A 61,744-nucleotide genomic window follows, 5' to 3' on the forward strand; every position below is an offset into this window, starting at 1 on the left:
CAATATTTGTTGATAAGGATATAAATAAAGTAGAGCCTGATAAAAACATTAGCAATTCAACGGATAAGGCCAGGTCTTTATACTTGCATGAGGTCGGGGATTTCGATTCTTTCCAGCCATATTTTTGGCGAATTTAATTTTTTTGTTAAAATTAAATAATCTTTTATTAATAATAAAGAGCAGTTACAGGTATAAAAATTTAGAAAAGGTATAACCGTTTCTAATAATCTGACATGGAATAATCTGACATGGAATAAGATGGAAACCTTCGATTCGCAAATCGTCTTACAAAATAAAATTAAAATTACATAATTGTTATATCACAATAAGATCCAATCCTTCTCTGTCTAATAAAAACTCACAAACTCTTCATAAAAAAAAAAAACAATCTTTCATAAAGAAAGAATAGCAAAACTTTCGTAAAAAAAGAATCGATGTAATATAATTATTAAAAAAAACTAATATAACCTATAACGATTTCATTTTCAATCTTAAAAGGTTTTGATCTATCTCTAATTCTTGATATATATATATATATATATGAAATTGATGCGCCTCATTGATAGATTTACCAACAAAAATAAAAAAGATGAAAAAGAGTCAGTCATTTATTTTATTCTAAAACAATAAAAAAAGAAATGGCTACCACCAACGGCAAAAATAAACCATTGACGGCAGCCGAAGCGAAAAACAAAAGGAGAACTCTTGACGGCTAGGGTTTTCTATTTGAGAGAGGGGGAGCGTGCCTATTTTTACTTTAAAATATGCATACTAACCCCTGCTAACAACTAACCCTACAGTAGGCCTATTTCTGATAAAAAAACCACTAAAATAATAATAATTTTTTTTGGTGACGAGAGAACTGTCGGCGGAGTCCGACCGCCCTTTAGTTTTGATGTTCCACTACCGGACCTCCTATTTAATACGAGTTTTTTTAACAACTCATTTAAAAATACAAATTTTTTATTGCCAATTAAAACGAGATATAGAGAGTATTATGGAAGACACGGTTTATTAATGCTTTCTAAACTTTTATGGATCTTTTCTTTTAAAATATGAATTTTATTTTTATATTTAAATATAATTTTTTGAAAGTATCAAATAAATGTTTTTTGTCATTTTTTAATCTCCGAAATAGTAATAAGATACTTTTTAAAAAAAAAAAAAACATTGTTACTGTTTGTCATTATATTTGAAATAGACAATTATATTATTTGCACATATACTATCACCTTTTTATTATTAATATGATATGAAAAAAATTAAAATAAATATATAATTTATTTTATCCTTTTAGCACGCATATGTTCAAAAATCGATTAAAAAGAATTAAAACACTAATTTAAGAGATAAAATTTAAAACATTAATTAACTCATTAACAGATTTTTAGTGTGGATGTAACCAAGATGGTTAACGTGTCTCCAAATGTTATGAGATTGTGAGTTTAAATTTCGTCTCAATAACTAACATTTAATAAAATGAGATTTTAGTAGTAGTCGGAAGGAACAAAGGATCACTTTAGCCCCTCAACTTGGCACAAAGTATCAAAAACGTCCAAATTAGCAAAACAGGATCACTTTTACCCTGAACTTGTCAAATTTGGTACAAAAACCCCCCTCCCCACTCTCACCTAAGAGAGTGAGGCACACTCTCCGGTTTTAAGAGTGGTTTCATTTTAGGAAGGTGGTTTTTGATAGTAAAAGGTTTAAAATAGTCCTAATTTTTCTAAAACATTTTAAATTAATACCTAATAATAATAAAAGAACAATTTAATCCCTCTAATTAAAAGTTTAAAATAGCAAATTAACCCCTGAATTGTGCATGTATAACAAATTAACACTTATATTTTACATATATAACAAATTAACTCCTAATTTTTTTAACTTTTTCAAAAAAAATAAAAATTTTTTAATTTTTTTTACCCGCAGGTCTGTTCTTCTTCAAGAACAGACCCGCGGGTCAAGAACAAACCCAGGTGAGTCACCTGGGTTTGTTCTTCTTCAAGAACAGTGTCTGTTCTTGAAGAAGAACAAACCCAGGTGACCTGGGTTTGTTCTTCTTCTGAGAACAGATCGTATAGATCTGTTCTTCAAGAGAACAGATCGTGCGATCTGTTCTCTTGAAGAACAGATCGCGTTTTGCGATCTGTCATCTTTTCCGGCGAGGATTCTCGCCGGAAATCAATTTTGTTTTTTGATTTTTTATGTAAAAAGTTAAAAGAGGCCCCTAAGATTAATTAAGATTTAATTATGATTAATTAATGGTAAAATATGATTAATTAAAGTAAATTATGAATAATTAGAAACCCACTCTCCAATTAAGGTGCCATGTCAGCATAGGGGTGTATTTGTACCGGTTTTGACAAATTTAGGGTAAAAGTGATCCGGTTTCGCTAATTTGGACGTTTTTGATACTTTGTGCCAAGTTGAGGGGGTAAAATGATCCTTCGTTCTAGTCGGAAGCTATCTATGACTTGGATGTGAAGCAGAGTTCAGGCACCATATAGCATCATAGGCCACTATTTAAGGCTAAACTCACCATGAGGTCCTGTATATTAATACTATTGTTCAGGAAGTCCCAATCTGAAAGACAATATCTTTTTGGCCTCTCCATTTGTCATTCTCGCAATTTTGATGTCTTTTCTTGTCTTTTTCTGGCCCCTCATTTATAATTTTTTTTGTAGTCACGAAAAAAACATCAAAATCGCAAAATAACAAATAGAGTAACCGGAAAAATAATATTTTAAAAGTAGAGGCTCGCTAAACAAAAATGATAAAGTATAAAGAACTCTGGATGAGTATTTAATCCCAACAAATGAAAATACATAATATATGATTGTAAAATATTTGCTTTCAGAATTAAGAATCAATTTTAAAAATAAATAACTATGGAATCTTTTATATTTGTCATAATTCACATTTTAGTCTCTTTTATTTAAAAATCAAACGATATTTATCGCTCATTTTTGTTTTTATCAACGATTTAATCTTTCCGTCTATTTTTTGTGTTAGCCAATCAAGTCAACGAAATTATATGATCCCTTATTTTTATTTCTCTCAATGATTCGTCACCCACTTTTATTTTTATCAACGGTTTCCTCCTTTGTATTTGAAAATTAATTTATCATTAAGTCTTTTGACTTCGTTGACTAATATCAAAATGGACGTCGGAGAGACTAGATTATTGACGGAAATAAAGACTTTAATTTTTAATAAAAAAGATTAAAATATAAATTATGATAAATGTGGGGACGGTAATTTGCTCTTCTTTTTAATTTAATGTTTGAACACATATATAAAGCATGACTGTTGGCCTAGAAATTGCATCTCTATTACTAACTTTTCAAGTTTATGCTCACATAAATCTTGTGTTCTAGCAAAGCATCTCGTCCACACTTTCAAAACACTGCATAATTGTATTTTTTTTAATATCTCCAACAACGCCTATTGTCAAATGAAAGAAGAAAATATAAATCATATCTAAGTTCAGTCTTTTAATCATATTTTTTTATTTAGATATGATTGATAAATAGCATATTAATAAAAGAACTTAGGTAAAATCTTCAATTTTATGTGTTTAATTTGGATTCAGTAAAATTTTATTTAGATTTTGCATAAAAATATCTATAAAAATATTTTAAATTTAACTTTATTTATTTTCAAGATTCAAATTTATTTTTAATAATTTTAAATACTATATCCTAAATTACAGTTTGTATTAAATATAATTTAAAATTCCTTTAATTAAATTTTATTACTCTCTCCATTTTAAAATTAAAAAAACATGAACATACATAAAAATTGAAAATATATATGATTATATGGGTTAAAATTAATTAATAAATTTTATAATTTTTTTATTATATAAATAGCATATCAATAATCATTTTTTTATTTGTCTATTTTTTAAGAAATAAGTTGACTAGTTCAACTTTATTACATTGATATCAAAAATGATTATTTTATACTGCAATAATTGATATAACTAAATCATTTGAGTATGGTTATATATAGATAAAATTTTAATTTTGAAAAGAAATGGTTTATAATTTAAAATACTAAAAACAACAAAATGACGTATTAATTCAAAATGGAAAAAATAATTATTTTATTTAAATTAATAATAAAATAATCTATCAATTCAGAAATGAAATTATTTTACTTAAATTTCAATGAAGAGGAGAACAATGGTGTAGATAATTTGGGCACACTGCAATCACGTGGATGAAGCATATAACTATAAAGATTTTACTGAAAATAAAAATACCCCAAAAGTAAGTAATCGCATGTGCGCACTACAAAGATATACCTTCAGTAAAGAAACGTGGACGGTTCTAGTAAACCCACTTCGCATTCGATTAGTGGCTAGATATCATATCATTGCCTCATACCTTCACCTGATTGGTCCACGTCTCTAATGCCAGCTGGCCCACGAACAACTATTAATTTATTAATATTTGGATAAATAACACTTAATTAATAATAATTGTATATATCAGTATTATTATTGTAATTAGAAAGTTGAAGGAGAAACCATGTCTTAAAAGCAAAAATAAAAAAAAAAGAATAGCAGAGACAATCGACACTTGTCGCATCCACCAAGCCCTAGAGAACGCAAAGAAGAAGGAACCAAAAAAATTACAGACAAAATAGCCACCACCACCACTATCATACTTACTTAATTCAATTCTATTTATTATCAAGCGCAAAAATATAAAGGTACTATTATTTTCCTTCATAATTTTTCTGTTTTAATAGCTATGTGTTTGATCTTTGTGTTTTAATTTTGAGGAATTTTTGTGGGTTTCTGTTATTTAATTAACTTGCACTTCATTTTCTTTTTGTAATTTGAAATTTCTGGCTTTGGAAAGGAGCAAATAAGTTAGGGTTCTTTGTTGAATTGTTGTGCCCTGGGAGATGTTTTAGTTGAACATGGTAATGTTGAGATTAAGATCTATTTTGGCAATGGAGTTTATAGCTGGAATTTGTTTTGTTCAAAATTAGAAGCTTAAGATTTTGAGTTTATTGGTTTTGTTTCTAAACTGTTATGGCACTGTTTTATTCAGATAATTACAAAATGGGCACTAATTTAAACTTCAAAAACTTCACGACTGATCCCTCACTGGATGGGGGTGGGGGAGGAGGTGGCAACTCTGGCAGCCGGCCACCAGAAAATTTTTCTTTGGCTAGACAATCGTCGGTCTATTCGTTGACCTTTGATGAGTTTCAAAGTACTATCGGAGGAGTAGGCAAAGATTTTGGGTCGATGAATATGGATGAGCTACTTAAGAACATATGGAGTGCAGAAGAGACGCATAACATGGTTGCATCTTCTAGTGGGGCCCAAGAGGGTCTGCAGAAGCAGGGATCTTTGACCCTTCCGCGAACGTTGAGCCAGAAGACAGTTGATGAGGTGTGGAAAGATCTATTGAAGGAATATGGGAATGTGAATGGAGGTGGAGGTGGAGGCGTAGGTGGAGCTGCAGCTGCTGCTGTAGAAATAGCCAATAATATGCCCCAAAGGCAGCATACTTTAGGGGAAATGACATTAGAAGAGTTTCTAGTAAGAGCTGGTGTTGTAAGAGAAGAGGTCCAATTAGCTGCTGCAAAGGTAAATGCTAATGGTGGTGGTGGGTTTTTTGGTGATTTATCAAGATCAGGAAATAACGCTGGTTTAGGAATCGGGTTTCAGCAGAACAGAGTTATAGGATTCAATAATAATAATACTAATACCAGTCCAGTTCCTTTGCAATCGTCAAATTTGCCTTTGAATGTTAATGGTGTTAGATCAAATCAGACAGCACAGGTTCAGCAGCTACAGCAGCACCAACAACAGCAGCAGCAGCAGCACCAACAACAACAGCAGCACCATCAACCGCAAATATTTCCAAAGCAGCCTAACTTGGGATATGTGACACAGATGCCTTTGCAAAGTAGTCCCGGAATTAGGGGTGGAAATGGAATAATGGGAATTGGAGAGCAAGGGATTAGTGGTGGTTTGATGCAGGGTGGAGGTATGGGAATGGTTGCATTAGGAGGTGTTGCAACTGGATCACCTGCAAATCAGTTGTCATCTGATGGGATTACAAAAAGTAATGGGGACACTTCTTCCGTGTCTCCGGTTCCCTATGTGTTTAATGGAGGTTTAAGAGGAAGGAGAGCTGGTGGTGCTGTAGAGAAGGTGGTTGAGAGGAGGCAGAGAAGAATGATTAAAAACCGAGAGTCGGCTGCAAGATCACGTGCTCGCAAGCAGGTAATACGTTGTGTATATGCTTTATTATCATTTTGTTCCAAATTTATCATATGGGTTCTGCTTCTTTTTCTGTTATGGTTTGTCTATGTACATAAAATCCACCTACTTGAGATGAAATTTTAAGAATCTAAAGAATTCAATGACCAAAGCATGATTTTATGTGTAAATAGTCGGATGGAGTTCTGATACTCTATCCTGTGATATTGTGTCTTGCGCTAGGGGTAAGCAAATACTGCGTCTAATGAAAATATAGCACCTCATACTATTCTATTGATTTATAATAAAGACAGTTGAGAGTTGCTTTGCATATAGCGCACTTTCTAGAAAAATAATTAATGAAACAAGAAAACATGCAGTTCTTTTGTTCCCATACGAAGCATGACATTAGAATTTTGTGAGAACGCTCCTTGTAATCACTTATTTTGGAAAAAGTAATACCATATTATGGAAAAATAAAAGACCAAGAAATACAATGGCAAGTTTCATCTAGTTGTGGCTTCATCACTTTTGCAACCCACTTAACTATTTACCTTTATCATCTATGGTCATGCTGCATGCCAAAATTTCATGAAAGATTATGCAGCAGAATGATAGAGATCTGACTTGAGAAGAAATGAAAGGTTTTGATAAGTCAAGAACATGAGTTATAAGGTTCCAGTTTATTCGGAGGTAATTGAGAATTTGTTCTAAGGATCACAAATTCACAATATGAAACTCAACTTGTGTTTGACCAGAATCAATGAAATGAAGTTTAAACATTTGCCTCGATTCTTTTTTCAAAATAAACTATAAGTCTATAGCAAAGCATTACAAGTTGATTTATCTTGATGAATTGTCAATAGATGCTCATGGTAGTTTCTACTCCGTGTTCTCTGTGCTTCTAATAGGCGTATACTATGGAGTTGGAAGCAGAAGTTGCAAGGTTAAAAGAGGAAAATCAAGAACTGCGGAAGAAACAGGTACTTTTGTTCTGTTGAATGTAGTTCCTTCCATCAACTTCAAATTCCTTTTCCTAATCCTGTTATTGTTTGTTTTTGGATGCTTCAGGCAGAATTGTTGGAAATGCAGAAAAACGAGGTACACTTCATGCATTATATGTTACTATTGGTCATAAATTGATCGGAACCTTCTTAAACCCTTCCATAAAGTAAAATAGTTTTGAGTAATGCATATCAAATGATTATGTCTCTCAACAAAGACATGATGTTTTCGGGGCAATTATTTACATGATAAAACGTTAAAAGATAGTAATTAATAAGTAACTTTGAGTCAACCATCGAGTATAAATTTGACCTTCTACCTTCTGAGAGCATTCTTTCATTAATAAAATATTACAAATGCTCTTGGTATGGATTGTTTTAGAAAGCAGGAGACTAATTGAGTTTTACGGGATTCAATTTGGTGATATAATACAGGCAATGGAGATTATGGATCAGCAACAGGCAAAGAGACGGTGTTTGAGGAGGACTCAGACAAGTCTATGGTAAAATAGAAAGGATTAGATTGTGATTATACAATTTAAAATCATGTACGGAAGGTGGCTGTACATATCTGAGAAACCTGGATGCTTCTGTAGATTAAGATGATCCAAGCTTTTACAGTTGAAGAGTTATACAGTTAAGGTAGATTAAATCTTCTAGTATCTGTTATTTGTTTCTCTTGTGAACCTTCTTGGTTAGGCATACAGCAGTGCAAGGGAATAGATGTATTTCTGTTGTAATTTCGCATATCTTGGAAATCATGTCCTTTTCCCTGCTATAATTCAACCCAAGATGGTTTTTGCTTCAAATTCTTATAACTTTTCCTTACTCTTTCCTCTTTTACTTTTATATTTCTGCCATCCTTTTATATAGTGGGTTGACTATGGATCATAAACATATGATCTGTTTAATCCATTTATTATATATATGAGTTAGACAACATAAATGGATTAGAATATATTTAACTCATTTATTTAATGATCAATTGCAATTTAAATCACAAATTTTACTGTGATTTGTAAATAAAATATAAATTTTAAAATTTGATAAAATCACTCGTTAATTTTTATATTTCGGCAAATTAAAATATCAACCTATTTTTCAGTAAAGAAATACTGATATGACTTTCGAAATAGTATATATTCTAATCTCCACATCAGCATTTTTTACAAAAAAACATGTTGATGTTCTAATTTGCCGAAATATAAAAGTTACTGATTGATTTTACCAAATTTTAAAATTTATACTCCTTGTGTTCATAAAAGACAAGCTTGTTTCTATTTTGGGCATTCCAAATTATAGGCTTACTTCCATTTTTAAAAAGTAGTTAATTAGATAAATATCGAAGATACCCTTAATTAGAGCATCTCCATTGCATGTATTTTTTATGCTATTTTTAGCACAAAATAAGATAAAATGTTATATATAGCACATATTATTGAAATTCACTCCATTGCAAAATGCTAAACTAAATGCTAAATTTATAATTTTATAAGTGATTATCATTATTAATGGCAAATCTGTAAATAATTTTGATATAATAAAATTTGGCACATGCTAAACTTTCTAATAAATTTGGCACAAAGTTTAGCATATGCTAAATTTAGCACATGAAATAGAAGTGCATTGTGAGGTATTTTTGGCACTAGAATGGAGATGCTCTAAAATTAGCATTAGTCAACTACATTAAATTGATAATGACTTTGATAGCAACAATAATAAATGCTTTTTGATAGTTTCAATATTAAAAATAATTTTTTATATGCTTTATGAGTGATTTTGAATTATTAATTAATAATAATACATTAAAAAGAAAAATGCATTAATTATTTAATAAGGATATTATAGAGAGTTAGAGTTATTCTAACTAAATAAACTAAATTTTTTAATATGTGTAAATAAAACAAACCTATCTTTTGTGGATGGAAAAAATATTTTATTTGCAAAGTACGCTAGAGTTCACAATTTTAAATTGTATTTAACTCTTTATTTAAAGGGATCAAATCCGGATTATACTACATAATATATTTAGCATATTTATTGATAATGTGCGTGATTTAGTTGATGCGATAGAACATGCTTTTCACTTGTCATACTCCATTTCGACACCGTAGTTGTTATTGTCGGTAAAGACTCAAACACGAGTAAGAGATTAGAAAAAGTTCTGAACTTTGACATAATTAAGGGTGAAGTTGAGAACTTGAGAATAGAAGAGCACAATTTATATGTTGTTTTAAGATTAGATCCTAGTCTAAAAACATAAAAAGAATGACTTTAAACTCCCCATCTTCGCAGCATGAAATCCCCTACCAACGGTGGCCAAAAACTGGCAATAGATTGATTCCACTGCGTGCTGACAGTGAACCAACCTCTGGCAAAATTGTAACCCTAAAAATCATGAATTCACAGTAGCAGCGTATCCATCAGCTGAAGTAGAACCCTTTTAGTAATTATGTATCCTTCTTGTGTCCGAGATGTATGCACGTCACTAGTGCGCCCCCGGGATTTTCTACTCTTCATTTGGATATCCAGACATGCATTCCATGTCCTTCCACGATATCATCTTCCTGTGGTCTCTTCCTCTAAACGCTCTCGCAAGAAGCCTACCAATTACAGGCTTACACAAACCAACATCAACTACAGAAGTAGTCATTTTCTGACATGGGGACGCTTCATCCATGAAATAGTCGAATAACATTGCGAGACATCTCACTTGATGAGCTATGGTATAGTTTTCTTGATCTAATGGTAACATTCTTAGCACGTGAAGATTGATCTGTAAACCATAAGTAAGAAACATATTAGTTGCATTTCCGGAATAGACAACACTTGAGACGAACATTATATGCATTCCATCCAAGGTTGATATCATCGAGTATGGGCTAGATGAGCTTGCTAAACTATATAATAGAACTGCAAACAATATTTCATTTCATAATAGGTTCCTAGGTATGAGACAACAAAACCTGATTAATTTTTAAATACACTGCTAGGGCTTTGGCAACCCAAAATGAAAGGTATTATGAAGGAAATATTTGATTATGGACTAATGGCCTTAGTGTTCCCTCCATTTATTTTTATTTGACGTTTACTGATTATGCACATAGATTAAGAAATGTAATTAGTATGTGTCATATTTCTAAAAGTATTGTATAATAAATCAGCTTATATAATAAAAAAAATTGGAGCTTAAATGCATATGTAATTGAAAACGTCAAATAGATTGGAACAAAATAATTGACCTAGAACGCCAAATATAGTGGAATGGAGGGAGTAGTAGCCTAGAGCAATAAGATTTTTTTTTTTAAAAAAACATGCAAATAGCACCTTTTTAATTCTCACAAACCATAAAGGAAATGACAATAGTAATCTCTAATCTTCAAGTATGTGCAACCAAATTAAAGAATACTATTCACATGAATTTCATTATTTTAGTACATAAGCAGTCACCTCTATCAAAGAGTCAATCCTAAGACATCAATTACTCACCTCCGCTTCCATGGCACGGAGTTCATTGCACCACTCAGAGCCATCAGCCACATCTTTCTTTTCTCCAATAGAGTAAAGGCTCAAAGCAAAAAGAGGAGGTCTAAGAGGATACTCCATGCTGATTTTAATCTGTAACAGAAGAACAGTGAACATTATGCTATCAAAAATTGATCAGAAGAACAACAAATAAAGAAAACATACAAATTTAAAATACCTTTGCTTCTAATTTTACATTCCTCTCTTTGTCATTCATATTCCTCGATAGAACAAGAGAAAATTCTTTAACCCCATAATTCACCCAAAGCTTTTCAGCCATTTTATGGCATTGACCAGAGGCTTCGTCTTCTACCTCAAGCTCAAGTGGTGCGATATCCTCCTCATCACTATCAATGTCCAGTAAGAGATCTGAATCCTCATCATGTTTCTTAAAACTTTGTGATTTTCCCTTACTAATGGGTGATAGGATGCTCTTTGAAATTAAAGATAGCTGCTTAGTATGTTCCAGAGTACAATTTTTTGAAGAAGTAAGCTTAACAGTATTTACAACAGAAGCAACCAAGGAAGGAAGCTCCCCATCTTCTCTAGCACTCTCAGGCTCTTCCTTTGAATTACCAGATCTTCTGTGGCCATCAACATCCATGGGTTCCTGCATTTGATCAGTATCAATGACAGGAACAGATGGAGGAAGATTAGGTGGGGGCCCAGTAGGTGACCAATCATCCAAATTGCACAAGGGTGTATGTAAAGCCCATGGGACACTCCGACAATTCAAATATGGCCACTTAAGCTGCATAAGTGAATCAAGCTGTTTCCTGTAAACCAATAAAAAGTTCTAAATTTTCATACTTTTTTACAGCAATAAACAGACTTTAAGGGAGCTCACAAAATGAACACTGACAAATGCTCCCAAAAAAGAAGCAATGCAAAGAAGATATGAGAAAGCAGGGAACGTTGAAGCTTCAGAAAATCTAAAACACAAGCCACTTCATTTAAATGTATATTAAAAGATGCCAACTGCAGTCCTAGCCAAATGGACAAAGCAATATAGGCTATCATTCAGATCTAACCACATTGTAGCACCCAACCCCTATTAAGTTGACTAGTCTTCTGCTAAAAATCCACGACTCCAAGTATACAAAAGTGACTCACATAAGAGCCAGCTGAGCCTTTTTCCGAGAACGAATCCTTTGCACAACAGTTTGCACACGATTCTGTTGACGATATAGCGATAGACCCGATACAACAATGTCATTTTTTGATGTTTCAGGGCTCACATTTTCATGACCACTAAGCAATGGCGCAACCTCTGGTAAGAAATCAATCCCTGCTAAATGCTGGGCCCACTTATATGGACGTGATGTTCGAATTTCAGCAAATGCAAGGGTATCTCCAACAAAGAGTTTTCCTGACTGCACCACAAAAGTTGCCAAAATAATGAAGGGAAAGAAAGATGAAGACACAAGATCACAGGAAAAAGATGATGAAAATACTCTTACATACCTGGTGAGGGTGCTCAAGACCGGTGTCATCTGGAAATAAGTTGCATAAGATATTATTGTCGGGTCCATCATGGGACCCATCAACCCCAACACAAACAACATTCAACTTAAACAAGTATTCAAACTTCAAAGTGATAAGCTTTGAAGACTTTGGATCAGAAACATCATCATCATATACGTGAAGTGTGATCTTAAGTGGGTGAGTTTGATAGACTCCTGTATGGTCCAAATTTTCCTTGCTTGGAACCCTCCTTGGACGTTTTCGCCTTCTTTGACCATCATCTTCGTCATCAGGTACATCGTCCTCCATCCTTGAACTCTCCACATTAGCGGTACCTGTTACATGCAATACAGGCTTTAATTAATTACAATAAAAACATTTGTTTTTTCTACAGTAAATTATTATGCAGCCAAAGAATAAGCTTTATACAATCACTCACCAGCAATATCCTTATTTGCTTGTTGTCGAGCAAAAGCTTGCGCATCTTTCAAGCTTCCAACAATCTCCAAATCAAGACATTCTCCAAAGGCTTCCTTTTGTGCCATAAATTGTGAATAAATCACATAAAGCGGAGGAGGAAGTAACTCCGCGGAATTCTGCTGCTTTAATTTCTTTGAATGCAGAATGCCTAATTGATTCTGTACAGGCAAAGACGCTTTCTTAAGCGACTTAAGATGCGACGGTAAACTGGACAAGAACTTCTTCCTATTCGCAATAGTCTCCATCAAACTTTTCTTCCTTTGTTCCAGTTTCTCATGAAGCTTGCACAATTCTTTTCGCTAATTTAAATAAAAGAGAAACACATCAGAATCGCAAACAAAAGAGAAGGCAACAGAAACAGCAGTGTTGTTACCTGATGGAGTTCATAATTGAGTCGTTTAAGCATCAAGTTATGGGAAGAATCATCAGATAAAACAGGTCCTTTAATATGCTGAGGAGCATCACGCGTAAATTCATCTTCAGGAACCAGTTCAATATCAGGATATTTAGATTTGAAATCTTTACAAGCTTTTATAGCTTTGACATAGTGACTCTTCTCATACATCAGATTATGAAGCTGCAGTGTGGTGAAATCAACCGGCGCTTTTGCTCGTTCAGTCTCCGCTTTCACTTTGTCCTCTTCTACCAAAATATTCCGATTCGCCTAAACAAACCCTAAATATGTAAACAATAAAAAGAGAGAATGAAATGAAGAGTTGAAGGAAGGAGATTAACCTGACGGAGAGTGACGAAGTTGAGGAACATTTGAGTGGTGAGTTCACGGAGATGGGACTTAGGGTTGTTGTGTTGTTTGGCGGAGAGAATCTGAGAGACGATTTGTTGGATTGAAGATTTGGTTTCTCGAAGCAGTTCGTAAGGAGATTTGCTATTCTCTTGCGAGTCTTCTTCCATCCCAAATAACTCCACTATCTCTCCGTCCTCCATTTTCTTTTCTGCTGCTCCTTTTCTTTTTCTGACTGTGTGAGGGGAGGGCCTTGTATTTCTAATTTCAGTGAATACGGGAGCGCAGGGATGATTCAGACTCGCTTTAACTAAAACAAATGAACAAAGGATCACTTTACCCCCCGAACTTGATACAAAATATCAAAAACGTCCTAATTAGCAAAATAATATCACTTTTACCCTAAATTTGTTAAAAATGGTACAAAACCCCCCTCCCACTCTCACCCAAGAGAGTGAGATACACTCTCCGGTTTTAATGGTGGTTTCGGTTTTCTAAGGTGGTTTTTGATAAAAAAAAGGTTTAAAATGGTCCTTATTATTTTTAAACATTTTAAATTAATACCTAATAATTAAAAGAAAATAAAAATTAATCCCTATAATTTAAAACTTTATATAACAAATTAAACCACAAATTTCATATATACAACAAATCAAACCACAAATTTCATATATACAACAAATTAACCCTCAAATTTATATTTTTAATAAAACAAATGATTTTTTTTAATTTTTTTTTAAAAATTTACAGACTCAGGGGTCTGTTCTTCTTCCTCAAGAACAGACCCCATGGATCTGTTCTTCTTCCTCAAAAACAGACCCCATGGATCTGTTCTTGAGGAAGAACAGACGCACCGGAATTTTGAAAAAAATTGATTTTTTTTGAAAAAAGGTTCAAAAAGGCCCCTAAATTAATTAGACGTTAATTGATATTTAAGTATGATTAATTAGAGTAATAATAAATAATTAGAAATCCACTCTCCAATTAAGGTGCCAAGTCAGCGTATGAGGTTTTTTGAGACAGTTTTGCCAAGTTCAGGGTAAAAGTGATCTGGTTTCGCTAATTTGGACGTTTTTGATACTTTATGCCAAGTTCAGGGGGTAAAGTGATTCTTTGTTCTAAACAAATGCACTTTTCAGGTAAAATCTAATCAATTTTAATTAAATTATAAAAATAACAATAGTGAAATTAGTTTAGTATATAAAATTTTTCTTTTACACATTTTTTTTAATTTACTTACACCGTTAAAAAAGTGTCATATTTATACATCAATTTTTTTTCTTCTAAATCCATATACTTAGATGACATCTATTCAATGGTGTAATTTGATGAGTTGGAAGTCTTATGTCTCCATATATAAATTTAAAGAAAAAAATAAAAGTTAATATTCAAATATGATATTTTTTAAAAAGCGTGGTTAAATTGAAAAAACATATAAATTTGGTGAATTTTTATCACATTAATACTATTATCTAACATATCAAGTAATTATATTTTAAGATCTCACATAAAAATACTACTTAGTTCAAATGGTTTATATATAAAAGCATTCTATTATTAATCGTAAATCTATTTTTTTTCTTCTTTTTCCTTTTAATGATAAAAAAGATACTTAATCTATCAGGAAAATAATCTTAGGAAATAATAAAATAAAAAAGAACACAAATGCAATTTTTTGAAGTTAAATAATCATTGTACGTAGCATCTTGCTTGATTTAAGTGATAATTTATTCCATCAATTTGTATTTGATGGTCAATAGTCAATTTAGCTATTAATTTTTTTAATTTATTTTTAGTGTGATAATAATTATTGGAATGAGCAATACGCACGCACTGAATAAAAAATAAAATAGTTAATTCGATAAAAAAAGTTAAAATTGAGCTAAAATTGACCATAAAATTAAAATTTAAGCTAATTGACCTTTGCTTTTTAATTGAGGGGAAAATTGCGACTAAGTCCGTCATGTTAACCAGTCGAGATATTTTGGACCGAGGCCTAAAATATCTAAACTGATTTAGCCTTGAGCAATTGGTCAAAACCCTTGTGGTTTCGCCGCACTTCCTGCTCTCTACCTTATTGTCGAAGGCAAAAGGAGGCAGTGTTCGATGGACCGGTGACTGAAGTAGAAAAACGAACGAGACAGTGGAGTGGCCTTGATTTTCTTGCCCTAGAGTGGACATTCATAAAAATGGAAATTGAAGGTGCTGCAATTCGAGCTCTTGGTTCACTTTTCAAGCTTACCGAAGTCTACCTATGGTGCCTCTCTTTCTTACTTTTATACTCTAGTTAGGTTTTTGGTGCTAATGTTTATGTTGTTTTTTACTTTTTAAATGCAACTTCAACAGGGACGACGGCTCCACAGAGACTCGGGAAGTTTGTCCTTTCCCAGATTTTACCAATGTATGTTCGCAAGTAAATTTTAACTGATTAGTTCATTATCTAGATAGGTTCTTGCTGATAGTAAATCCTGAACTATTCTGTTGATATGCAGAAATCTCCTCAGGATCACGAAGATAACAGCTCAAACATTTCTTCTTTAATCAACGGTGAATTTCATATGCTTTCCCAATTTTTTTTATTGAACAGCTTGTTTTCTAATAATGGAGCAGTCTTAAGTTTTATTCTGACCATTCAGATTTTAGCGAAGCTCCTGTCGATATAGAATTGAGTAAAGAAATGGATGCCTTAGGACTCCCAGTTTCCTTCCAGTCTAATAAGGAGGTAATGCAACATAAATCACATGTTATTGTCTATGTGTGCCCTTTAGCTTACTTCTGCAGCCAAATTGTTATGCTACTCGAATGTCTTCATCGCTACTATATGCTTATATTTTGCTTGTTTTTGAGTTGCTCTCACTAATTAGAACACTATGACTATCCAGTATAGTACATTTGAAGTGGATTTGACTTGTATCCTTTTTTCAGTGTAAGAACAGCAAAAATCATATAGTGATCATTGTCCTATTACCGATCTGCTACCCTTGCTTTTGTTGTTCTTTTTTTAGTTTTTATTATTTGTTACTTATGATTCGTACTATCTACCAGACGAGGAGTAAAATGAAGAAAAGGAAAGGAGGTCGTTCAAAGATTTCTCGTAGTTATAAAGAAGCAAAAGATGAAGCTGTAGATATTGATAAAGTGAGTGAGGTGGAGATTGTATCTCCTACTGCTTTGCATAATAACATAAGCCATTCTTTATCTTGCATGTCAATGCTGGGCCAAAGTGAATCATGTTATTATGATGGTGCAGTTGGTGTCAGCGGTTCCCGATGTCTCGATGGTGAAGAATCCACAAGTTCAGCTATTATATGTAGTTCTGTCTTTGATGAAGCCTCTCATGATCTGTCTAATATTGGCCAGGAACATGAGTTTGTAACGCTAGGTGATGTTGCATCTGATGATGAAAATAAAAAAGGAATTCTTTCAACCAATTTTGATGCTGCTCCTTCGCCACCATGCCACTTGGAAGATGCAAGTGTTAACAATGGTGAGAAAGAATTTGGTGGAAGCTTGGAGTCTGAGTGTGTTGAAAATTCTTCTATTGCTTACCATTATAAAGAAGCTAAAAGGTATTGCAGTGACGAGAGTGCAGAGCAGTTTAGGGCTTCTGAAATTGTTGCACTATCTCTGAACACAGAAGTGCTCAAGTGCGATAAGTTAGAAAGTAATGGCTACAATGATTATGTTGGAGATTGGAGGATGTACTGGGACACTTACTACATGAGAAATTACTTCTATAACATCCAAACTGGTACGTCCACATGGGAAGCACCTGACTGTATGAAACATCTTGAATACGATGGTGTTACTGATGGATCAAGTGATGTAATTGCTGAAGTTACTGAAAATGAGATTGGCCCCAACACTTCTTGTGATTTGCTAAATCATTTTGAGAGTTTCGAGAAACATTCCGATGATGATAAATTAGTAGATCGGCTGTCAGATGAGGTTTCAGTAGAAATAGGAGTCACTGCCAGTTGTACTTGGCCTGGAGTGGCTGTAGCTGAAAGAGATCAGTTTGAACTCCGAGACAACCTTAAGGGAATCAGTACAAGTTGCGAAGATGATGTCACATCATGCTTATTGGATGCACATGACATTGTTGGAAGGTAACTTTCCCTTTTTCACAACTATCTCGATGGGTGATGAAACAATCCATAACAAATAGATTAATGATATTCAAATCCATATCAGATTCTCTGTGCATGTAAGGAAATTAAATGCCCTTTAAATGGCCAGAACATTTAATTGCATAATGCTGTCTAATATTGAGCATGCCATTGAGTGCCACTGCTACCATCTGCTTGCCCAGTTCTAACACATAGATTTTTTTGCAGCTTGTCCAGTATGATATCTGAACGAGAAAATGATGATGACAACATGCAAATGGAAGTTGGCAATCTTGCAACTAATAAGTTAGATACCCAGCTTGACTCTCGCATAAGAAAACAGAAAAAGAAAGCAAGAAAAACACGAGCTCATATAAAATCATCAAGTGAAGGTTCTCTCTTTTTTACTTGAAATAGTTTTGTTTTTCTCTTTCTTCACTTTACATTTTGTGATTAACTATAATGGACTCTGCTTAGGACTGTTCAGTCTATACTCCTTTTTCGGGGTACCCACTTGGAGTAAATCGGCACATTAAATCTTTTGTCCAATTTTGCTCTTGGGGATTTTTTACAGATAAGAAATCTTTGAGTTTCAGCAGACCATGTTGCAGCACTGAATACAATTTTGAAATACACAATCCCTTAATTCATTACCAACCTAATAAAAAAAGATTGCTGGTTGATTAGCTTGAGGGATACAGGAATAGTTTAATTTCTGGTAGACTGTAAAGTGTTTTAACAACCAATAAAGAATTTCAAATGATAAAACGAAGGTGTTATGGCAGTTATGCTTGTCATTTTGGATTCATTTGGCTAGACTATGTAATGGAGTGATTTTTATTTAAATTAAGTGTTCTTTATTAAATTTCTCCTTCTCTGTTATTGGTTATTAAAAAAATTGGTTCTCTTTTAGTGAACTAATGGTGTGTTTCCAGATATTCAGTGTGAAGAAATATTTGAAGACTTTTCTCCCAATATTGGCAGATATTGGCGTCAAAGATATCTATTGTTTTCAAGATTTGATAACGGTATAAGAATGGACGAAGAAGGATGGTTTTCTGTAACTCCAGAGCCCATTGCCAGGCATCAAGCACTCCGTTGTACTAGTGACCTCATAATTGACTGTTTCACTGGAGTTGGTGGAAATGCTATTCAATTTGCACAATTGTGAGTAATTTCTCGGCGATATATTGAGAATTTTCATTCATTTTTCCAGCAGGCCCGATTTTGCATGCGCAAATATAATCTTTCCACCTTTCTGTGTATATCTTGATTTTTTGTTATCCAATATTTCAGGTGCAAACACGTTACTGCAATTGATGTTGATCCGAAGAAGATTGATTATGCATATCACAATGCTTCCATATACGGAGTTGATGACCAAATAGATTTTATAGTGGGCGACTTTTTTGTTTTGGCACCAAAGCTGAAGGTATTATAGCTACTTGTTGCGTTCTGATAAGTTCATGTTGCAACTTGAAAACTAAGAGCTGAAAAATGCTTTTACTCTTATTCTTCTTTCTAAATGCTTCCAACTATGGGTGTAATTCTAATTTGGAGATCTTTGTGATTTTATTTTCATTTATGTTGAAATACATGTTGTTTTACTTTTCTTCTGTCTTTTATGAGGCTATTTATTGTCATTATGATTTAAGGATGAGTCTGTTGCTCTGAAGGACATCATCTGTTGTCCACTCTACAATATCTATCTAGACTGTTGTGCGTCTTAGAATTGGGGTCATGTGCAACCCACACACTCATTTTAGGTTTCAATGAGAAGCATTCTTATTGGATGTTTATTTGCAGAACGGTTGTATTTATTATCTAATTTTTTTCTTTACACTTCTGTTGTACTTGCCATTTACTTCTTTACCCTAAGCTCTGTTCTAGTCTCACTCTATTTCCTTCATTTCCTCTGTTCAGGCTGACACCGTCTTCCTGTCACCTCCTTGGGGAGGACCTGATTATGCTAAAGTGGGGACTTACAACATTATGACAATGCTTAGGCCACGAGATGGGTATAGTTTCTTTCTCTTTATTTTCTTTTTCTTTATTTTCCCCCCTTTTGGGAAGGAAACGAAAAAGCTTAGCAGCTTATCATTTGTCTTATCATTAATTTTTTTTTCCTGGATGGTTTTCTGGTGTGAGCAGATATTCTCTTTTTAACACTGCAAAGAAAATTGCTCACAGAATTGTCATGTTTCTACCTAGAAATACTGATCTCAATCAATTGGCAGAATTGACTCTATCAGCTGATTGTCCATGGTCATTAGAGGTAACCTTTAAATTGAATTTAATCGTTTTTCTTTTTTGCTATAGCTGTTAGGTGTCACTAAATAATAAACGAATTTTATTTTATTATCATGAAATTGGTGACCTGATATTGAGATTCTTTTTAATTTATCTGTGTCTTAGTCTTTTAGTGCCACTTTCTGATCAGCAATTTTGACATAAATTTGTCAATCCAATTTGCTGCTATATCCTGCTTTTAGCTTGTATTGTTAGTCAAATTACTTCTGCATTTTATGGAGAATGGTCTACCTTTTATTTTTTGTTTTAAATAGGGTTGTTCATATTGTTTGAAGGGATTCTATGTTTCACCAACTTTGACTTCTGGTATAAGCATTTAACTAGCTGCACCTACCTGATGCGACACAACACAGCTCGAGATTTCTGTTTTTTCCTTTTGGGTTTGCTATGTGTAGCAGTCAATAAATTTTCTGATAAATCCTGTCAAATTATATTTTAGCTGTTGTTGCTATGGTCCCAGGTTGAGAAGAATTATTTGAACGGCAAGTTGAAGGCAATAACTGCTTACTTCAGTGACACAACAGTATAGGGCACTAAATTGCCTTGATCCACTTATACAGTGGGTGAAGAAACTGGTGTCTTTGTGGAGCTGTTCTTCTTATTCGATGTAAACATTGTAAGTTATATAAATTGGTGATCTTCTATATCCAGAAACTACATAGGAACGTGGCAAATCAATCCTTGTATAAAAATAATGTCTGTCTAGAACGCCATTAACCGATTAGCTTATCGCTTGGAGTGAAATTCACTCTGCATGGAGATGCCAGGTAAATTCTCATGTGCTGGAAGAATTTAAAAATACCTGGCAAGAAAGATTCCTGTGGGATGTAAAGTATAATTTTGTAGTGTGATTTTTGTGTCTTAATTCCTAGCCCTCACGAATGCTAAGGAGAACCGTTGTTACAACTGCCAGTGTCAAATATTTTTCAGTCATAGAGTGGTTGGATTTAGGCCGATAGGTCCGGTTGGTGTATCTAATAAGACTAGGACTGACTCAATTTGAGAGTGTCTAGAGTTTTGCTGATGGAAGACTTAGCTGGTGTCTTTTCTCGCTTGTGCGGAGGTTAGTTTAATCTTCTTAGTTAAGCCTAAGCCTACTTCTGGTAAACCAAAAAAAATCCAATCAAGTCAATTTAGGTCATTGATGTCCTGGTATAAAGCTGAATATGCAAGATAAATTTATTTGTGTCGTCAAAAGAAATCAGTTTTGATTAACATCTTAATTAAGTCGGTGTCTTGTGATGAAAGGATATGCCGAATTGGCACTGAAAAACATATGTACTGTAAGTATAAAATAAGTGACAATGTTAAATGACAAAATCAATCTCCCTTGGATTTACTTGAATGGATTTACTTGAATTAGAATTAGTACCTATGCTAAATCATTTAAAAATAGTTCTTTTACCATCTATAAGTTATAGTGAAAACAAGTGTTTCAAATTGTTTTTTACCTTTAAAAATTTCAAACAAAAAGAACACGTGTAAACCTTTTTTTCCTTTCCAATTTAAATAAATGCTACAATTGAGACTGAAGATTTGAAAATGTGCTGAATTGATGTGGCCGTAAAGAAAATAGTTGGAAAAATAAAATATTTTCCAATTAAAGCGCGAAAAGATAAGATTGAAAGGAAGGGATGTTAATTTTGTGTAGTCTTGACCTGAAAGAAACAATTCCCCAACAAAGTCACAAGTGGGTAAAGAGACATTGAAAATCATAAGCTGATGAGTCGGATAATTAAAAGCTGTGAATTTAGCAATGAGTCAGTTGCTGTTATGAAAGCATTCATGTGTCGTAATCAAAATCCAGGTGCTATGAAGAGCAAAGCATTCATCAAAATCTAGCATTTCTTGCATTTTGTATTGCAGGTGTCAATCGGTTTTCCTGATGCAACCTACGACTATCCACTCTTACCTTTCTACAACTGCTCCAACTTAGGAACTTTCTGCCACTGCAAAATTCATAAATAATTGCCAAAATAGTTATAGCTGAGACAAATCGAAAATGTCTAATATTAAAAAAAAATCAACGAAGGAACGTACTTATTGAAAATGGACTAAAATTGGTGGTTTTAAAAACATTTGTTAAATTGACTTCAGCCGGAAAGATTTGATATTTTCAAGACATTAACCCTTAAAACTTTGAATTCCGCTTCCGGAAAGTTTGTATATACGCATCCAAAATTTTCTGAAATTCATGAGAATTTTTTTGAGGCTTTTTAGTAAATGAGTAAGGCGTTCCTTTTCTATTATAAAACATGTGCTTTTATAAAAAATCTAAAGAGTAAATCATACTTTTTTAATTTTTGTTGTATTGGATTATTATAGTCTTATATTTTTATTATAATAATAAAATTTTATGATATAATTTTAATTATAATTATGAAATTCATAAATTCTAGTTATATTCAAATGATTTGTATTATTAATTATCGGAAATACACTGTAGCTTATTTTTATAAAGCATTTCTCTCACATTTCTATTTTTTTATCATTTATTTATTTTTGTCATTTCCAGTGTGTATTTTCATCATGTTGGTTTCCGCTTCCATTTCAGTGCATAGGTTATTATTGTTAGGACTGCAAGTATTAGCATATGTTTGACATTGGTAAAAATGTGGCCTGTCAAGCTGTTAACATTTCTTTTTCACGGGTCATCCATCCATCATTAGATGTTCTCCGGGTCTATTTATTATTAATACTGATAATGCCAATCAACTACCAAACCAGGTTATCAAACTTATTGGAATTGATAAAACTTTTTTTATTTATTATCTAAAATTATTTATGAAAATGAAATACTATATTTTATTTTGTTTTTACATCTTTTATCAAATTAAATACTTCACACTTACTATAAAAATTGTTCTCAAAGTTAGTAAATAGAAGAAATAAAAAAAAGTAATATAAATACAAAGATACTCCTAAATAAAATGAGACAATTAAAAAGGACATTGATTAAAATAATATAGAAAACGTATAATTTAGTACTTCTCTTTCTGTTTAATTTTGTTTATTTTTCATCTTTACACATACAAAAAATAATATTACAAATGCACCTTCGGTTATACTCTTCATTTCTATTTTGAAAATAAAATATAGTTAAATACAATAATTAATTCTATATCTTATTTTTTATATCATATGCATCAATAATAAATTTAGGAGATTTTTTTGGAATATTAAAAAAATGCAAAAAGACAAATAAAATAAGATGAAGGAATATAATTTAATGAACAAATTAATTTTTTTTATAATCGAAAAAAAATAGCGCTTGTAAAAAGAAACAAACTCACAATTTAACTGATTGCTGCTAAACACGTATACCAATTGGACTACAATTCATTGATCGAATAGATCAAAGTCATATGCCGATTTTTTTTTTGTAAGCCCATCCGGTTTTCAAGACTTCGCCCTGACTAATCCGGATCCAACCCGCGTCGTGCATCTGGCATGGTGGGTAAAACAACCAGTGGAATTTTTCTACATTCAGAAGACTCGAACCCGAGATTTTACTTAAACGATATCAAACCGATTACCACTTGAACCAAACCCCATTGGTTCATATGCTGAATTTAATGCCACTCACACTAGCATTTAATTGCACAAATGAGACTGGTGACTTTTCTAATAAGTTTCCTCAGATTAATTTTGTGGATTACTCAATTACTACTGTTAGGATCCAATCTAAATCTAAATATGAATTGCTTTGAAACTAATTCAGCCGAGTTTTAAATTTCATAATGACAACATACCATGCATTTTTGTATTTTGTCATTTCACTTAGCTTTAACATGATTAATATGATACTGATAAAAAAAACATGATTAATATGCTACATGTGAATGAACTACCAAATATAAATTGTCGGCATGCTAAACTGAATTATAAGGCGTTGAACCAATTAACCAGAAAAATAAAAAGAAAATATCAACCCGTTCTCCAATATAAAATACTGATAAACTTCCAATACAACCTAACGATAAATTATAATTCAATGTTTATATTTTTGTAAGTACTCTTTAGAAGGAGAAATTTTAAATGATAAATTTTATAAAATTCACGAATTTAAGCAAAGTTAATGGTTTAGCAGGATAAAAAGTTATAGAAATAATATAGATTCTGGAAACCTATCATTATCTATAATTTTTTGAGAAAATAACAAGAAAACAAGAAAAAAGGCTCCATATTTCATCAAATACAAAAAAATATATAGACTTTATATTTGTACCATTATTTTAACTTTAATGCCAATATTCTCTATTTGTTTTCATCCAACACCATCTTACTCTCAAGCTTACACGTGTCCCACCTTATTTCTTTAACTACCCCATCATGTTACCTTCTTCCTTTGTTATTTTTCCCTGTTTATATTACCAATTCTTTACTTTTTATTTCTAAAAAATAAATGGCTTTTTTATTTTAACTGAGCAACGACAATAATTACATTAGCTGCTTGTGGTTTGGTTTCTTCTTCGCAATCAGCCCTAGTTGTTGTTTTATTTTGCACCATGTTTTTAGGACAATCAATTAAACAATACATATTATGATGTACGTTTGGCCTCTAGTTTTATTTTTATTTAATTTTCATATTCTGCGGTGTATTAAATATTAAAAATTAAATATACATAAAATTATAATCTATTTAGCATATTTTTTAATTCATAATATTTAAATTTTATTAATTTTATCTTTTATATATAATCTCCACTAACGATTAAAATTTAATTAATCAGTGCTAATATAAATGTTATAACTGATATTAGAGGTGTGCATGGTTCGAGAGAATATAAGAATTGATAAATTTTTAGCAAACAAAAAATTAAACAGTGAAGATAAAAGAGTTTGTGCACATGAACACAACTGACAAAAGATAAAGAGTGCATCAAATGTTAAATAAATACAATGGTTTAAAAATTATTTTTGTATTAGAGTATATGAGACTATTTATCGCTGTCAACTGTTGAATTACTTGTGACAAAGAAACTTGAGCAATGGCTGGGGTTGTACAAATCAACTTTATTAATCATTTTACATTGACATTGATTTTTTTTCTTTTTCCACAATCTTTCTCTATTATGTTTTTAATAATTAATATATTCCTAAGCAGGAAAAGAAGAAAGATATCATATACATATCATAATCATAAAACAAGGCATTTGAAAAAATATATTTAAATAGATCATCATCAAATTTTATATAACAGATACATCTCCGATACATATATGATACATAGTTGATACATCTCCGATACCATTAAGTATATATTTGATACATATTCAATTTCCTTTCAAAAAAATACACACGAAGAATTTAATTTACGTAAAAAAATAAAGAAATAATTAAAACATACAAAAGGTATTTGAAAAATAATGTTTGATACATATCTGATACATATTTGATACATGTCTGATACATATGTAATATATCTTCGATACATAAGTTATACGTGATATTTATAAAAAAAAAATATTAAACATGATAGAGACATTTTTAAAATGTATTTAATATATACATCGTTGATACATAGTTTATACATAATATACATATTTTTTTACATATTTTTTTAATTTTATTACAAAATTTTAAATACATATTTGATATATCTTTCATACATAATTTATATATGATAAATACATTTTTACTGCTAATTATACACAATAGATACATTTTTAAATTTACTTAATAGATACATCGCAGATACATAATTTATACATGATAGATATATTTTTTAAATGTACTTAATAGATACATTGGTGATACATAATTTATACATGATAGATACATTTTTTAAATGTATTTAAATATATACATCGTTAATATATAATTTATATATAATATATGTATATATTTTTAATATACTTAATAAATACATCTATGATATATAATTTATACATAATATATATTACTTATACATCAGAACCGTGTTCGGCGTGTATCAATCATATATCTGTAATTCATAAAATTAATTATTTTAAAATTATATTATTTGTGCATTTTTATATTTATAAAATTTATATATTAATATTTTTAGAATTAAGATTAACACTGATATTTTACAATTTAAAATTTAAAATATAAAATTAAAATATAAAATTAAAATTTAAATAAATATGTTATAAAGAATTTTACAAGATTCAATTTCAGTGTTAAAATATATATGTAATACAAGTGTTTGATCAATTGAAAAAAGAAAAACAAATAACATCACATGTGTGACCCGCGTGTCACTTGGTACACTTGATGTCAGTGGCATCATGTTGATGTATTATGCACGCTGATGTCAGCACAATTGTATGAATGAAAACAAGGTGGTGGCCATGTAAACATTTAAGAGTTTTGGTAAAAAGTGAAAAGGAAGAGTCATTTTATGGTATTTTTGTGACTTTCTCTAATTTTTTTAGATGAAATTGATAAAATAATTTTATATATTTATAATTTTAATCGTGATTTGGCTCGTTAATTACTTTTAAAATATCTATAGCCTGACATGAATTGTTTACATAATTTTACTTGTGCAGTCCAAATAAATCGATAAACTTGACACCTTTAATTAAATTGAAATCTAAATATATTATTTCAACATGTCAAATTAATAATTCCAACGTTTAATTATTTTAAAGACAAATCTGTCGAAAAAAAGTCAAATCAATATCACAAAAAGAAAATCTTTAAAATTTCAAATTTAAATTAAAAAGTCTAAATTTATCATTTGAATATGTCTTCAATTATAGTAAACTTAATTTCAAGTAACTTATAAATTTTACACTTAATCTAAACAAAAAAAAGCATCAAATATATAAATTTAAAAGGCATAAATTTTATTAAATTAATAAACTTCAAAACTTATCATACAAATTATGCAACTTCAAGGAACAAAATCTTGTTAGAAATGGAAGCACAAGCTAGAGAAGGTTTCGAGTTTGACCTCTGAGCGCGGCACATTTTATGGGACACAGGCAGATTCTCTCGCCCATTTCTTGTGGCTGTTGTTCACCAAACATAAACAAATCAATTGGTAAGTTTGCCATGCCTTCATTATAAACATTGTCTAATAATAATTCATGATTTTGCCGTTTGGTAAAATGTTTCTTTCCAATTGACCATACTTTTGAACTTTGGGGTTAGTGTCTAATTGCAACATTAAGAAACTTAATTATTACACTAAAAATAGTGGTCATTGGAGTTTCTTTTACCTTAGTCGGTGTTGACTGTTAAGGTAGGTTTTGGTAATATTAAAAAGTTGCCTAAATAGAGGGAATCTTGTACTAGTGTAATGAAATTTAATTTCCATGTAATTGCCATTATCTCTTCACAATTAGATAGATGTCCCATAATTTATGGTACATTTAATGTGAGGAGTATACCTATATTTTCCTTTAACTAATTTAATAGTCTAAGTTCATGTTGTCATTACAACCCACCTGTTTAAGGTTCAATCGGGGTCCAATCAAAATTAAATCCGGATTATAAAAATATATCAAATACTATCTACAGTAAATTTTATACAATAATCACCAATTATCAAATGTATATTATATAAATAGAGAGATTCTTAGGTAGACTCAGTCCACCACGTCATCCGTGGATTAAGTCTATCACATAATGACACGTCATTAAAATGATGGCAATCTTGTAAATTTGTTTATTACTTATTTACACATTTGATATTACAAGAATGCCATCATTTTAATGACGTGTCATTATGTGATAGGCTTAGTATAAGGATAACGTGATGGACTGAGTCTACCTAAAAATTTCTCTATATAAATAAAAACTTAAACATATAATCTAAGTTAGTTAGATGGTCATATACGCAGTTAGTTTCCTTTTTTTAATAATGCACATTGCGTAGGTTTGTTGATTATCAAATCTAGCGATTTAAGCCGAACGTTTACAAACGTTACATAATAAATCCAAACGTTTCACCTTTTTAGTGATTGAAACCAAACGTTTACAAACGTTACGAAACAAATCCAAACGTTTCACCTTTTTAGCGATTTAAGCCAAACATTTACAAATGTTGAGAAACAAAACCAAACGTTTCACCTTTTTAACGATTTAAGCCAAACGTTTATAAATGTTACGAAACGTTTGGAGGATTATACCTATATTTTTAACTAATTTAAGTATTTCAGATCGAACCGTCAGTCCGGTTTTAATTTGAGTATTTGATCAATGACATAAGTTAAAGTTGTGAAGTGTATATTTGAAAATAAATAAATTGAAACACACCACAAAAAGTATCGTGATTATGGCTATGATGAAACAAAAAAATCGATCGCTCACATTGATCATAAAACTAAACGGTCGTCAAAATAATGCGGGAAAGCCACCACGGCCATAACTACGATTGAGATAGGGGGCCTGGCGTTACCACGGCCAAGACCACAAATGGTGATTTTTAATTTTTTTAACAGTTTGTTTGTAGTCTTATAAATACCAATTATAATTAAGATTTAAAAATTATTAAGTGTCAACCTGAAAAATAAAATATATATCAAGTTCATTTTTTATTTTTTATTTTAAATCTTTTATAGTGTTACGTGTATTTTACCCATGGGCATGCAAATGCTGAAGGAGGGTATATTCAATCTGAAATGATAAATATGCAGACTTTTTTGATCTTTTTTTTTTACTGAAAATGACGTTTATGATATTCAGCGTTAAATAGATAGGATAAATTGATCCTTTATTTGGTTTGATGTAACTCATTCTTTTAATTTATAAAAGTTGCATAATTTTGCCGAAGCTAGAAAGTTTTGATAAGTTAAAAGAATGTTATAATTCTGCTACACAATTTCAATTGATTAAAATTTAAGTAATTTAATTCAAAATTATATAACCTTACAGTTATATTTAAAATAAATAAACTGTAAATATTTATACTAAATTTAAAATTATATATTTAATTTAAATATGAGAAAAATCACAAACGTATAATCGAGCTCATAATTTAGTCAATTGGCGATTTTTTTGTTGAACTCATATACAAACTAGTTACGAACTCTTAACCGAGCTCGTATACGAGCCGTTTACAAACTACCAAAAGAATTCATATATAAAATATTTATGAATTTAAACGAGCCGAATTTAATTTCGATTTGATTAAATAAACACACATAAGATTAATTTTGAGCTCCACAAAAAAACACAAACTGAAGTTTTATGGAGTTGAATCGCTCGTGAGCAGGGTTGGTTTACAGCTCTAGACAAACCTCCGTTCCGTTGCACTATTTGTTTATCCCAGGTCAAAAATACCCTCCAACCCGTTTGCCTCCGGACATTTAGAAGTCAGAATCCATTCCAGCGTACTGATATAGAAGGGTGGTGCTGTCAATTTCAGAATTCCAGTCAAAATTCAAATTCAAGGTCACAGGGCCATATCACATTAAAGGATGCAAAATATCCACTCACTTTTTTACTTGATTAACCATTAAAACAAAAGCAAATAAACGCAATCATCATCATTATAACTAACAAAAACCACCTTAAAGTAACGCACGACTCATTAGGCCGATTTTTTTTTGTCCTTTTCACCTTTTATTCAAAAAATAAATAGTTTAAACAATTTATTTCAATTCTTTTTTTTTTTTAATTTTAATCACCGACCCGCCATATAAAGCTCATTTGCCATGGAAACAAGCAGCAGCGATAACAGAATCTCCATTGCCAGATAAGCCAAATCTCTCTCTGTTCACTTAGAAAATGTGAAGCAGTAGCAGTAGAAGGAGAAGGTGAAAAAAATAATATATATATAAATAGAAGAATTGAAAATGGCAGAGGTAGTGTATCATCATCGTCATCAAGAACGGAGGAGCTCGTCGAGATCGGATTACAGAGCAGGAGCAACGAGTCCTGACTCAGTGATTTTCACTGCTGAGTCTAATTTTAACAGTCTCTTCTCATCCGCTTCTGCTAGCGTCGAGCGCTGCTCTTTCGCTTCTGATGCTCACGATCGCGACTCTCTTGCCTCTGAAATTAACTCACTCGTACTTCATTCTTATTCCACAACTGCATCTCCATATAATGAATTTGTTTTTGTTTGTTTCTTGAGAAAATATTTTTGTCGGCGGCGCTAAGATTATTTCAATTTGATGCAGCATTTGGCTGGACACGAAGGAAATGAGCTTCTCCACGAAGCTTCGAGTGGTCCAGATCGAGATCCAGATCCAAACAGACGCATTTCTACTCCACACAGCAACACAAAGCAAGCTCATGCTCACTCTCGTCTCTTCAAAAAAGTTGAAAAAGCGAAAGGTCCAGCTATTTTGTTTCCTTTTCAAAAGACAAAAAGAAAAACTCAAATCATTGAAAACAAAAAATTTCAAAATCGCTCACTGTTCACTTTCTATTATTATTATGACTATGCAGTTCAACAAGAAGACGACAATAACAACAGCAGCAACAGCAGAGCTATTATAGAACTACTAGTAGAAGACGATACTCACCTTATAGATTCAGCAAGAAATTCTTTCTCTCTCGCTCTTAAAGGTAACAAAAATCACTGCATATACAGTTATTTATTTCAGAGTCCATTTTTTTTAGGCTGTACTGTAATTATTTTGCTGTAACATAGAGTGTCAGGAACGGAGATCTAGATCTGAAGCGGTTTCTAAGAAGTCTGATAGGCGACGACCTGCGTCGTTGGATCTGAACAATGTTATTGCTGCTGCATCCTCCCCGCGATTAAGTGCTGTGAAGAAGAGTGCAATTTCTTCTAGAAAGTCCGGCACGTTTCCTAGCCCTGGGACGCCTAATTATCGCCACGCTAGCGTTGGAATGCAGAAAGGTTGGAGTTCAGAGCGAGTGCCGTTGCATAATAACAGTATTAGGCGACAAGTAAATGCTAATATGTTACTTCCTTTTAATAATAACGGAAGGACATTGCCGTCCAAATGGGAGGACGCTGAGAGGTGGATTTTTAGTCCTGTTTCTGGAGATAGTGGAGTGAGAACGTCGGTTCAGCTGCCTCAGCGGAGACCTAAGTCTAAGAGTGGACCGCTTGGTCCTCCTGGATTTGCGTATTACTCTCTGTATTCTCCTGCTATGCCTGTGTTTGACGGGGCCGTTATGGGAAATTTCATGGCTGGTTCTCCCTTTTCAGCTGGTGTTATTGCTGCTGATGGATTGGGTGCTCGATCTAATGGTAATGGTTCGGCATTTCCTGGTCGGACCGACCCTTGTATGGCTCGTTCTGTTAGTGTGCACGGTTGCTCTGAGGTGGTGGCCGAGTCGTCATTGACTTCACAAGGTAAAAAGAAAAAGTTTGGTTGCAAACTTGCAGTCTGTAGTGTTTTAGTAAGAAAGTGATATGTTTCTGCTAGTGTCTCAAGTGTGAATGAATTCTTATAACAGCCTATTAATTTTTTTATTGGATTGAATTTGCGCAGATGAAAAGCTTCATGATCTTAAGGATGCATCCGCGGATTTATCATCTGTTTCGAGAAGGGACATGGCAACTCAAATGAGTCCCGAGGGTAGTGGCCATTCATCTCCAACCATGAGGCAGTCTTTCTCTGCATCCACTCACTCTGCCTTACCTATTGTGGAAGTGCAGAGTATACATTCTTCTAAATCTGCAGTCAGGGATGTGCAGGTGGATGAGAGGGTTACTGTCACTAGATGGTCTAAGAAACATAGCTCTCGTAATCGTGGGAAGAGCTCAGGAAATGTTGATGACTGGAGAAAGAAATCTGCTGATTCTCGCACTTCATGTTGGGATGTTTCAGAGGCTGCAAAGTCCCTTTCAAAGTAAGTGTTCTAGTGCATTTCTTTAATTTTCTTTGTTTTGATGGATCAGCTAATTAGATAATGTTGCAGCTACTCTTAAATTAGAAGTGCCCTGAACCATCAACAAAATTATAAGCATTTAATTCTCCTTTTGATTTAACATATATAGCAAGAATAAGAATAATATGTGCTTGTCTGAACCGAACTGAGATTTTCCAAGGAAGTCTAACATTGACGGATTGCTAATTTCCAGCTAAAGATTGCATGCTATAACATGACAAAAAATTGCAGTTGATGAAAATGCTGCCTTTTATGAACAATGATATTGTTTGTTCTGCAATCACAGCTGCTATGTATCACAAATGATGGATAATAAGCGAAGAGATAATATTGTTACTCAACTATTCTTTATCCATTATTTGTTTTTAAGCAGCCTCCTGGTTTTAGACCCTTTTTATTTCGCCAACTGAATTATTTTTTTCTAGTCCAGATGTTCAGAAACTCATGGACTTTTCATGCACATGGATTAGTGAAGGTGTCATTTTAACGACACTTTTGTTTTCTGCAGAGCCAAAAGAGAGGAAGCTAAAATCATTGCATGGGAGAATCTGCAGAAGGCAAAAGCTGAGGCAGCAATAAGGAAACTTGAGGTTCTTTTCTTTCTACTTGTCTTATACACCTTTTAACCATAGGATCTCCTCACTTAAAACAGATTAATTTTGGTACAGTCGAAATAAGATGGTATTATAGTCATAGTTTTAAATACTTCTTTTACTGTTAATTGTTAGTCTCACAGTGCTCAAGTCTAGTGCTAAAATTTTAGAAAGTGATAGCTTAAGTTAATAAAAGTTTATGCCATTATTGGTTGCTGAGTTATACCCATATCTGATAGCACATATTACAGAGCTTGGTATAGTTGTCAAATTTTAAAATTTTGGTTCAGACAAATCCGCAATTGTGTAGGAAGAGCTTTTCCGAGGAAGGAAACAACAAAGCATCCAGTTCTCGACAATGAATAGCAATATAAAGGGCAACTAGCAAGTTTTATGTTTTCCATATATGGTTCTATAGTACAAAAATAAAGAATGCTTAGAACTGTCTTAAGATGAATTTATGTGTTACTACTACTGGCAAGCATTCATATTTATAGCTCGGTATTTATAGAGGCTACGTCTTGAACTTTTCATTGACTTCAAATTTTTTTCAGATGAAGCTGGAAAAGAAGAGATCATCGTCCATGGATAAAATTATGAACAAGCTAAGATCAGCTCAGAAGAGAGCCCAAGAAATGAGGAGCTCAGTCTTACCCAACCAGGCACGCCAAGTATCAAGGACTCATCACAAGGCTATATCATTCGGTAGAACACGTCAGATGGGTTCCTTGAGTGGTTGCTTCACATGTCATGCTTTCTAGCGCCCTGTGTTGCCATATGTTGCTGTGTTTTAACTCGCTACCTGGTAACTTCTTCGTTTGATGTCTTCTATACCTTTTTGTCTGGTATTGCAGAAAGTAGTTTCCCACTAAGAGTGTTTAGAATCCGACGAGTTAATCTAGTTTAGATTTTTCAAAAAAGGTGCTAAATTAGAGTTCAATTGGCATATAAGTTGATGCACTGTTGCAGGAGCATGAAGGTCAAGCATTTCCATTAGGATTCAAAATGAGAAGTAAGCATCTTGGTTGCAATGTTCCTGGTATCTAAAAGATTTTAGCTATAAACCTTGTATGAATGTGTATGTATGTAAATGAACAATTATATTCTTCTCATTTTTAAATTCCATTATGTGGGCGATAATGATTTTTGAAATAAAATTAGAAATGGCATTCTATGTAGTCAATCAAGATTACCAAATTAAGTTGTTCTGAATTCTTGAGGGTCCAACCGAACTTGACTTTTTTTATACAATTGGAACCTAGTATATATTATCTATGTTTGGATCATAGAAATGAATTTATGCCTGTTTGGCCTGAACTTTGCTCGGTCTATATAAACTTTAAGTAAAATATAGAAGTTTAAATCTGCACGTACAATAGCAAAATTAATACGGATTTGAATATGGGCCAGATTTAATTGAAAAGTAAGTATTTAAGTCCGGCCTGGGCGGGATGGATACCCGACCCATTGATCAGGTAAACATGCCGCTGATATGTTTTTACTTTTTACAGTGAAGAAACAGTCATTCGACAGCAACTTTTTATTTTGATTGTTTGAGTGAATGATATAACTAAGAGCAACTTTTGATATTATAAAACAATATGATTGCTATGCCATTTGACTGAAGGAAAATAAAAGAAACCGAATCTTCAATCTAGTACATTTATGAAAACTCTGTAGGACTGAGGACATTTAGGATATAGAGAGTTTTTAATCTTGGTGGTGTTGTTGAGGTAAGGATCCTAATCGAGTAGAATTATTATAATCTTGAGGAGCATGAGCTGATAATCCTGGAAGTACCAATCCAATTAACCTATACACTTTCAAAAACCACCCTTCTCTGTAGTCCAAACCAACGCAGGGCATCATCAAACCCCTAATTAACTCCCAACAGGCATTTAAATTCTTAGGTATAACCCAAAACAAATTGAAGTAATTCTTGTTCGGCTCTTCCAACAAATCCTGCACTCCAAACGTAGTGGTCGCCATACATTATTATAGTCAAACATTATTGGTAATTTTTAATTTTCACCGGTTTTTCCGGTTCAACTAGTTAAATAAAAAATAAATATATTTATATGTATACTAGTTAGAATAAGCCTGTCTGTTTAAAAAATAGTCAAACTTTTATCTATTGTTTCAATTCTCACTAAGACTTTTAAAATCATAAAATTTATCCTATTTTTGATATATAAATATTAATTGTAGCCAACTACTTAATTTGAAGGCCTATTCATATTTTCTTTTTCAACTATAACTAAACATTTTATCAATATATTCTAATTTTGATAAGTATTTTTTTAATTGAAATTGAAAAATACTATCAAATTGGATAAACAACTACACTTGAAAGTAAAATTTAAACTAGCAAATGGATCACAATCTAACTATTAGAAAATCAAGAATTAGATACTTTTAACATTTTAATTCAAGAAAATTGAGAATTAGATCATCATAAAAGATGTGAGATGAGAGAAAGAAACTGACCTTGGCATGATAGAAGCTATCATAGTAGAGACATCGTCCAAAATGGTTATACAAGAGAGCCGAATCATCATAAGGCAATCTAGGCACCAAATCATTACAGTAAACATATCTCAAATATCTCACATCAAATTCCTTCAATTTTTCTTCCATAAACCTTCCAAATTTCCTATCGCCAACTCTCGGCTGCCCGAACGTGTAAACTCCTTCCATTCTATCAAGCAACCAACCCTCTTCATGCAGGGCCAAAATACCCACAAGCAAAATCGCCAACGCGCCACCTAAGCTATGCCCCGTCACTATAAACTTAGCATTTCCATTTTTGCTCAATATTTCCTTGAGCATTCTTCTGAATTCGTAGTATGCATATAAATTTGTTGGTGCGACGTCGTTTGGCCAGCCATCTTTTTGTAGGCCTAAGGCGTGCATGAAGCCACGGTGGATTTTGCCGACGCCTTGTAGCTCATACCAGGAGAGGTCAACGTCAGTGAGCCACGCATTTGCATCAAATGGTTCAGTGCCTCTGAATGCTATTACTATTAGGTTAGGGTCGGTTTTTTTGTCTTCAAGTATAAAAGCCTGTGTTGACGGTTTCTTCTGGTACTCTGCCAGGTTTACATATATTCAAATTAGTTAATGTTAACTAGATGAATTATTAATCGAATTGAAAGAGATGTTTTGAGAAAATAAAACACAAACTATAGTCTAGTGAGATTCGATTTGAAAATTTCATATTTGATTTCTTCTCTCTTGTAATAAAAAGAAAAATCCCATTGTCTCATAAAAGTAGAAAAATAAAAAAAATTCTCAAATTTTAGGTTAAGTATTTTAGTAGTGCCCTCGATTAGTATAATAAGCAGAGTTGGGCACAGTTTTTGTTTTTAAATTGGCAAAATAATTTTTTCTTTGTTTATAATTTTAATAATTTTATTTTTATAAAATTAGACAGTCCGATTCATCAATTTTATAAATTGGACTATTAGATCCAAATTTCAATTCAATTATATAGTTATGAAGTTTCTTTTAATTAATTGGACCAACCAAATAATTACACATAATCAATACATGTTGTATCTGACACGAATATATTTATTCAATTTACAAACTAATGGACCAAACTGCTCAATTTGTTTTAAGAATACATGTACAAATGATTATGAACAAAAAAATTAATCATTTTGCTTCTAGAAATTCATTTTGTCTTAATTAAATATAGAGAAACTCTTTTCTTTTTCCTAAAAATATAGAGAAACTCCAACAAGCAAACAAGTAATTTCTCTACTTTACTTTTGCCATGACAATATTTATAGATTCTAATTATATGTTTTGGCTTTGTAATTAAGCAAACAGCAAAATTCCCTTTTTCCATATTTTCTTTTTTCTCACATGTTCTCTGTCAAATGCACAAGCAGTCGTATCTTTAAGGCTTTGTCTTCGAGCTATGAGTATGTATTAAGAGAAGTGAGACAGATCCAACATTATAAAATAATATCTTGTGGTTTCATTTATCACTTTTAAAATACAATTGTGATTTACTTCTGTCAGACATATATAATTGAAGAATTCTATAAATCAAGCAAGGCCAGCAAAGATATTCTATGATTAGCATTACTTTATGTATATCCATATTTATTTATTTATTTATTTGTGCTTACCAATTAAGCTTCAAGAAGAGTGAAAGCTAACCAATGTTTTCACTTTCCTTTAGTAGGTATTCAAAATTAACTATATGGTAAAAGTGAAGATAAAAAAAAACTATATGGTAAAAGTTTCAAAAATAAAGGTTTAATGGTTGAAAAAAGCTAAAAAATTTCAACCTTTTTTTATATATTTATCTAAATTTATCCCAATTTAATAATTTTATTATAATTTTATCCATATTTGTTTCAATTAATTTAATTGTCTCAGTTTTCAGTTAAATTCTATATTAAGTCATTAGCTAGCTAATTCATTTTTTTCAAAATTGCAAAATTGAACTCTTAATCCAAAAAATTTAGAAATGATAACAAAATAAATGTTAAATTGTTTTTTCCTGTGGTAAAATTATAAAAAACAAGTTTGAAGCTAAAAATAAACGAATAAGGCAAATGTATATTTAATTAAGTTGAAAAATTTACACAATTAAATTTTTTGAAACAAATTAAATAAAATTACAATGAAATTATCAAATTAAGATAAGCTTGTAAATTTTAGTAGTCTTTGTAGTCCAAATCTAACTCTTAAACGCAAATTATCAAATTAGGGGGTGTTTGATAATCAAACTTATTATTTAAATTAATGTATTAAGTACTTAATTATTTTAAGCTGGTTTGATAACTCAAAAAGGTTCAACTTAACTCATTCAGTTAAGTCAAAAACCACTTAAAATAATAAGTCAAAAATTTTGACTTATTTTTTTTGCTGAAAATATTAAGTTATTAAATATTAGTTCTATCATTAAATAAACTTTACATTCTTATTATTTTCAATTATTATTTACGAATAAAAATATTTTATCTCACATTTTTTTAAATATCACAATGAGTGTATTATACTTAAATCAACACTTAAAATTGCAAGGTACTATATTTTTCATTATAAATATTTTATTTTCTATTTTTACTTTTTTTATATAGTTTATGTGTCATTTATTTAATATTTCCATTTTTTAATATTATTTGGACTTCTGTTTATAACACACAACCTTAATTATCAGATTTAAATGGTTTTTTAAATTTTTTAAAATTAATATTTTATTTTAAAAGCTAATTTTCAAATTAAAGTGGAACATCATTATAATCTTTAAAGACTAATTATCAACATATGAAACTAAAATTTATGATTTTTATTTATGATATATGTAATATTTATAATATTTTTTATATGCTTTTTATTTATATTTTAAAATTTTAAATAATATAAAATTTATATTTAGTAATTTATTTTTAAAATGGTTAATTTTTAAAGGTTTAATATATAAATATAATAATTTAAATAATATTCAGTAATTGCAGACTTGCAGTATCAAACAGACTTATTTAATTCAGCAATTAATTTTCAGTTTTATCACGCCACCTTAGTCTATGTATTTCAAATCTAACTCTTGGCGATGTTACTATAGGTTTTTTTATTTGTTGGTTAAATATTTATCCAACTATATTATTTTTATAAAACAGTACTTATTATTTCTCCATTGGTTACCTTTTCATAATCCATCTATTTTTAAACAATGGAAATTTATCCGATTAATTCAGGCTTATTATCTATATGGAAAATTATCAGTTAAGTGAGACATTAGGTATATATAACTTATCTTTATTTTTAATAAAAGTTGGATTTCTAAAATATAAGAAATGGAATGAGGGAAGTGTTGTATAAAAATAAATATAGTTGAATAAATAACCGTAAAAATGTTTAACCTCTTCATTCGTTTTTATTTTGGTTGCAAGGGAATGAGATGAACGCTTAATGGCATGAATATATAGAACCATGGACCTCTTACCACTAAACTACAACCTCATTACCCTTCCGTTGTTTAACAACCATAGTGGCTAGTATAATGTGCATTAACCTTAATTTTTAACCTCATTGGTTAGATATAGATTTCAATTTTGTAATGCTTTGATATATAACTATACACTAAACCATTAATTAGCTAGCCTATGGAGTATAATAATTAAGTTGACCTATGTCAACTATAAGCATTGGTAAAAAATGTAGAAGAAAATAATAAGGTTCTTGTTTCTTACCATTCCAGAAGTTGTAGAATCCCAAGAATTCCATCTGCATAAAAGAAATGAAATTAATTTCCACCACTGAACTGAAATAAGATCAAGTAAATCGATTTTACACTCATCAAAATAAAACGTTCAATTAACAAAACATTAAAGATAATTTATTAAACATAAAATATTCTATATATATGTTTAATAATTGAAACTTACACGCCAGTGATCTGTGACTACAGATTTAATGCAGGCTTCATTCTCATATGATAATTTAGAAGCCATCAAAGCCAAATGCGACTTATATTTTCTATTTCCAGGTTTAATATTTCCATCCATTTCTACTCTTTGATCCAAGTTCCCAATCAACGATCTAAAATTTACTGCTGATCTATCAATTCTCACCATATTTCCTGCATTTAAAACGACGCCGGATTTAGCAAAAACAAAACCCTGCATGTTCATGCGTCACTTCCTCATTACTATTTAAATCAATTAATTAATTTATTACCTCTCAAGAACTTGATCAAAAGCAAGAAAATCCCACCGTTGATCGCGACAAGATTTAGCCACGTCTCTAACGCGTGCCCTATTCGAGCTAAAGGATTTCTTATATACAGAAAGATTTTCTGAAAAATAATGGAGATGAAGATGAGCCATCGATCGCTAAAATTTCTGAATTTATGCTCCTCTGGGCATTCAACAAATCTTCGACTCTTTATATCAGAAGAAAATAAAAGGTATAAAAGATCGGAAAAACTTGCTTCCTCTGGATCAAGCAACAACCTGTCGTAACAGAAGTTTTCACCGTCGGAGCTAAAGGTCATGGTTTGATCGGAAGAAGCAAATAAAAAAATGATGGGTCTTAATTTTGTTAGCTGCTGTATGTTAAAGATCTGTTAGCTATATATTTTGAATAAAATATGACTGAACGTTGGCTTGCTGTCTTGGAGAAAGAATAATTTAGAAAATGGAGGGAATAGTTTCATTGTTTAATTAGAGGGTTAAATAATCAAGATTTTATTATAATCAGATCACGCGTTGAATATTAGATAAAGGGATAAATTAATTTAGACTAACGGAGTAGTAAAAGTTATGTAAATGAACCTTAATTTGTTCATTGTATGGACACGGCTATCTGTCCTTTTCCAAAAATTTAAAAAATGTTTAAGCATCATTAAATTCAACATTCTTATCCTTAATTATCACCGGCACCTTTAATGATGGTTAAGTTGGTAATCCTAAGATATAAAGGAAAAGGAAAAATTATTCAATGGAAGCGTTGCGACAGATTATTCGTGTAACAAACTAATTGTGTGTTAACTATGTAGAACTTTTAATGATTAAAAAATAAGTAGTAATTATATAAAAAAATTGCAAATACTTATTGATTTGTTGTAAATATGACATGAAACAACCAACACATGAAATAACCATCAAACTTTTTTATATGTTGGAGTGCGCATTGTTTAGTTTGATTCAATATATTATTCAATTTATTATTTTTGAAAGAAAATAAAAATCAAACTGAATTTAAGAGTAGCATTCGATTGGGTTTGGTTTTTAGCTAATTAGTAAAGTATAAAAAGAAACTTTCTCTAGAATTTTAAGATAAAAAAAATTAAATAATATTAAATTTAAAATTATGTTTAAAATAAATTGTAATATATCATACATTTTACCATTTAAATACATAATTTTTTTTGAGAAATTACATTGTACACATAGTGTACGGTTTTTCATTTTATTTATTTTCAAAATTAAAAATCAAGGCAAACCAGACATTTTCTTTTAAAAAATTATAATAAATAAATCAAACCAAATCTAATTTGATGCGGTATGGTTGTTGCAAACCATTACATGTATTTACTCTGAAACTCAATTGCTAAAACATGATTTTTTTTTTCTGAATTCAAAACATGAATCTCTAAGTTTCATGAATAGTTCTTTTGAACAGGTAATTTAACAAAACAGGGAAATTTTTTTTGAGACAACAAAATTGGGAAATTAAATTAATTGAACAATAAAATTTCTGTTTTAGCACATTTTAATACGTTTTATGTTGTGGTCTTTGACTCCAGGTCAGGCTTTTATAGTTTAGAGAAAAGTTTAATATCCCTGAACTTTTGACTTTTGCAGACATTTCTTTTTGATAATTTTTTAATTTAATTAGAAACTATAATTAGACATTTTAGAAGCCAACTAATCCAAATTCAAGCCTAGTAAAATTACATAGATAGTAAAAATATATTATTATTTTTAAGGTAGTTTTATATCTAGAATTCAATTTTAATATACGCTTAATCTAAATTCATTGGATCATTTCATTCAGCAATTATAGACTATGGACCTTTCATTATTTCATTTTTTTTATGAATATTTTATTTTCTTAACTTGAATTCTAGAATCAAGGTGCAAAATTTAAATGATTTTATATTAAACTGAAAATTATCATCAATCGAGTATTAAATATAAAATTTTCAATAAAATATTAGAAACTAAATATCAAAATTACACCAGAACGTTTCAATCAGGTTGATACATCCTTAGCAAGTTAGCATGACTCTTTATCCAAAATTCTCTTAAATTATGAGTCCTCAAAATAAAATGCCAATAGAAATCAAATTAACAAGAATTGTAAATTATTGTTTTGATCCTTGGACTTATTCCGGTTATACTTTTCATTAGGGCTGCATTCTGAGTTGCTTTCTTGGATTAATTGAAGCAGCCAATATGTACATCTAAGTCATTCTTAGGTTAGTTAATTAGATATTTGTTGGCTGATATCTAGATCTACTATACCGATTAATTCGGATCGAACCAGATAAGATCTCATAGGATGACAAAATTTTCTCAAAAGATTTTTATTTTTTTCCTTATTTTAAATTAAAAACCAAAAGAAAAGCGAGCTCTTCCCCACCGGATACAGGATGCTAAATGAATCTTCATAAGGTTTGGTGGGTCTTCCCAAATGTCATTGAAAATTCAATTGGTGCAATATAGGGATATTTATTAAAGAATGCAAAGACTAGTTAGCAAACAAGTTGCATTTTTAGAAGGCATAAAAGCACCTACTTTAATTTTTTTTTTCATTTATACCCTATATACTTTTTAATTAAGGTGGTTGGTTTTTAAGTAATTAAACCTTTTTAAAAGGAGGGTTAAATTGAACTTTGTAAATACGTAGCTGTTTTACTTTAGAAGTAGCAATCTCGTGTGCAGACTAATTCAATAGCTTGTCAGATCAAGATGAAGATAAACAATGAGTTGGCATTTTGGAATATTTAAAACTAGGCTTGGGGATTACTTATCAAACAAATAGAAGAAATTGAAAAATATGTAGTTAGTAATACGCATCTTGGGCTAGGAATTTGAAGTTTAGATCGAAAAGCATTTTTCTTAAAAAAGAATTCTTTTATTTGAGTTCTAAATATTGCTACCTTAGGAATTAGTAATACATATTTTCTTAACAATATAATATATTTTAAATAATCAACACATGTATTACACCAGAATATATTATTTCGGCGGTCTATGTTGACATTTTTCATTGAAAAATTATTAAATGTTTTTGACTTGCACGAATTAAAATTATAAATTGTGTTTAATACTGGTAAAGGTAACTAAAAATTTGTGTGGTTATTGTAAAATAATGTAAAGTTCATAATTTAAGTTACATTTAATCCTTGCTTTTGATATATTTTGCCCATCTTATTATGTTTAAATCAAGGCTTAATTTCATTTCTATTTGTTTCTTAGACTATCTATATATTCCCATTTGTAACTTTTTTTTTACTATTATGATCTTGCAATGCTAAAAAAATTTAATAATAAAAATAAAAATATTCTTAATTATTACTCCCATTTAAAAAAATTCTTAGTTATATATTTTATATTCCATTTAAGAAGTTTTATTGTGACTTTTTAGTATAATTTCTCTCTTTTATCCTTATTTTATTTCAATGGTCAAATATATTTTGTAAAGCATTTAATGATATTCATGCAGAATTCCAAATCACAAAATAAAAAGAAATAAATACTCTCTCTGTTCTAGATTTGTTCATGGGCCGGATTCGGACGAGCCCAACAGGTTTTTTAATTTTTTTTACAAGCTCAAGTCTGGCCCGAATCCGAATAAAGCTTTACATTTCCTACCCAAATTCGGCCCTAACACTATATTTTTACGGGTTCTATAGATCTACTCTAATTCAATAGAGTTGTAAACTTTTTTTTACCCAAAATTCTTGTACACTTTTAAAAATAACAATTTTAAAACTCAATTTTTATATTATGCCTCTATTTAAATTTCACTAGTAAAATAATTTTAAAATGGACCCTATATTTAATAAGGATATAATAAGAAATGTTTTAAAAAAAATTTAGAATAACAATTAGGCTAATTATCATCGATGACAGTCCAATTTAGATCCCTCTATCATCAAGCCTCCTGAACTAAATTTTGGCCCGCTAAATCTCCTAAACTTTACTTAATGATCAACTAAAGTCCTTTTGCCCCAAAACCGCCCAAAAAAATCGCTTTAAACCCCTTATTTTCTCAAAAATGCCCAAAATATCTCTAAAGTCAATAAAAAAAATCAAACTAACCCAGTCTAAATAAATCTTAAGTCACCAACCCAACCAAAGTAAATATAATCTATCCAACCAAATCATACTTAAATCATCAATCTACCCAATTAAATAAAACCACTCAACCGTCACTGTCATTGCCAAATTTTTATGGCCACTGCCGTCCATTGTCGATTTTTTTTTCTTCAAAATTTTAATAAATATATATCTATCAATTTTAAAATATTTAATAAATAATTATTTTTTAATTTTAATAATTTAATAAGTATTTTTTTAACATTTATTTAAATTGTGTGGGTCTGTTTACCGAAAAACAGGCCCATCGACAGTGTTGTCTGTCACTTTGTAGCAGACCCACCGGTGGTGGGTCTGTTCTTTGTAAAGGACCCACCGGCACTGCGTGGGTTTGTTACAAAGAACATGCCCATCGCCGGTGGGTCTGCTCAAAGTAACAAACCACCACATGTTCCAATTGTAAAAATGTTAATTCTCGAACGAATATTGGAACAAAAGAAAAACTAATTAAACACAACGATAATTTTTGTTTACAAGGAATTTTATATTGTAAAGGTTGACATATAATAATTACAGCTGCAATTAATTAATCCACTGCCCTAGCAGACTGTTTAACCTTGTCTTGAAGCTGTATAGATAAGGGAAAGGATCCTGATCTCATAGAATTATTATAATCCTGAAGACTATGAGCTGATAATCCTGGAATTACTAATCCGATTACCCTAAATAACTTCATTAACAGACATTCTTTATACTCTGCACCCTTCATATATGGCATTATAAAACTTCTAATTACCTCCCATAATGCAATCAAGTACTTCGGAACAGCCCATGACAAAGAGAAGTAGTTGTGATTTGGCTCTGCCTCCATAATCTAAAATCAAATTGGATAATGGGTTATACTAAGTGCCTAATTTAGAAACTTCTCCATGAAATTTAAATTGAAAATGAATTAATATATATACATATGACCATGATGAAATCTTTAAGTACTTGTCAAAAAAAAAAATCATTAAGTATATACTGAATAAAAAAATATGTCATTTTCGTCCATCAACTTTGTATTTTATATCAATTATATCCAGCAAATAATAAAAAGTATGATATATCTAATTGATAAAAATAAAGTACAATCCAATATCTTAAGATGTTTTTATGATATATTAGTCCATATTGGGAGAAAAAAATAATCTTTTTTTGATAATAACATAAAAATTTGACAAAAAGCACAAACATTTTGATAAATTGGATAGATGATATCTTATGTGTTTTCTTCAAATATGAACTTTTTTTTTCCATAAAAATTAGTTGAGGAATTAACATATACATTTTTCAATTAATTTTGACCCCTCATCTTTTTTAGTTATCGTTTGGATATAATTGACACAAATCATAAAATTGACGAACCCACTTGATACAATTTTGTATTCAATATATATTTAATAATTCCGTCATATATAAATTTAAATATATAAATTTATGTTGCCAATTGAAACTCTGGGAAATGTTGGACAAAAAAAACTTACCTCTCCCTCATAGTAACAATTGAAATGGAGGCATGGGCCAAAATGCTTGAAGTAGTGATTAGCATCATCATAAGGCAACATAGGAAACATGTCATTACAGTAAACATACCTCAAATATTTGACATTATACTTATTCATCTTATTTTTCATAAACTCCCCAAATTGTTTATCACCAACCCTCGGCTGTCCAAATGTGTAAACTCCTTCTAATTTCATCAGTAACCAGTCCTCATCATGAAACACTAAAACAAACACAAACAGTAACGCCAATGCGCCACCTAATCCATGCCCCGTAAGTATAAACTTAGCATCGTGGTTTTTGTGTAATGCTTCTCTCAACGAATATCTTATAGAATGGTATGCATATCTTTTATCTATGCCTCGTTCTATTTGTTCGGACCAGCCGTGTTTTGTTAGGCCGAGGGCTTTCATGAAGCCACGGTGGATCTTACCGATCCCTTCGAGCTCGTACCATGAAATGTCGAAATTTGTGCGCCAGCTATTCGCGTCGAATGGATTTGTGCCTCTGAATGAGACGACCACTAAGTTAGGATCTGAGGCTGATTCGCGTAACATGAAGCATGGCGTTGAGGGTTCGTCGAGATACTCTGGTGCATGTGATTGGTCCCTAAATTTATTACTTGATATACAAGCTATTCAATTTAAGAAAATCGCACAAAATAGAAAAGGGGGTTGCGTCTTACCATTGTAAAAATTGAAGAACCCCAAGAAATCCATCTATCAAGAATTAAAAAAAAAATCAAATAGAAATTAATTAGATTTTTTAAAAATTAATCATCTAACTTTAGTTTTGATCGATGCACTTACTTTCCAGGAATTTTTGACCACGTTTCTAATGAAGGCTTCATTCTCATAAGACAACTTTGTAGCCATGAAAGCCAAATAAGAAGTACTATAAGTTTCTTTTCCATGTTTGATGTTCTTCTGCAGCTCTACGCGATTGTCTAGATTTCCAACTATAGATGTGAATGTCGCGGATGATCGGTCCGGCCACACCAACTTTCCTGCAAAATTCTACTCTTTACTAACAGAAACATCATCACTAGTCTATGTGGGTTAAATGCCATTGTGGTACCTAAATGCTACGGTATATTTTAAATCGATACCTACACTTTAATTTATATCTTTTTTTATACTGTATCTGTAATCTTTATTTGAGGTGAATGTCTTTTAAAATATTCCAACAAAATTAAATTGATAATCTGCCACATCAACAGCCATGCTTTTGTTCAAAAAAGGATGAGATACTCTAGTATCAAACAAAAGTTGAAGATGAGGTACTAAAAAGATCCAAGTTAAAAATAAGGTACCAGTTCTAAATATGTGATAAAATATAGGTACCACTCAGGTGTTTAACCATGTAATGAAGAAAATCAAATGCTGCATTCATAATAAAGCAAGGGTACTTAAAACGTATCTAATTCTGCTAATTGGTGGGAAAAAAAAAAAGCGGAACGCACCTCTCAAAATGGTGAGAATCAGCATAGAAAAAGAACCGCCGTTGGCTGATAGAAGATTGAGCCACATTTCTAATGTGTCCCCTATTAGAGCCAGGGGCTCTCTGCATAAAATGAATATTTTTTGCATAATAAGTGAAACGTATTCGAGCCATTTGATCTCAGCAGCTCCCTTCTCTTGGGGCCTATTTTCTGAGATTGCATTTCCAAACAAAACACAGCTTTTAACTCCCAAAACATATGAACAGAGCAGTAAAACTATTCTGATATAACTAGTTTTCCCGGGCTCTAGCAACATTTCATTTTGACACAGAGAATGTTTCTTACGGTCCATGGTTTGTGAAATTTGAGTCAAAAATGAACGTAAAAAGTATATATACTTACTTAAAAAGATTTTCAACCTCTAATATTCCAGATTAATTTGATTGGTATATGATCAATTTAAGAATTAGAGGTTGCTGGATCAGAATTGTGGATTAATCATTGCATACCTTAAATAAGATATTTCATCTGAAGCACTTTTACATTGGAATTACTAAATCCACAAAATACTCATAGGACTATTCTCTAAATATTAACTACCATACAAAATCTAAGCCTGGAAAATTCATTTTCCTTTTTTTGGTATTTTCAAAACTTACATTTTAATTCAATTTACTCTAGTTTCTAAAAGTGGTATAATTAATGACAAAAACAAATAGAACTAATAGCTCATTTAATTATGGCCTAATGATCAAGTAAAACTAAACATTTGCCGGAAGTTTCCGTTCTATCCAAACCTTTAAAACGTCTCGATAATGTCCAAAATCGTATTATATCATTTTAAAAATGTCACAACCCAAAAAGGAGTGTCCTAATGTTGTTGTGTCGTTGATATGGACTTTCACATATTTACCATGTATGAAAACAATTTAAAACTTGGACAGAATTGAGATTTTTGTTAAATGTTTGACATTTTTAGATCATTATTTGCGTTTTTTATTTTATATTTTTCATACATGACAAAATAACACATCAACATCAGCACAATCCTTTTCAATTTGAGATTTTTTTTTTTAACAAAGGCTAAAATTTCCATTAATAATAACGAAAATTACATGAACGGTTTCTCAACCTACTGAGTCAACTATTCTAGAAAAGATGATGAGAGCTGTAAAAATACAGTCATCGACTAGGGCTAAACTAACCACCAAGGGTCACCCAAATTTGTAAACTAAAACTAGATCTAATAATAAAATCTCTGTGATACATCTGTTCTCTTGAAAATTAAAAACATCATCGATATTGACGCAAAACATACTTGTACTTGATGAAATCCGTTGTAAGATGCTGCCTATAATTGTTTCAGAGATCCAAGTCGTTTGCACCGCAAAAAACAATTTCATCTCTAAAGATGAAAAAAACTACTCTTAATTTCGATTAGATTAGATCTAATCTCAATTAAAAGACTATGGTAGAAAATAATTTCTAGATCTAGACCAAAATTGGCCAAGAAAGAAACTTTATTCGAAAACTAAAGATAAAAACTATGAAAAAACTAAATTTGAGAGATTGGTGAGGTGATTTTTGGCCAAAAATGGCCAAAAACCACCCCCAAATGAATAAGAAGAAGAAAACTTACTAGGGTTTGAGTTTGAGAGATTTTTTAAAAGAGAGAAACGGCTAGGGTTTACTTGGTTATTTGAGATATTTTTGAAATGATATAATATGATAATTTTTATTATCGGTACGTTTACATAATAAAAATTTCGCTAAATGTCTAGTTTTTTTTAGGTCAGTAGGCCTTCAATTGAAGAGTTTAAGAGGGTGAAGTGAAAATATTTTTCGTTTTAGATAACGGTAGTGGCACATGCCGTGGCTGGATTAAATGGCACACGGTCATAGAATGGATGACACACAACACGTAGCTGCCATGTAGGATACTTCAAATATGAAATTAGAGAGAAACTTTATGTTGAAACAAAAAGAAAGTTTAGTACCTAAACTTAATTAAACAAAATATATTTTAGTAATTAAATTTATGCGGTTGTGAAAGCGGGATTCGTAGAAAAACAACACGAAGTGGCGTAATGGCATTATAATTCTATCAAAACTGAAGGTGTGCGATTTTGGAAGATTTTTGAGTTTAAATTTATTGAAAACAAATCCACGATCAATAATATCAGTTTTGCTCATGATCTATGTCGCCTTTGGGCCAAAATTCATCGTTTGAACCTTCAAAATGGCATTTTAGCGAGTATGACAGTTTTTAAATGTTCTTATTTTATTTTCTATTATGTTTAATTTAAGATTTTCGTTTTACTTTATTATTTAAACAATCTTATGAATTGTTGGACGGTAATTGATGTTGTTTGGAGACATATTTTTTTATTTTCCAAATACCAATATTCAATCGAATGAACGACGTTTGTTGTCTAAATTCTAGTATTTAGCTTTGAATTAATAGAATTTTAAAGTTAATTATTGGTATTATTTTATTAATCAACAGCTCTTAATTATCATTGTGTTTATGGTGACTTCTGTTCATCCCAAAATATATGTAAAAATAGTTAAGGACATGTTTGGTTCAGCTGTTTCTTATAGCTGATGGCCGTTAGCTGTTGTTAATGGCTGTTGGCTGGTAGCTGATAGAAGTGTTTGGTGAGATTTAATTAGTTGTAACTGTTTATATATAAAATGACCATAAAGGGCATAATTTTTATTTTTATTTTTTATTTATTAAATTATGAATATATTATATCATATATTATTTAATAAAAATATTAATAATTTTTTTATAAAAAATAATATTTAGTTTAAACTTATTTAGAAATTTTTTTTTTGATAAAATTTTTAAAAAATTATTAAGTTATAGTTGTTTTAATATAAACAAAATAATTTTATATAATTTATAAATAATTTTATATATTAAAAAAACGATATATTATAATAGGGATAATTTTGTCTAAATAATTAAAAATATTGAAACAGCTATCAACTATTGGCAAAAATCTCCAAAATAGATCTTTTCAAACAACAGTTGTTAGAGGTTCAAAAAACTTTAAAAAAAAATTAAAACAAATATTTTGGTAGAGTTTTTAAAAAATAAAAATTAAAAACTCAATAAAAAAGTTGAACCAAACATCCCCTAACTGAGATGCAAAAACATGTCTTTCAATTTAAGTAATTTTTTTCATGCCGGTGGGAATTGATTTATTTGTTTTGGTGTTTAAAAACTGAAAATAAATTTAAATAATTGACATGAAAAGAAAGAAAAAGAGGATACACCCCACCTTTGAGAAGGGACAGGATTAGGAAAGAACAAAAGGGCAGACGATTAGATAGGCGAGTCATAATTCTTCTAGAGGATCAAAAATCTACAATGCAACCAACCCATCAAATGAGACATGCAAAATTAGGAGAAATTGAAGAATATTAATTGGCCAAAAACAAATTTCTCATAGATTAAAGGCTTAATTCCTTAAAAAACCCTCACCTTACACTTTTTCTTCGTTTATACCCTAACCTTATAAAAACACCATTTATACCCAATTTTGGGTTTTTATGTTTCATCTCTACCCAAAAGCATTAAATTGTACTTTTTTTATTTGGAAAAGAGTTTAAAACATACTTTTTTCTATTTTAAAATATACAAATAAATCCTTAAACTTAAAAAATAATCAAACACATCCAAATAATTAATTTTTTTTTAATTTGATAAAATAATAAAAAATTAAAAAAGAATATTATTATTTTTAATATTTTGTCGGAAATATTTTAAAAAAAAATTAAAAAAAAATTTCGAAAACTTAAAAACAATTATTATTATTTTTTAATTTTTTAAAAAAGATGGTATTTTTGTATTATTAATAATATTAATATCTAATTAGTATATAAGTTAAAAATGAAGGATTGTTTTAAATTTTTTTCAAATGAAAAGAGTACATTTTAATGCTTTTGGGTAGAGATGAAACATAAAAACTCAAAATTGGGTACAAATGGTGTTTTTACAAGGTCAGGGTATAAACGAAAAAAAAATGCAAGGTGGGGTTTTTTTAAGGAATTAAGCCTAGATTAAATTGTTTTGTCTTTCTTCTAAATCCATCCAACCAACAATTTTTTCAATATCTTCTTCATAATCATTCATTTTCTCCTTTTCTTTGTCTGCTGCATCTATTATTTTCTCAATTTTCTTTCACATTTTTATTGATTTCTAGGTATTAAATGTGTGTCTGAGTAATAACAGTGCAGTAAGTAAGGGTTGGAGTTAAAAGGTATATGCCCTTGATTTGTAGGACAAGGAAGCAACTCATACTTATACCAGAATATCCCTTAATATTTGGATGTTGGAACCTTTAGGGAACCTTCACATGGGTTTTCTGGTAGCTTAATTTACCTAATTATTATATATATCTTCTCTTTTTATTAAGGACAATAAATTTAATGATTATATTTAGGGGTCAAGATAAGTCGTGACATGAAAATGCTATTCATCTAACGCGAAAAAATAGCAGCTTATGATTAAAATTAAATATATTCATATTATAAACGGCTCAATCCATTTATGACACGTCCGATAGTTGACTTATATAACTCATAATCAAACTACTATATTAAATGGATTATATAAGTTGAATATATAATTTGTTTAATTTTTATGTTGTATTTGCGTTCACACAATTCATAAATAAGTTATGTTCGTGTAGTTTTATAAATAAACATACAAAAGGATGCACCAACTTATTTGAAATCCTGATCATTTTTAATATGTTAGGTTATGAAATTTGTTTTATATATATATCGATCTCTTTGACTGAATGTAATGGCCTAATGGGGTTGGATATTTGTAATGAAGAATAGATTCAGCTGGGTGTTGAAGAAACATGATTCTCAAGACATAAACACAGTTTGTTTGGATCCAACATCTGGAGGCAACACCATGTTCTGTCTCAAACCAATCCTATCCTTTCTCTTTTTCTTCAAAACCTAAAGCATATATTTTTCTCTCTTTTTTTTGTTAGTTTTTCATGTGCTATATCTAAAAAAATTTGCATTGGAGTAATACCACTTTTCCATTTAATTTCTATATCATAGGACCAGATTCGTTGTATGCACAAATATAATATTTCATATACCACACATTTATCTTAAACTCGATCATTAACTTTCGTCAATTAACTATGCTTTTTATATAAATTCTTGACGCTTGCCATGAAATTGAGGAGATGCGTTTATTAATGCTTACACTCTCAAACTAAGATGATCAGAAGGCTTCTGAGCCCGACCCAAGAGGTATAGGAACAGTTCCGGGCGTTACGAGCTCACAGACTTAAAAATGATATATACTCCAAGAGGTATAGGAGGAGTATATATCGAAAATAAAATTAAACAAAATTTTCGTTATCCGTTCTTCGTGCTTAAATATGACTTGAGAGGAAATATGAGTTTTAGAATTAAAAAAAAGGGCAAAAAGGTAAACGGTTTAAGGTGTTCCTTGAACAGTAACTCAGCAGTTTCGGTTTGTGAAACGTGTTACGTGGCCGCTCCTAGATGCAATAGCTCTAAAATAGAAGGAAAGGGCGGATGACATAGCATGCCACGTAAGTAAAAGACAAAAGCGTTGACTGAGTAGATTAAGTTTCACGTGCTTACATGCTGGCGGGACAAGGACGTCATCTTCGAATTGCCACGTTGGTAAAGTTAAAATAGAAAGAATTGGAAAAACAAAAAGCCCACCGCTTTGTCAGACCTTCACGTGGATTTCTCATGCTTCTTCCTTCTACTTCTAATAGCATATCTATCTTTTTCTAGATAATTTTCCTATCTTTTATTTTTAGTCTTAATCTATACTATATATAAAAGCACGGATGGGGGGGACAGGCAAATTTACCGAATGGTTCTTTTAAATTTCTTATTAAACAAAGGTTTTATAGTAATTAACTAATTAATTATTTAAATAATCATTAAAGTTATATTCTAATTAAAGTCCTACTTAGAATAGAATTGGATCATAATATAGATTTTTTTTATTCCTAATTATTCTCCTTCTTATCTAGCTTACTGTACAAACAACCTAATTTCACCTTGGCAGCTCCTCTTATTCCTTATTTTTTGCTTCTTTTACGTTTAAATTTTTATTCCTTTTCCTTTTCTTTACATTTGAATAAAATTAAATGGTACAAACAATTAAAGTTCAAATTGACAAATCATGTTGTTCCTATTTCTTTTTGCTCTTTTACGTTTTAATAACATAAAATTATATCTATAATTTTCTATAATTAATGTATAATATGATAATATACAAACTCTATATAATGTCATTCACTTTGCCAGTTCAAAAAATGCATAATAGTACTAATTAATTTTTAATAGTTCCCGCTAACAAACAACATTGAAAAGATTTATCTCTGATAAAAAAATAACTTTATATATAAATATTATTTTTGTCTATTTTGTACATAACTCTACAAAGATATAATAGCATATAGCTGCATCAATTTAAATAAATATCAGTATAAATTTATTAGATTATAGGCCAACGGTTTTAAAAAGTCAAACTTTTTTGATTTTTAGAAATATATTCAAATATTTTAAAAGTATCTCCGAATGGCTCTTTAAAATTATCAAAATCTTTATTTTTAAAGAGTTTGACAACAAACTAAAAATATAATAGACTCTTCATTCTCTAAATTTAGAGTAAAGAGTGAAAATGACTACTCTATTTTTTCAAGTATAAGATTTTAAATTCAGAAATTAGTTAGTTAGTTTTTCTTATATTAAAATATAACATTTTTTATTTGTATTAAAAATAAAAAAAAATATATTATTATAAATATAAAAATAATTTTTGTATTATTAATATTTTATTGTCATTTATAAAAATAAAATAAAATAAAAAGTGAATTTAGAGAGTATGAAATAAATATTAGAGAGTATATTGGAGTGAAATTAGAAATATCACTCTCTATTTTTAAGATACTTTTTATTTTATAAAAATACTTTTTAAAATAAAAAACACCATTCGATATACTCTAATTCATTGGATATCGATTCAATTTTTCAAAATCAATAAAATTGATTTATCTAAACCATGTGACATCCCAACAATTAATTTTTATTTCAATTTAAAAAAAATCACACATTCAATCATAATTGTAGGCATATTTAAATCAATTTTAGAAAAAATAAATAGATTTACAACAAATTTGTTATATTTTAATAAATTCACAAATTTTATAAGATTTGGATATATTTTTAAAAAATCAAAAAAGGTTTAATTTTTTTACACCATTATGCCTAGATTATATATATAAAAAGTTACCAACGAGCTGTAGCTCAAATGGTATAAGCGCTGGGCAGCAAATGTTAAAGTTCGTGGGTTCAAATCCTCCTACAGGCGCTCCCCTCCTCAATTATCAAAAAAAATATATAAAAAAGTTAGAGATATCATTCATTACTACTCCTCTCAATTCAATTGATTCTCATCTCACCACACAATATTTAAAGTATTTTAATAAATAAAATATAATATTATTTTTATACCGCTATTTTATATAAAATGTAATGTTTTCCTAAAAAGTTCTTTAGATACTATTTCAATATAATTATTTGTCCCTTAAACACATTTAATTAGTCTACTAATTAACTATTTTTTTTAAGTTTTTAATTTTAGAATTAAACAATTATTGATATGTTACATTACGAGCCACGTGCGTAGCACATAAGACAATACTAGTTATTTAAAAACCACTTATCTTAAACTTTTTTTTCGTTCATACCCTGACGTAGGAAAAATTCATTTATACCCTGACGTATGTATTTATATTTCACCTCTACCCTGAGACACTAAATTAACCTATTTTCATTAAAAAAAAATTTAAAATAGTTCTGCATTTTTAAACTAAACTAATTAGAGTTTAATTATAAATGAATTTTTCTCTAAATGAAAGACTATTTTCAACTTTTTTCTAAATGAAAAAAAAGTTAATTTAGTGTCTCGGGTAGAGGTGAAACATAAACACATAATTCAGGGTATAAATGAATTTTTTTCTAGGTCAAGGTATAGACGAAAAAAAAGTTCAAGGTGGGTGGTTTTTAAGTAATTAAGCCTTATTTTTATAATTTAATAATTATCAAATTTTAAAACGTTGTTATTTTGCTATCGTCTTATAAATTTAGTGATTTAATGGAATCCGATCAATTTATACTAAAATTTTAACAATATAAATATGACATGCTAAAACAATGTGAAGCGTCACGTATTTGTATGACTAACGTAAAAAAAAAGCATTAATTTTTTTTGATGAATAAAAAAAAGCATAAATTAACTACCATATGAATATAAATTGAACATATTTTACTGAAAATTTGTCATAATCACTAAAAGCATAGTATAATAATCAATTTATGATATTTTAAATTCAACAATTAAAGTATAAATAGAAAAAAAAATAAGATAACTCTCAAAATTCAATGTTCATCCTTTTTCTCCTTGCTTTTTTATGTGTTTGTCGATGCAAAGGCAATTAGAGTTTACCTAACATTTTGAGAGGTTTTTATATACAATATATCCAGTCATTAATTTCCATAAAAATTCTAATAATTAATTTCTAAATGACAAATAAAAATATAAGAATAGTATATAATATTTAAAGATAATATTTATTTTATATTTATATTCTTTTTTCATTAAAATATGTTAAATTTGATATAAAGACGTTTATTTACATGTTCCACCCTCTCTAATTTTCTCTTTGCAAATCTATATGACTATATGCAGGTTCTAGCTTAATCTTTCCGCTAAGCATGCATTTTATAGAATGACATCTTATTTACTACTAATATTTTATAAGTTCTGAATATATTTGTTTCATGATTTTAACTGAAATATCAGCTTACACTCTCAATTTAGACGTATTAGAAAAATTGGCTTCGTTGTCAAATTAATCAAAAATTTATTAGTTAATACAGTTACCTCCTAAAGTTGGTTTGAATATCATCTCATGAAATTAGACATTTATTATCAAATTGATAATAGTAAATACACTTCTAATAAATTTTAAAATTTGAATCATTTCTATATATGCTAATTGATCAAAATAAGCAAGTGGAGGGAGCATATTGATATTTTATAAAGTATAAATATCTATCTTGAAATTTAAATTTATGTTTTAAGAATTATTTAGAAGAAAAAATAACAAGACAAGTCCAGACATAGTAGTTACCAATTTTAAGAACACTTCAGTTTATGTGTACAGTAAGTCAGCCTCATTAAATATTTATGTAGAAACTGAATGCAACTAGTTGGTTAAATAAACATTGATTTCAGTATTGCAAAATGTGTAAATGATAACATCAGGCAAAATTATTATAATAATATATAAAACAATTAAAATTTTATTTTTTTTTCAAAATGAAAAAACAGTATAATTATACATTTGCAGTCAAAAAAACTACTATAACAAAAATAATATAGCAGATTAATTTATAATTGTTATAATTAATAAAACATAAGAATATCTGCACATTTATTTATAAAGTAATGCTATGATGATGACACTGAAAGTGAATTTATAGACATTAAAGGGATATATATATATAGTAATTAGATTATGAAAATATTAAAAAAATTATTATTTAAAGGCAATATATATTAACATACAAAGTTAAAATATAATATTTTACATTAAAAAACTTGATTAAAAAAACTATTTAATATATATATTTATATATATCCAATATTTTTAAATTTTTGTTTTCATAATTTTTTAAAATTTATTATTCGATATATAATTCCATGTACGGTTTATTTTTTATTTAATGAATTTTTTTATAGACAGAAGGTGTAAATATATCTCTCAATCACTGTTAAATAATATAATTATTTGTCATGTCATATTTTACGTGATCAACAATTTTTACATACAAATGGCAAAAGACATTTATATTTTTAAATTATTATTTTTTGGTATTTATTAATTTTTTTATTTAAAATGTTTGTGTATTCATGCACGTTTCACATTAAATGAGTGTATATTCCTTCTCGGTCCAAAAAGAACTAAAATTTTAATTAAAATGAATCAACCATAGAAATTAAAAAGACTAATTTGTAAAAAATCGAATAAATAAAATCTAAAAATAGAGCTTTGGCCTTCTAATAATAATTCCACATGTGGGCTTGCGGGCGGTCCACATCCCGAAATTTGACAATGATATTGAGTTTCGGCTCAGTAAAGTAAGTCCTCGTCAATAAAAAAAAAATTCCACACCACCAAAAAAGCTCGTAAATACGATGATCCAATTGCAAGCTTCGCATCCCGTAATGGAAAAGAGTCGCTGAATTTTATGGAGTAAATTGGATTAAACAAGTGCAACTCCATTGCCTGAAAATTAAGCATACAATTTGTAGTGTACCAACCAATTAGAGGAACCAAATTGTGTCTACCTGTAAAGAAACTATTTCTAGATTTTTCTTGGCAAACGTATACAAAGATAACTTGCACACTCTGTCAATCCACTATCATTTATTATTATCATTATTTTTCTTTTATTTTCTCACGGTCATATAGAGCCTTTTGCAAAGCATGAATATTATTTTTTCTTTCTTTATACATTATACTATATAATGTCTATATTTATACCAATAATGCATTGCGCTTTTTAAATTATAATAGAAAATAAATATCGTCAGATTCTTCATTTTCTGTTGTTAGAATTACGCGAATTTGATTGCCATGAAATCATCAAACAGGTGGCTCCTTCCAACCATTTTTAGCTCATTTACGTCATACAAACATTTCTTCAATAATTATACTAATACAAAAAGAACACATTATATAATATATATATAAAATAATTGACATTTCACATATTCACCTACAAACTTTGAACAGTTTGCTCTTTTCTGTTCGTCGATTTGTAATAATTATTCTCAGAAATTAATAACAAAACAAAGGTTATGAAAATTTAAAGTGAGAGAATGGGGCAATTTCATTATACCTTTTATACACACTCTCTTATCAAGCATCACCATAATGTTGAACATTTTGATGATGATGATGTTGATGATGAAAATAACTTCCGCTAGACATTGCAACAGGGAATCCAATTCCAGCCGATGAAGACGACGATGACGTGGACGATGTAGACGAGGGCCGATTACCTTGAGCTCTCTCTAACGACTGCACTTGTGTTTTCAAGAACTTAACGTAATGAATTGCTTCATCTAACATAGAAGCCGTGTCCATTTTTGTACCACCCGGAACCAGTCTTTGAAGTATTCGTATTCTTTCACTTATCCGCTCTCGTCGATGTCTCGCAGCTACACTCTGCGGATCTTTCGAAATCTTTACATTTCTACGCTTCGGTGGCTTTACTGATTCCGGGTCTATATGAATCGGTTGCATCGCCGCAATTCGGAATATCATCTCTCTCATTGCAGCCATCGAGTTCTTCTTCGGCGGAGCCGAAGAATAAGCATTCGCACCTGCAAATTCTTGAACTGCCGTGTTATTATTATGATAAGAAACATGAGACGGCAAAGAGAGAAACGACGGCGTGTTTGAGGAATCGATAAAATGTGGAGTATGAATATTATTGTTAGTTGCACCCGGAAAGTGATCTAAATCATGGGCAACATCGTTATAAGTAGCGAAGAAATCGGGGAGTTTGTCCATCATCATCATCGCCTCCATCTGATCTTCTGATGCAGAAGTGGATGATTTTAAGTGGTGAATTTCCATGGTTTTTGACCTACTTTTTAGAGTTAGAAAAACACAAGTATTTAAGTGTAAGTGGAGGATACAGAGGGATGGGGAAGATAAAAGAGAAGAGTGAGTGAACTAAGAGTTCTATCAGAATTTTGCAGTGAAAGAGGTAAGGTTATGCAGAGAAGAAAATGGAAGTGAAGTGATGAAAACTGAAAATTATTAAAAAAATAAAAAGAAATGATATCGGGAACAGACTATCATATATACCAGCAGTGGTGTGATATATATACATAAAGCAAGTGGCTAAATATTTTCATATTATAGTATTAATATGATATTACGGTATAAATATTTATATATTTTATTATTCATATTATATTACGGTATAAATGCGTTTTGAACAGTTCGTTTGCACTTTTGTTATCATAAAGGTAGTAAGCTTTTGTTTTTATTCGTATTTGGTGATGCATTTCTTTTCCTTTTACCATTTCTATCCAACAATTACTCAAACCTTAGGGATGAATTTGTTAGAAAAGTCATAATTGCCGGTCGATGAGAAATGTATATAATATGATCTGTGTACTGTGTTTGTGTATTATGTCTAGGGGGCTATGTATTTAAAACACCTGTGACACAATTAGAATTCAATGATTAGAGATTTTAGAGTAATTAGAGGTTTAGTTTAATAAATGTTTGTTGGGGATATGCCTGTATTTTAATCTTTATGTATCATTTGATTGACGTAACAATTAGAAATACTTGAAAGGTCATGAAGAAAAGGTAAATTCAAAATTATTTTATTAATCAATTGCGATGTGTCATATGTGGCTCGCTAAATTTTTATTTGAACTCGTGGCTCTACACAAAATATTACTTAAACTGTGTTTGATAAAATTAAAAATTACATACCGAATATAAATGATGTATTGATGTTTTTATTAAACATGTTTTAATAATAATTTTTTAAATTTTTAATATAAATATATATGTAAATGTAAATGTATATGGAAGTAAAGTCAATAAAATTAATTAAATATAAAAAGGTAAAAAAAGAGTACAAAAATATTTATTAGTACTTTATTATTATATTAAATTTATAAAAAAAAGGTTAAAGAAATAATTAAACAAGTATTTTAATAATAAATTAAGTCAAGATATTTAACTTAATATCTTAAGTGACCGTTGAATTAATTAAACAAATAAAGTTGAACTTATATGTTATCAAGGACTTTTTAATAAAATAAGTGTTGAAAAAATTAATTAAAATAAAAAAAATAGGCATCCAAGCACCATCTTAGAGTACAGGTAGGTGGATGATGCATAAGAGCATTTCCAATGGTGTTTTTTATAATAAAAAGAATCTTTTTTTAAATAAAGAGTATTTTAAATTTAAAAATTAATTTTTTTAATTTTATTCTAATAGACACTCTAATTTTAACTCTTTATTTTACCTTTTTCTAATAAATATTAATTAAATAATTTTTGTATTTTTTATATTAAATTAGTAAAAATTATATATATTAAAAGAATATATAGTTTATTTAATTTAAAAATTAAATATAGTTGATGAAATATGAAATAGATAGCGAAAATTGGCTCTTCACATGTAGAGAGTCAAACTCACTTTCTTCTCTAAATATACATAATAGCTAGTTCATTATATTTGTATTTTATTGTTGTATTCTTTAATTTAAAGAGTTTAATGTTTTTTAAAAGTCGATTGGGATGTTCTAAACTCAAGAAATTGATTGATTTACTGTTATGAAATGGGTCTAGATAAAAATATCATTTAACTATTATAGTAAATAAAAAATAATTATGATAAAATTGAATGAAGAAAATTATATTTTATAGAATAAATTAAGATAACGATTATGGCATACAGTCGACCCTCTGATAATTAATATACATGGTGGACTGAAAATTTATTAATTATTAGAATTATTAATTTATAAAATACTTTATAAGACGTAATATTCAAATTGGTTCCCTAAATTTTTATTAATTATTAAAATTATTAATTTATAGAATATTAATTATTAGAGGGTTTACTGTACTATCAATTTCTAAACACACCCAAAAATTGGTAAGTACATTGGAAATCAAAACTGTTTATTTGATTTAAATGTAAACACACTTGAGCGTGAAAAATTCAAACATCAACTATTCCAACAAAAACTATAAGTATATTGAGATTATCAGTTAAAAACTATTTTAATTTTTAAAAGAAGTAATTAAAAGCAATTTATCTTGTTGTGACCAGAATTATTATTCCGCTTTTTTTTGGATCGAGTCATATAGGATCCGTCAAAATAACAAAATTCTCCCAATTGTTTTTAAACTGCTTCATATTCAAGACTAGCATCTAAACCCTATTATTAAGAAGAAAAAAGTTCTTAATACTCCATCACAGTCTCTAGCTGGTTCTCTTTTTAAATATTGACTGCATTAGAAGAAAAAAAACTACTCAACGTCAAAAAAATCATTTACCAGAAAAGGAAAGTAAAATAACTACTAATAAAAGTAAAACATTGAGATTAATTATGTAAAATTAGAAAGAAATGGACCCACCATATGAAGGGTTCAGATCTACCAACTGTTTTCAGGGACTGCCATAAGTGTTTTAGATGGTGCATGAATTATTATATTTCTGTGTATATAACTCTAACTTTGCCTTAAAATTCACTTTTTTTTTCTTACAAAAAGAAAAAAAAACTTAAAACCCCACTCACATGACAGGTGTCAGAAATCTCACCAGACCACCTTAAATGAAGATGCTTTTCTTAATAATCGACGGTGAAAATTCCGGTGCCGTTGGATTTATTGATTAATCACACGTGGCGATAAGCCAATGGTAGGACCAAATAATTTCCTTCCATTTTTTAATAAATTTTAAAACTCTTTATTATCTTGATGTCTTAAAATTAACCTCTTCTTCTCACAGAAACGGAACGCATTTCGAGAAGGATCAGGTTCTGATGGTACTGCTACAAAAATAAAAAAACCTGCTTCATGTGCTGGAATAGAATTGCTTAACAATGTCTAAATTGTAATCTTATACTAGTATTAATAAACTAAAAGAACAGAGAGTTGATTTTTAGTTAATTATGCGAACATAAAATATATGTACAATTTGACATATAAAATCAAAAATAAATTGTCATATACTCCTGATATCATTAAAATGATAATTCAACAATTATAAATTAAAACAAATTCAAATATTACTATCAATTTAAAATAAATGCAAAATACAGCACCGAAAGAAATTATCCTCAATTTTAGCTCGTCAACTTTGATTCACATCTTTAAAAAAACTTTACTTTGTTGATGTCCTGTTGCTTTCCCTATCTTTATCTTGTAGTAGTTGTAATCTATTGTACTATTTATTGCCAGAAATAAATTATTCGTTTCGAAGATAATAGCCCAATCCAATCCTATCAAAACTGGTAAATTCCAATTTATTTGGATTTAAATTTTGAACTGGTTGAACTCAGTTATGTTAATTAATGAAGGATTGAACAGATTTACTGAAAGTTAAACGTGTCTAATTTAGTTTTAATTTTTTTCTTTTTTGAGAATAATTTCGTTTTAATTTTAATACTACATAAAACTTTAAAATCTCATTCAGTTTCATGTGAATATATCAAATGAAATAATTTTTCTGCTCAGAATTGACTAGTTGGTTTCAATAATCCAAAAATTAATAAATTGGCTTTAAAATGTTAATTATACCACCACATTATTTAAACACGTTTGAGTTATTCAGCATAAGAGCTTACGTCTTTTATATCACTACATTAAAGTTTTTCTTTTTATGAAAAATACCTATTTTCATTTAAATTTTTGTAAAAATATGCTATAAACGTTTTATATAAAAATCCGCAGATTATTGGTAGATCATTTGTAAATTATTGGTAGATATTGTGTTTTTGCAAACAAATGTTAAAAAAAATATTTTTACAACAATAAAAAGTTAGAGCGTATAGTTGCAAAAAATTCAAAAAAATGTATGGG

At 30.1% G+C, this 61,744-nt stretch overlaps 7 protein-coding genes across 13 annotated transcripts; 3 read left to right on the forward strand and 4 right to left on the reverse strand.

Annotated features, from left to right (window-relative positions):
* Positions 1-4,522: 4,522 nt before the first annotated feature.
* LOC126664646 (bZIP transcription factor 23-like) lies at positions 4,523-8,042 on the forward strand. Of its 2 annotated transcripts, none has more exons than XM_050357146.2 (5): positions 4,523-4,719; positions 5,067-6,253; positions 7,141-7,212; positions 7,301-7,330; positions 7,669-8,042. In XM_050357146.2, the coding sequence occupies exons 2-5, from the start codon at positions 5,078-5,080 to the stop codon at positions 7,738-7,740; spliced, it is 1,350 nt and encodes a 449-aa protein (XP_050213103.1). In that variant the 5' UTR covers positions 4,523-4,719; positions 5,067-5,077; the 3' UTR covers positions 7,741-8,042. The 2 variants fall into 2 exon arrangements, with proteins under 2 accessions (XP_050213103.1, XP_050213105.1); XM_050357148.2 differs by lacking the exon at positions 4,523-4,719 and adding an exon at positions 4,766-4,935.
* Positions 8,043-9,385: 1,343 nt separating this feature from the next.
* Positions 9,386-13,736, reverse strand: LOC126659460 (THO complex subunit 5A-like). Its single transcript, XM_050352754.2, has 8 exons — positions 13,438-13,736; positions 13,076-13,366; positions 12,662-13,001; positions 12,223-12,557; positions 11,872-12,131; positions 10,937-11,534; positions 10,723-10,851; positions 9,386-10,009 (listed from the first exon to the last, which is right to left on the reverse strand). Exons 1-8 carry the CDS (start codon positions 13,645-13,647, stop codon positions 9,743-9,745), a joined length of 2,430 nt encoding a protein of 809 aa, XP_050208711.1. The 5' UTR covers positions 13,648-13,736; the 3' UTR covers positions 9,386-9,742.
* Positions 13,737-15,434: 1,698 nt separating this feature from the next.
* Positions 15,435-20,728, forward strand: LOC126664243 (uncharacterized). 4 transcript variants are annotated; one of them, XM_050356528.2, is made up of 13 exons: positions 15,435-15,701; positions 15,791-15,845; positions 15,937-15,991; positions 16,081-16,166; positions 16,490-16,582; positions 16,695-16,724; positions 16,805-17,553; positions 17,782-17,945; positions 18,489-18,720; positions 18,850-18,985; positions 19,477-19,571; positions 19,705-19,828; positions 20,324-20,728. In XM_050356528.2, the coding sequence occupies exons 1-13, from the start codon at positions 15,634-15,636 to the stop codon at positions 20,390-20,392; spliced, it is 1,956 nt and encodes a 651-aa protein (XP_050212485.1). In that variant the 5' UTR covers positions 15,435-15,633; the 3' UTR covers positions 20,393-20,728. The 4 variants fall into 4 exon arrangements, with proteins under 4 accessions (XP_050212485.1, XP_050212484.1, XP_050212487.1 ...); XM_050356530.2 differs by lacking the exon at positions 16,695-16,724 and having other exon boundaries at positions 15,436-15,701; XM_050356527.2 differs by having other exon boundaries at positions 16,490-17,553.
* An 8,751-nt stretch (positions 20,729-29,479) lies between these two features.
* Positions 29,480-33,429, forward strand: LOC126658747 (uncharacterized). Of its 2 annotated transcripts, XM_050352687.1 has the most exons (8): positions 29,480-29,852; positions 29,964-30,120; positions 30,235-30,354; positions 30,440-31,114; positions 31,254-31,614; positions 32,162-32,243; positions 32,801-33,051; positions 33,216-33,429. In XM_050352687.1, exons 1-7 carry the CDS (start codon positions 29,637-29,639, stop codon positions 33,005-33,007), a joined length of 1,818 nt encoding a protein of 605 aa, XP_050208644.1. In that variant the 5' UTR covers positions 29,480-29,636; the 3' UTR covers positions 33,008-33,051; positions 33,216-33,429. The 2 variants fall into 2 exon arrangements, with proteins under 2 accessions (XP_050208644.1, XP_050208642.1); XM_050352685.1 differs by having other exon boundaries at positions 32,801-33,429.
* Positions 33,430-33,771: 342 nt separating this feature from the next.
* On the reverse strand, positions 33,772-39,415 carry LOC126658773 (triacylglycerol lipase OBL1-like). The gene is made up of 5 exons (XM_050352688.2): positions 38,946-39,415; positions 38,654-38,847; positions 38,459-38,492; positions 34,734-35,335; positions 33,772-34,208 (listed from the first exon to the last, which is right to left on the reverse strand). The coding sequence occupies exons 1-5, from the start codon at positions 39,259-39,261 to the stop codon at positions 33,957-33,959; spliced, it is 1,398 nt and encodes a 465-aa protein (XP_050208645.1). The 5' UTR covers positions 39,262-39,415; the 3' UTR covers positions 33,772-33,956.
* A 4,128-nt stretch (positions 39,416-43,543) lies between these two features.
* LOC126665071 (triacylglycerol lipase OBL1-like) lies at positions 43,544-46,369 on the reverse strand. 2 transcript variants are annotated; one of them, XM_050357769.2, is made up of 5 exons: positions 46,044-46,369; positions 45,391-45,587; positions 45,267-45,300; positions 44,563-45,170; positions 43,544-43,910 (listed from the first exon to the last, which is right to left on the reverse strand). In XM_050357769.2, exons 1-5 carry the CDS (start codon positions 46,336-46,338, stop codon positions 43,623-43,625), a joined length of 1,422 nt encoding a protein of 473 aa, XP_050213726.1. In that variant the 5' UTR covers positions 46,339-46,369; the 3' UTR covers positions 43,544-43,622. The 2 variants fall into 2 exon arrangements, with proteins under 2 accessions (XP_050213726.1, XP_050213727.1); XM_050357770.2 differs by having other exon boundaries at positions 43,824-43,910; positions 44,672-45,170.
* Positions 46,370-56,149: 9,780 nt separating this feature from the next.
* Positions 56,150-57,980, reverse strand: LOC126664994 (transcription factor HEC2-like). The gene is made up of 2 exons (XM_050357640.2): positions 57,018-57,980; positions 56,150-56,401 (listed from the first exon to the last, which is right to left on the reverse strand). Exon 1 carries the CDS (start codon positions 57,758-57,760, stop codon positions 57,038-57,040), a length of 723 nt encoding a protein of 240 aa, XP_050213597.1. The 5' UTR covers positions 57,761-57,980; the 3' UTR covers positions 56,150-56,401; positions 57,018-57,037.
* Between the last annotated feature and the right edge of the window lie 3,764 nt (positions 57,981-61,744).

Source organism: Mercurialis annua, linkage group LG1-X (genome assembly GCF_937616625.2).
Source record: "Mercurialis annua linkage group LG1-X, ddMerAnnu1.2, whole genome shotgun sequence".
Classification (NCBI taxonomy): domain Eukaryota; kingdom Viridiplantae; phylum Streptophyta; class Magnoliopsida; order Malpighiales; family Euphorbiaceae; genus Mercurialis; species Mercurialis annua.

Coding starts and splice junctions, on each gene's coding strand:
- LOC126658747 (XM_050352685.1), top strand. CDS start 29,637: ATGGCAGAGGTAGTGTATCATCATCGTCATCAAGAACGGAGGAGCTCG. Junction 30,121..30,234: donor AAAAGTTGAAAAAGCGAAAG/GTCCAGCTATTT, acceptor ATGACTATGCAG/TTCAACAAGAAGACGACAAT. Junction 31,115..31,253: donor GTCGTCATTGACTTCACAAG/GTAAAAAGAAAA, acceptor GAATTTGCGCAG/ATGAAAAGCTTCATGATCTT.
- LOC126659460 (XM_050352754.2), bottom strand. CDS start 13,647: ATGGAGGACGGAGAGATAGTGGAGTTATTTGGGATGGAAGAAGACTCG. Junction 12,558..12,661: donor AGCAAATAAGGATATTGCTG/GTGAGTGATTGT, acceptor TGCATGTAACAG/GTACCGCTAATGTGGAGAGT. Junction 10,852..10,936: donor ATGTAAAATTAGAAGCAAAG/GTATTTTAAATT, acceptor CTTCTGTTACAG/ATTAAAATCAGCATGGAGTA.
- LOC126664646 (XM_050357146.2), top strand. CDS start 5,078: ATGGGCACTAATTTAAACTTCAAAAACTTCACGACTGATCCCTCACTG. Junction 7,213..7,300: donor AAGAACTGCGGAAGAAACAG/GTACTTTTGTTC, acceptor TGGATGCTTCAG/GCAGAATTGTTGGAAATGCA. Junction 7,331..7,668: donor TGGAAATGCAGAAAAACGAG/GTACACTTCATG, acceptor GATATAATACAG/GCAATGGAGATTATGGATCA.
- LOC126664994 (XM_050357640.2), bottom strand. CDS start 57,760: ATGGAAATTCACCACTTAAAATCATCCACTTCTGCATCAGAAGATCAG.
- LOC126664243 (XM_050356527.2), top strand. CDS start 15,634: ATGGAAATTGAAGGTGCTGCAATTCGAGCTCTTGGTTCACTTTTCAAG. Junction 18,721..18,849: donor GCTATTCAATTTGCACAATT/GTGAGTAATTTC, acceptor CCAATATTTCAG/GTGCAAACACGTTACTGCAA. Junction 19,829..20,323: donor ATTGTCCATGGTCATTAGAG/GTAACCTTTAAA, acceptor CTATGGTCCCAG/GTTGAGAAGAATTATTTGAA.
- LOC126658773 (XM_050352688.2), bottom strand. CDS start 39,261: ATGACCTTTAGCTCCGACGGTGAAAACTTCTGTTACGACAGGTTGTTG. Junction 35,336..38,458: donor ATTCTACAACTTCTGGAATG/GTAAGAAACAAG, acceptor TAAACCTGGCAG/AGTACCAGAAGAAACCGTCA. Junction 34,209..34,733: donor ATAGCTTCTATCATGCCAAG/GTCAGTTTCTTT, acceptor TTTGGAGTGCAG/GATTTGTTGGAAGAGCCGAA.
- LOC126665071 (XM_050357769.2), bottom strand. CDS start 46,338: ATGTTGCTAGAGCCCGGGAAAACTAGTTATATCAGAATAGTTTTACTG. Junction 45,301..45,390: donor TGGTCAAAAATTCCTGGAAA/GTAAGTGCATCG, acceptor AATTCTTGATAG/ATGGATTTCTTGGGGTTCTT. Junction 43,911..44,562: donor ATTGTTACTATGAGGGAGAG/GTAAGTTTTTTT, acceptor ATTTGATTTTAG/ATTATGGAGGCAGAGCCAAA.